The sequence below is a fragment of the Phyllostomus hastatus genome, unplaced genomic scaffold (genome assembly GCF_019186645.2).
Source record: "Phyllostomus hastatus isolate PE091 unplaced genomic scaffold, TTU_PhHast_1.1 phas_contig_210, whole genome shotgun sequence".
NCBI lineage: Eukaryota > Metazoa > Chordata > Mammalia > Chiroptera > Phyllostomidae > Phyllostomus > Phyllostomus hastatus.
This window is the reverse complement of record NW_025333737.1, coordinates 39,087,748-39,158,280: the sequence shown is the minus strand read 5'-3', so window position 1 is coordinate 39,158,280 and position 70,533 is coordinate 39,087,748. Positions and strand designations below refer to the sequence as shown.

Sequence of the window (70,533 nt, the reverse complement as noted above, 5' to 3'; positions counted from 1 at the left end):
TGACTATATTTAGCTATAAAGCAAGTTTCAACAAATGTCTTCAAAAACTATGCTTATTGCTCTCCTTCTCATAAGGTAACTAGAAAGTCCCTATACTTACATGTTTTAAAATACATTTATAAATACCTTCCCAATGTAAATCACAGTCAGAGTGGAAAATAATTTGCATAGAAAAATAGTAACAAGACTGCATACCAGACCAAGATCTTTCTAGTTTCAAAAATACTAAAACCTTCAAACTGCTTCTCAACCAAAGGTGATTTGTGCCCCAAAGAGGACTTCAGGCAATGTTCTGAGTCTGTTAGATTGTCCTCAGGTGGACGGAAGCGAGGCTGCTGGCAGTGAACAGAGGTATATTGGATGCTCCTGAGCACCTGCAATGCAGAGCACAATCCCCCAGGAGAATGAATTCTCTGGCCCAAAAGGTCCCTAGTGCTGAGAATAAGAAACCCTACTCTGTATCATGAAGACTCCATTGGGATACAAACAGTATATCCTTTTGCATCCTAGATCTCAAGGGCTGCCTTTCTTGGAACAGGAGGCCTGAAGCTGAAACTGAAAGAATAAAAAAATGCCAGCCAACTTGCAAATGTCAGGGAGAAGTGTCCTAGGCAATAGTCGGGAGGCAAAGGAAGATCTGTCCACTTAGGAGACCACATCACACTGTGGTTAAACACAGTAGTCCTCTGAGGATCCCTGCTTCTTTCCATTGCTCATACATCATTTTAACAACTTATTCTTAGTGTCACTTAGAACAAAGAGTCTTGCTCTGTTAGATTCCAGATTTCACCACCTAAAGTTTTCCTCTTTGAAAATGTGGACATTTGCTACATTGTGTTCTTCAGAGTACCTGGGGGGGGGGCACACTTCCTGTCACAAAGTACTTCTGATTTCGAGAACACCGAGCTCTTTTAAAATGCAAAGAAAGATGTTACTCTTTTATTTAGTCATTAACATATTCGTGACTAACAAACACTATTTTCCTAACTCCTCACATTACCTCACTTCTTCATGTTTTCATTCAAGCTTTAACTATTTCTAGGTCACCTACAGCTACAACCATGGAATGATCATTATTGCATGAGAGCAAGTTTACCCTCGTAACTCATGAGATTCAACAGAAAAGTATCACAAACAGAATTCACTACAATGATAGGGAAATTACATGAAAAATAGGTAGATATAGAAAATTATAGATATAAATTTATGAAAAGACTCAAGCAACAAAACAGTTTAAAAAAAACCCTGGAAATAAACTTAACTACAATATACAGGATCTGTATGAACAAAATTGGAAATTGCTACACAGTCACAGAGACTTGAACAAATGAAAAATACCGTCTTGTTTGGGGTTCAAAATGGCTATCTTTGTATATCCATTTACCACAGTTATCTACAACAGAAATATCCAGAGAAACATAGAAAAGTGATCCCACAGGAAATAGTCAGTTAAACTAGGACCTGAGACATGTACCCCAGAAACAGTCTGGCCCCCGTTTTCTGCTACCCACAGGGTGGTTGCACCTGCCCCCCAACTCTCTCACCTCATAGCCCCCACGCAGCTCACCTCCTGCCCCTGGACCGCCTTGCTTGCATCGCGTTAGCCTGTGAGCGTCACCTCGTGCCCACAGAGAGTGGCGTCCCGGCAGCGCCTAACCTCCAGTCCCCATAGTTGTTCGTCTCTCCACCAGAACTGCCCGTCTCTCACACTTGCCAGCCTAAATACGCCTCCCACCCAGCCCCGCCCCATTGGTGGCCCACTCCCACCTCCAGCCCAGTCCTGCCTCTGACCTTAGGCCCCGCCCCTCATCTGTAGCTTTGAGGTTGAGTGGTCCATTTAAAAAAAAATAGCCAGCAGTCATGTATACTTGTGGACATGCAGTGTAATGAAGAAATACATTAATAATGTATACTCTACAAAATTAAATAATACTCTGAAAAAGTTCCGAGAATACAAGGACAAGACACAAACTGGGAGAAAACATGAATTACCTAAAACGTGGTATGAAAAAACATCAAAAGTGAAAGAATAGGAACAGGTACACAGGATGGTGCAAAAGCAGCTTTACAGTTGTTCACATGAAAATAATGTCATCACTATTAAATAATAGGGCAAAAATAAACTTCGTTTCTCGTCCTCAAAACACGAAACCTCCTTTTGCCCCACCCTGTCTTATGCACACATAAACCACATGAAAATTACATAATCACATGCGGTGGGATTCAAGGTAACAGGCATGACTAGAAATGAAGAGCACTTCCTATCAAGGAGTTTCATTTACCAGGAAGTCCAATTTCATACACAATGTCATAAACTTAAATTATGCAGATCACATACACAAACAAAAATCTATAATCATAATAGTTTTAACAAACCTCTCATCAAAAATTCAAAATTCCTCTTTCGGAAACAAGAGCCCACCTCAAAAAATTCGGTAAGGATGTAAAATACACCATGAGCGGCACCACACTGGACTCAACATTCACAGATAACCCACTATGCACTGCTTTCCGTGCTCACCTGCCCTAAGGTGATATTCCCAAAATGACCACAAGACGGCAGCAGAGATGCACACTTGGAACATTTTTTACATTGACGATATTGTAATGAACTTTAAAAAAAATTCAAGGGATTGAAATGACATTAAGTTTCTAGCTCTAATTGTAGAGAATCTACAAATCTGATGTAAAGGTCACCAGAAAATTCTTACATTTAGAAGTTGTGAAATAGACTTCTAAATATCACTCCAAATGATTCACAATTGGAGTTAGAACATCATTTCAACCAAATAATATTTAAAACAATATATTAAAAAAATATGGGAAAACATAGTGATACACCTGCACATTAGGGGGTAACAGTTGAAAATTCACTTGTTTGGCATCCATACTGCAAACCCAGAATAATAAATTAAATCCAGAGAAACTAGAAGAATGAAACTAGGCAAGGAGAGATGTCCTGAAGGGTATATACCTAAAAGAATAGCAGCTATTACCTGTTTGGGTAGGATTTTGAATTACTTTTTATTTCTCTATGTAATTTAAGGAAGTTACCACAAAAAAGGCAGTCTCAGTATGGGTAAAAAAAAAGTTATGAAAGGAAAACTTGGCATAATTTAAGAATAAAAATAACCTAGACTGCTGTGGTGACACCAGAGGCCTTTTTTCTGCTCCCCCAGCCCGATCTCCTCACCCAGAGGGGCCCCTTTTCCAAAGGGCACTTCTTTGTGAGGAAATGACGGGACCAGAACTGAATGGGCAGAGAGGTGCTGACCAGCACAGCCTGAGGGGGAACTTGCCCCAAGGCTGCCTCACTCCAGGGCCCCCTCACAGCCAAGACGCTTCACAACTAAGCAGCAGCAGCATTGGGCTGACCCACAGAGCTGCTGCTTCATGATTCACCTGGAACATGATTCACCTGGAACAATACTGAGCTTCCTAACAGCCATGGGGCACTCACAGCCATGAGTACCAAAACAGAGGTATTCGCACTAAAAAGAGTTTCCTTCTTCCCCACACCCCAGCTCTGGAACTCCTGCTGGCATTGAATTGGAGCCAGTGACCATCACTTCACAGACACCAGATGCCACAGACAGACTCAGAACCTGACACAGGCCCTGGAATCCAAAACCAGGGCCCCAGGGCAGACCTAGAACCAAAAGCTGAACCCCAGAAACCTGCCCCAGTCCCAAAACTGTTCCCAAGACCCAGACCAGACCATGGACCCTGAATACCAGACCCCAGACACCACAGACTGATGACAAACGCTGGACACCAGATTCCACACATCAGAGATAAGAGACAGAGCTGCACATGGACCCCACACACTAATCCAGGACACGGACCTACACCCAAAGATACTCCAGCTCCCAGACACACAGCCAAAGACAGATTGAACACCAGCCCACAGACCCAGGAGACAGAACCCAAATCTGTAAACACAACCCCACAGCCAGACGCCAGAGCTGGAGCTGGGCAATGGAGCCCACTTCCCAGATGCAGGAGCAGAAGCGAGTCCTCACAGTGTGAAAAGAGCCAGGAGCCGATAAAGACCATTCCTGACTCTCTAAGTCCAAGCAGCTGGTGGCAGAAATAGCTTTTCATGACAATGTAAGTGTACAATGGAAGAAAATAAGTCCTGGCACTACTAAATTAGATCAAAACCTGCAGAAATAGACCAAAAAGACTGGCAGAGCAAAAAATAATAATAATGCTTACTCTTGCCAGGAGATGTCCATGATCTCTCAGATGCTGCACTTTCCAGAAGTTAGTGTCCTGCCCATGAATGTCACATGGCCGGTTCACCAACACTGTGAGGGCATTAAAAAATTTGTTTGTCTTGCCTTCTAAATTCTAACACCTGAGATACCAATCAAATTCACGGGATCTGATTAATGGGCGGAATCCAACATGTAATACATGCGCAAGGGGGATTCCTATTAAAATGAATACCAAACACAATGAGGTAATATCGGGCATACGGGGTATTTTAGAAAAGGGAAGAACAGAGTCTTGGATTTCAAGCATGAAGTGGGGGACAGTGGCAGGTAATTTAGAAAGAAGGGCAGCATACCTGGCAGGTTGATTTTTGTTGGGCAACTCCCACAACTTTAAAACACAAGGAATACGGTAACAGAGTTAACAAGCTCGGGCTAGGCATCTTACTGTCTGAAGCTGAGGTGATTGTCCTGAAGCTCTCTTCCAAAACCGAATTTTGGCAACTAAACCTCTTAGGAAGAAATGACATGAGAATCCTGTCATTTCCCAGCCATCCCTTTCCTAACAGCCACGTGAACATCAGCATGCCAAGTGCAAAATACCGGCCCTCTCATGACCGCCTCTGATACTTTACATACAGGTTTTATATCCACAACCTACATTAGCACATTGTTCCATATTTCACTGACACAATCAGTGCATTTTGAGAATACTTTATTCACTTAAATTGTTAAATTTTACCTAAGTTAATGTTGACATGCACGTACTCCCCAAATTCACCTCCTATGAAACACCTGACTACTTGCCTATGTGGTGGGGAAACAACCTTTCTTGTGACTTCAAGAATCTATGGGCTGCTCTAATAATCCAACAGCTATAACACAGATTAGCAAATGAAAACAGCCAAATGTCAGGCATACACAGGCAGGAGAACCTCACTCACAGGAGAGTCAGAAACCCCACACACAGAAAAGCATACACGAGGCAGCAATAATGTGAGGTGCCCTGGTCATTTTCTAGGACAAAGATATCTCCTTAGATCTGTGGGGAAATATTTGAGATGCGGCATTTTTTGGTACTGGCTTTGTAGCGTGATACAGTCAGGTTTTCACAATTTAAAAATGTGTTTGAAAAATGGCACAAAAAACAAGTTTATGGCATCCTTTGCCCTAATCTGGAAACCAGTCACAAGGAACTGGGCAGTCCTTACATTTAGACATTTTAAAATATGCTTCTAAATACCATTGCCATCAACAGTCATGGACATTCCACCAGGACCAACCACTTGGCTGGTTGACTGGCACTAAGGTGTTATTCCCAGAATAAACAGGAGGCGGCAGCACAGAACCACGCTTGGAACTTTTGGGGGTTTTTTTTTACATTGACCGTATTGTACTGTGGAGCAAGTTTCAAAACGCAATATAAGATTCTTTGAGGTTCCAGCCAAGACTGACGCGTAGCTAGAAACTCTTCACTTCCTTGCACAATCAAAATGAGGATAACCACCGACCTCAAATCAATACACAACCAGCGGTGCCAGAATATCAAACTGCACGGCAGTCTGGCAGCCAAATTATTAAAGAAACAGTCAACCAGACCCACCAGACTGGTGCGCCGAAACACAGAAATATGGCCCAGATGAAAGAACAGAGCAAAACTCCTGAAAAAGAGCTAAGCGATGAGACAGCAAACCCATCTGCTGTTGGAGAGTTCAAAGCCCTGGTAATCAAAATGTTCACAAAACTGATTACGCTTGTACACAAAGTGAAAAAATGAATAAAGAATACCCAAAGTGAAATAAAGCAAAATTGATGCGTGGGTCACCAGCCAGCAGTGATCACGGAACGCTGCGGATGGCTCGTCGAAACTTGAGAAAAAACATGCACAGAGACAGACCAGTTTCTGTGGAGAAGTAGGGACAGAATGGTCACCCCCTCTACTGGGGAGCGCGCTCATTTACCTTCCAAACCGGCTTTTGGGTTCGTTTTGCATCAGAATTCAGGTACAGCACATTACTCATTGCGAGGAAGTAAGGGTCAAACGATAGGGAACAAGGAACTCTGAGGGTCTATTTGGAGTCAGGATCAAAGAGCTGTAAGACTTTAAGGAACAAACTAACTTCCTCCTTGGACCCTTCTCATTCAACTGAGAGCATTCTAAACAAAGATTTCACAGGAATTTACAGGTTCTTTCTTAGGGCTGATCACCTGGGGAATCCGCCCTTTCCAGCACAGGACAGCACTACCCTGTCATTGTTTCAGGCTTAGGTGGAGCGAGGGAAGTAAGGCACCCAAGAGATTAAGAGATTTTCTTCAGGGCAGGAGGACTCGACCTTTGTCAAAATCAAAGGGCGAGAGTCCATCACCCCCTTTTGCCGTAGCCCCCAAAGTCCTTCTTTTGGGGACCTCCCACGTGATCGTGCCTGTCTTGGGTCATTCCTCCCTTGGGGAATCTTATCCGTCATTGGGTAACCAACCAAGCATTGGGTTCCAGGCCGGGTGAGGTATATAGGAGCAGAAGCAGCACCCCTGCCAGGGAGATAAGCTTGTCTCCTTGCTGGCTTATGGTTTCAAGGGCATTCCCTTAGCCTTAGCCTAGGAGGGTTACAGCTTCTGATACCAGGCAGGGCGGTTCCCAACACAAAATATGCAGGGAACCAACAGTCAGAGGAAGGAAATCAGGACTCAAATCAACTACTTGAAACATAAGGAATAAACATCCAACCAGAACACAATGAAGAAACAAGAATTCAAAAAAATGAGGAGAAGCTTAGGGACCTCTGGGACAACTTTAAATGTTCCAATATCCAAATTATAGGCGTGCCAGGAGGAGACGAACAAGAGCAAGACATTGAAAACTTCTTTAAACAAATAATGAAGGAAAACTTCCCCAGTCTGGGGAAGGAAATAGACTTCCAGGAAGTCCAGGAAACCCACAGACTCCCAAAGAAGGTGGACCCAAAGAAGAAGACAACGCACATCATCATGAAGTTACCCAAGATTAAAGATAAAGAGAGATTCTTACAAGCAGCAAGAGGAAAAGAGTTACCTACAAAGGAGTTCCCATCAGACTATCAGCTGATTTCTCAAAAGAAACCTTGCAGGCAAAAAGGGGGCTGGAAACACGTATTCCAAGTCATGAAAGACAAGGACCCACATCCAAGGTGACTATCCAGCAAAGCTTTCATTTGGAATGGAGCGGCAGATAAATGCTTCCTGGATAAGGTCAAGTTAAAGGAGTTCATCATCACCAAGCCCTTATTACATGAATTGTTAAAGGGACTTACCTAACAAACAGAAGATAAAAAAACTATGAACAGTAAAATGACAACAAACTCACAACTATTGACAAATGAACCAAAAAGAAAAAAAAAGCAATGAAAACAAAAACTAAGTAAACAACTACAACAGGAACAGGATCAGAAAAATGGACATCACGTGGAGGGATTTCAGGTCGTTTCCAGCAACCGCACATTGATGTTTCTCTCTCTTTCTCCCTCCCTTCCCACTCTAAAAATAAATGAATTTTTATTTTTTTTTTAAATTGCTTCTCAAGCACACTTGGAACTTCTTTAAAAATGACTATATTTAGCTATAAAGCAGATTTCAACAAATGTCTCACAAACTATGCTTACTGTTCTCTTTGCCATTAATCTGGAAACCAGTCATTAGCTAACTAGAAATTCCCTATATTTAGATGTTTTAAAATACACTTCTAAATACCTTCCCAAAATAAATCACACAGTAGAAAATAATTTGCATAGAAAAATAATAAAAAGACTGCATACCAGACCAAGATATTTCTGGTTTCAAAAGTGATAAAAGCGTCACACTTTTTCTCAACCAAAGGTGATTTTTGCCCCCAAGAGGACTTCAGGCAATGTTCTCAGCCATGTTAGACTGTCCTCAGTGGAAGGGAGGCAAGGGTGTCAGCAGGGAATAGAGGTATTAGATGCTAATGAGCACCTACAATGCAGGGGACAACCCCCCTCCCCCAGAGTGAATCCTCTGGACCAAAAAACTCCATAGTACTGAGAATGACAAACCCTGCTCTATATCATGAAGACTTCATTAGAATACAAACAGTATGTCCTTTTGCATCCTAGATCTCAAAGGCTGCCTTTCTTGGAACAGAAAGCCTGAAGCTGAAACTGAAAGAACAAAAAAATACAAGCCATCTTGCAAATGTCAGGGAGAAGTGTCCTAGGCAATAGTCAGGAGGCAAAGGAAGATCTGTCCACTTAGGAGACCAGATCACCCTGTGATTACACACAGTAGTCCTCTGAGGATCCCTGCTTCTTTGCATTGCTCACACATCACTTTAATAACTGATTTATACTGTCACTTAGAACAAAGAGTCTTACTCGGTTAGATTCCAGATTTTACCATCTCCAGTTTTTTCTTTCAAAATGTGGACATTTGCTACATTCTGTGTTCTTCAGAGTAACTACCCGGGGGGGCACACTTCTTTTCACAAAATACTTCTGATTTCTAGAACACCATGCTCTTTTAAAATGCTAAGAAGGATGTTACTCTTTTATTTAGTCATTAAAATATGCATGACTAACAAAGAATTTTCCTAGGTCCTAACATTACCTCACTTCTTCATGTTAAAAATCAAAGCTTTAACTTTAGGTCACCTACACCTACAACCATGGAATGATCCTTATTGCATGAGAGCAAGTTTACCCTCGTAACTCATGACATTCAACGGAAAAGTATCACAAACAGAATTCACTACAAGGATAGGGAAATTACATGAAAAATATGTACATATAGAAAATTATAGATATAAATTTATGAAAAGACTCAGAAGCAACAAAACAGTTAAAAAAAAAAACCTGGGAATAAACCTAACTACAATGTACAGGATCTGTATGAATGAAATTGGAAATTGCTACACAGTCACAGAGACTTGAACAAATGAAAAATACCGTCTTGTTTGGGGGTTCAACATGGCTATCTTTGTATATCCATTTACCACAGTTATCTACAACAGAAATATCCAGAGAAACATAGAAAAGTGATCCCACAGGAAATAGTCAGTTAAACTAGGACCTGAGACATGTACCCCAGAAACAGTCTGGCCCCCGTTTTCTGCTACCCACAGGGTGGTTGCACCTGCCCCCCAACTCTCTCACCTCGTAGCCCCCACGCAGCTCACCTCCTGCCCCTGGACCACCTTGCTTGCATCACGTTAGCCTGTGAGCGTCACCTCGTGCCCATGGAGAGTGGCGTCCCGGCAGCGCCTAAACTCCAGGCTGTGTAGTTGTTCCTCTCTCCACCAGAACTGCCCACCCTTCACACTCGCCAGCCTAAATACGCCTCCCACCCAGCCCCCGCCCCATTGATGGCCCACTCCCACCTCCAGCCCAGTCCTGCCTCGGACCTTAGGCCCCGCCCCTCATCTGTAGCTTTGAGGTTGATTGGTCCATTTAAAAAAAAATAGCCAGCAGTCATGTATACTTGTGGACATGCAGTGTAATGAAGAAATACATTAATAATGTATACTTTACAAAATTAAATAATACTCTGAAAAAGTTCAGAGATTAAAAGGACAAGACACAAACTGGGAGAAAACATGAATTACCTAAAACGTGGTATGAAAAAACACCAAAAGTGAAAGAATAGGAACAGGTACACAGGATGGTGCAAAAGCAGCTTTACAGTTGTTCACATGAAAATAATGTCATCACTATTAAATAATAGGGCAAAAATAAACTTCGTTTCTCGTCCTCAAACACTAAACCTCCTTTTGCCCCACCCCGTCTTATGCACACATAAACCACATGAAAATTACATAATCACATGCGGTGGGATTCAAGGTAACAAGCATGACTAGAGATGAAGACCACTTCCTATCAAGGAGTTTCATTTACCAGGAAGCCCAAATTCATACACAATGTCATAAACTTAAATTATGCAGATCACAGACACAAACAAAAATCTATAATCATAATAGATTTAACAGACCTCTCATCAAAAATGCAAAATTCCTCTTTCAGAAACAAGAGACCACCTCAAATAATTCAGTAAGGACGTAAAATACACCATAAGCGGCACACTGGACTCAACATTCACAGATAACCCACTTTGCACAGTTTTCTTGCTGACCTGCCCCAGGTGTTATTCCCAAAAATGACCACAAGACGGCAGCAGAGATGCACACTTGGAACATTTTTACATTGACAATATTGTAATAAAATTTTTTTTAAAATTCAAGGGATTAAAATTACATTAAGTTTCTAGCTCTAATTGTAGATAATCTAAAAATCAGATGTAAAGGTCACCAGAAAATTCTTACATTTAGAAGTTATGAAATAGACTTCTAAATATCCCTCCAAATGAATCACAATTGCAGTTAAAATATCATTTCAACCAAATAATATTAAAAACCTATGGGAAAACATTGTGATACACCTGCACATTAGGGGGAAACAGTTGAAAATTCACATGTTTTGCATCCATACTGCAAACCCAGAATAATAAATTAAATCCAGAGAAACTAGAAGAATGGAACTAGGAGCAAGGAGAGATGTCCTGAAGGGTATATACCTAAAACAATACCAGCTATTACCTGTTTGGGTAGGATTTTGAATTACTTTTTATTTCTCTATGTAATTTAAGGAAGTTACCACAAAAAAAGGCGGTCTGTTTGGGTAAAAAAAAAAGAAGTTATGAGAGGAAAACTTGGCGTAATTTAAGAATAAAAATAACCTAGACTGCTGTGGTGACACCAGAGGCCTTTTTTCTGCTCACCCAGCCCGATCTCCTCACTCAGAGGGGCCCCCTTTTCCAAAGGGCACTTCTTTGTGAGGAAATGACGGGACCAGAACTGAATGGGCAGAGAAGTGCTGACCAGCACAACCTGAGGGGGAACTTGACCCCAGGGCTGCCTCACTCCAGGGCCCCCTCACAGCCAAGACGCTTCACAACTAAGCAGCAGCAGCATTGGGCTGACCCACAGAGCTGCTGCTTCATGATTCACCCTGAACAACATGATTCACCTGGAACAATACTGAGCTTCCTAACAGCCATGCTGCACTCACAGCCATTAGTACCAAAACAGAGGTATTAGCACTAGAAAAGAGTTTCCTTCTTCCCCACACCCCAGCTCTGGAACTCCTGCTGGCATTGAATTGGAGCCAGTGACCATCACTTCACAGACACCAGATGCCACAGACAGACTCAGAACCTGACACAGGCCCTGGAATCCAAAACCTGGGCCCCAGAGCAGACCTAGAACCAAAAGCTGAACCCCATAAACCTGCTCCAGTCCCAAAACTGTTCCCAAGATCCCAGGACCAGACCATGGACCCTGAATACCAGACCCCAGACACCACAGACTCGATGACAAAGGCTGGACACCAGATTTCCACACATCCGAGATAAGAGCCAGAGCTGCACACGGACCCCACACACTAATCCAGGACAGGGACCTACACCCAAAGATACTCCAGATCCCGGACACACAGCCAAAGACAGATTGAACACCAGCCCACAGACCCAGGAGACAGAACCCAAATCTGTAAACACAACCCCACAGCCAGACTCCAGAGCTGGGAGCTGGGCAATGGAGCCCACTTCCCAGATGCAGGAGCAGAAGCGAGTCCTCACAGTGTGAAAAGAGCCAGGAGCCGATAAAGAACATTCCTGACTCTCTAAGTCCAAGCAGCTGGTGGCAGAAATAGCTTTTCATGACAATGTAAGTGTACAATGGAAGAAAATAAGTCCTGGCACTACTAAATTAGATCAAAACCTGCAGAAATACACCAAAAAAGACTCGCAGAGCAAAAAATAATAATAATGCTTACTCTTGCCAGGAGATGTCCATGATCTCTCAGACGCTGCACTTTCCAGAAGTTAGTGTCCTGCCCATGAATGTCACATGGCCGGTTCAACAACACTGTGGGGCATTAAAAAAATTGTTTGTCTTGCCTTCTAAATTCTAACACCTGAGACACCAATCAAATTCACGGGATCTGATTAATGGGCGGAATTCAACATCTAATACATGCGCAAGGGGGATTCCTATTAAAATGAATACCAAACACAATGAGGTAATATCGGGCATACGGGGTATTTTAGAAGATGGAAGAACAGAGTCTTGGATTTCAAGCATGAAGTGGGGGACAGTGGCAGGTAATTTAGAAAGAAGGGCAGCCTACCTGGCAGGTTGATTTTTGTTGGGCAACTCCCACAACTTTAAAACACAAGGAATACGGTAACAGAGTTAACAAGCTCGGGCTAGGCATCTTACTGTCTGAAGCTGAGGTGATTGTCCTGAAGCTCTCTTCCAAAACCGAATTTTGGCAACTAAACCTCTTAGGAAGAAATGACATGAGAATCCTGTCATTTCCCAGCCATCCCTTTCCTAACAGCCACGTGAACATCAGCATGCCAAGTGCAAAATACCGGCCCTCTCATGACCGCCTCTGATACTTTACATACAGGTTTTATATCCACAACCTACATTAGCACATTGTTCCATATTTCACTGACACAATCAGTCCATTTTGAGAATACTTTACTTTCACTTAAATTGTTAAATTTTACCTAAGTTAAATGTTGACATGCACGTACTCCCCAAATTCACCTCATATTAAACACCTGACTACTTGCCTATGTGGTGGGGAAACAACCTTTCTTGTGACTTCAAGAATCTATGGGCTGCTCTAATAATCCAACAGCTATGACACAGATTAGCAAATGAAAACAGCCAAATGTCAGGCATACACAGGCAGGAGAACCTCACTCACAGGAGAGAGTCAGAAACCCCACACACAGAAAAGCATACACGAGGCAGCAATAATGTGAGGTGCCGTGGTCATTTTCTAGGACAAAGATATCTCCTTAGATCTGTGGGGAAATATTTGAGATGCGGCATTTTTTGGTACTGGCTTTGTAGCGTGATACAGTCAGGTTTTCACAAGTTATAAATGTGTTTGAAAAAATGGCACAAAAAACAGGTTTATGGCATCCTTTGCCCTAATCTGGAAACCAGTCACAAGGAACTGGGCAGTCCTTACATTTAGACATTTTAAAATATGCTTCTAAATACCATTGCCATCAACAGTCATGGACATTCCACCAGAACCAACCACTTGGCTGGTTGACTGGCACTAAGGTGTTATTCCCAAAATAAACAAGAGATGGCAGCACACAACCACGCTTGGAACTTTTGGGGTTTTTTTACATTGACCGTATTGTACTGTGGAGCAAGTTTCAAAACGCAATATAAGATTCTCTGAGGTTCCAGCCAAGATTGACGCATAGCTAGAAACTCTTCACTTCCTTGCACAATCAAAATGAGGATAACAACCAACCTCAAATCAATACACAACCAGCAAATGCCAGAATATCAAACTGCATGGCAGTCTGGCAGCCAGAATTATTAAAGAAACAGTCAACCAGACCCACCAGACTGGTGCGCTGAAACACAGAAATATGGCCCAGATGAAAGAACAGAGCAAAACTCCTGAAAAAGAGCTAAGCGATGAGATAGCAAACCCGTCTGCTGTTGGAGAGTTCAAAGCCCTGGTAATCAAAATGTTCACAAAACTGATTGAGCTTGTTCAGAAAGTGAAAGAATGAATAAAGACTACCCAAAGTGAAATAAAGCAAAATTGATGCGTGGGTCACTGGCCAGCAGTGATCACGGAACGCTGCGGATGGCTCGTCGAAACGCGAAAAAAAACATGCACAGAGATAGACCAGTTTCTGTGGAGAAATAGGAACGGAACGGTCACCCCCTCTACTGGGGAGCAGGCCGATTTACCATTCAAAATGGCTTTTATTGGGTTCGTTTTGCATAAGAATTCAGGTAAAGCACATTACTCATTGCGAGGAAGTAAGGATCAAACGATAGGGAACAAGGAACTCTGAGGGTCTATTTGGAGTCAGGGTCAAAGAGCTGTAAGACTTTAAGGAACAAACTAACTTCCTCCTTGGACCCTTCTCATTCAACTGAGAGCATTCTAAACAAAGATGGTTTCACAGGAATTTACATGTTCTTTCTTAGGCCTGATCACCTGGGGAATCCGCCCTTTCCAGCACAGGGTGGCACCACCCTGTCATTGTTTCAGGCTTAGGTGGAGCGAGGGAAGTAAGGCACCCAAGAGATTAAGAGATTTTCTTCAGGGCAGGAGGACTCGACATTTGTCAAAGTCAAAGGGCGAGAGTCCATCACCCCCCTTTTGCCGTAGCCCCCAAAGTCCTTCTTTTGGGGACCTCCCACGTGATCGTGCCTGTCTTGGGTCGTTCCCCCCCTTGGGGAATCTTATCCGTCATTGGGTAACCAACCAAGCATTGGGTTCCCAGGCCGGGTGAGGTATATAGGAGCAGAAGCAGCGCCCCTGCCAGGGAGATAAGCTTGTCTCCTTGCTGGCTTATGGTTTCAAGGGCGTTCCCTTAGCCTTAGCCTAGGAGGGTTACAGCTTCTGATACCAGGCAGGGCGGTTCCCAACACAAAATATGCAGGGAACCAACAGTCAGAGGAAGGAAATCAGGACTCAAATCAACTACTTGAAACAAAAGGAAGAAATAAACATCCAACCAGAACACAATGAAGAAACAAGAATTCAAAAAAATGAGGAGAAGCTTAGGGACCTCTAAGACAACTTTAAATGTTCCAATATCCAAATTATAGGCGTGCCAGGAGGAGACGAACAAGAGCAAGACATTGAAAACTTCTTTAAACAAATAATGAAGGAAAACTTCCCCAGTCTGGGGAAGGAAATAGACTTCCAGGAAGTCCAGGAAACCCAGAGACTCCCAAAGAAGGTGGACCCAAAGAAGAAGACAACGCACATCATCATGAAGTTACCCAAGATTAAAGATAAAGAGAGATTCTTACAAGCAGAAAGAGGAAAAGAATTACCTACAAAGGAGTTCCCATCAGACTATCAGCTGATTTCTCAAAAGAAACCTTGTAGGCAAAAGGGGGCTGGAAACACGTATTCCAAGTCATGAAAGACAAGGACCCACATCCAAGATGACTATCCAGCAAAGCTTTCATTTGAAATGGAGCGGCAGATAAATACTTCCTGGATAAGGTCAAGTTAAAGGAGTTCATCATCACCAAGCCCTTATTATATGAATTGTTAAAGGGACTTATCTAAGAAACAGAAGAAGATAAACTATGAACAGTAAAATGACAACAAACTCACAACTATCGACAAATGAACCAAAAAAGAAAAAAAAACAATGAAAACAAAAACTAAGTAAACAACTACAACAGGAACAGGATCAGAGAAATGGACATGATGTGGAGGGATTTCAGTGGGGATGGGGGAGGGAGGAATAGGGGGAAAAATACAGGGAAGAAGTTTAATTGGCAGGTATAAAATAGATGGGGAGAGATAAAAATGATATAGGAAACAGAGAACTCAAAGAAATTATATGTACAACCCACAGACATGAACTAAGGGGGAAAGAGCTGGAGGGTTGGGGTGCAGGGCGGAGTGGGAGTACAGACGGGAAATTGAGAAAACTGTAATAACATAATCAGTAAAACAATTTAAAACTAAATTAAAGTAAGTAAATAAAAAACAACAAAAGAACTCAACATGACTGATAATAAAGATGCTCCATCCCAAAACTTGAGACAGAACTCTTCACCTTTGAATGCACAGCTTAGAAACGGGAGCTAGAAATACACAAATTTGCACCGGAACCAAGGACCTAAAATAGTTGATGAAGTCCAGGCAAAGTACAGAAATGAGCCATAGACATGTCCTGAGGGGCACGTATATAAAATGAGAGCGCTTGTATTTTACTTTACGTTTTTTTACCTCCTGGTGGAGAATTTCAAATACATTTGACCTCCGCATTATTTAAGGAAGCTGCAATGGAAAAAGCTAATCACAGATGATTTTCAAGCACACTCGGCACTTGTAAAAACCTGCCCCTATCAGCTACAAAGCCAGTTCCAAACAACATCACATAAAACATGCTTATTCCTCCCTAGGCTGATATCTGGAGACCAGACATGAAGTAACTGCACAGTCCTGACATTTGGACGTCTCCAACTGCGCTTCTAAATTACATTACTGTGAAAAGTCAGTGATATTCCCCCTGCGATCAACCACTTTTCCTGCGGACCTGCACTAAGGTGTCTTTCCCAAAATGGCAGAAGAGGCCGACATATGCAATGCATATCCCACTAATGGCTTGGCTGAAAAAAAGTTTCTTCACTTTTTAAGTGTAAGATGCAATAATGGGCACACTTTTCATTTCCCCCCAAAATGTGACTGCACAATGTCATCTCCAATCAGTTCCACTGCCCTCTGCCATCTCTCAGGCAAATCCCCATTCCACCATCCAACAGCACTGTTACCTTTAGGAGCAGAGAGCTCTTCCAGGTGTCTTCTGCCGCCTTCCACGGAACAGAAATTTCTCTCCACTAGGAGAAATTCGCAATACTGAACTAAATGGACTCACGAAGCTGCAAGGTCTGGTAAGTACTGCAGAGGAATCACGACTGCGCAGCCAGGCTGCAACCAGTTTTCCCTGGTCACCAAAGAGAAATGTGAGCCCCCACCTCATCATGAAGCTTTTACAGCTTCTAATTGGACTCTTTCCCTCAGATGGTGCTTGTAGTTGGTCTGATGGGGCAGCACGCGTTGCGAATTTCCCCCAAAAAGCTCCTCCTACAGGACTCCCTCTGGTATCACCACACAGGCAACATCACCTCCTTTGGATGAAGAACGCCCTGTGGAGGGGCTGCTGGTGGTAGTTCCTTCGTTGGCCCACAATCTCTCCCATTCCGTGTTATTCTCAAATTTTAATGGTTCATACCCCCTCACAATTTGCTTGCAACCAGAATGGTTTCCTCATGTTTATGTAGATAACCGCATGTGGAAATGAGGTGAAGAAAGCTCCCGCCTCCCTGCTTAGCTTCTGTGGAACCCAAACATCAGAGCAATTCATGTGATCGTGTAGGTGCAAATGATTTTCAATGCGCGATCGGGATACTTTGGATATGTCACCTTTCTCCCACACGGCATAACATGGTCTGTCCTCAGTGAACATCTGGACTCGGTGGCTCTCAACTGCAAATGGTCTGCCAGACCCATGGGGCACCTTTGTGCAAGACATCTTGGCCATGAAACTTCACAAACCACTTCTGACACATTTCATCACCTACAGCACCTTCTCCATACACACTACTAATCTCTATTTGTGCATTTCAGTTGTGTTTTCACCTTTCTAGAAGTGACAAACCCTTAATGTGCCAATAATGTTGCTATGTTCATCGATCTTCCATATGACAATGGCCACACAAATATTCACGAGTTCGGGTCAGATTTTTTAATGCATGCAAAGATGACAGCTGTCACAATACATTTTTTTAAAAAAGGGTTTCAAATGAAGTTAAAGACAAGTCATGGCATCCACCTCAACCGCAACCACTAACCCTAACCCCAAGCCATGCCACTGGACTGCGTGTCCGAAGCCTGTCCCTGACTCCAGATGGCTGGCTCTGGACATCATACTCCAGAGAACAGTCTGTCCTCCTATTTAAACCTGTAAACCCTTGAAACACAAACATCTAATGTCTACAAATATAAGGCAGGTTTCTGTATTAGCAAGAAAGAGCCCATAATTCGAGTTTGGTTAATTGCCCACCTCTGGTCACTATCTGTCTTACAAGGGAGTCCCTGATGCTTACAGAAAGAGCCCATAAATAACTTTGGAAATTGCCCCAAAATTTAATTAACTGCCTCCTGTCACATATGTGTTTTACAACAGGATGACCAAATGGAGTCTGCAGCAAGATAAGAATTCGGGCAGACAGATCCCCATGCATCCCTAAATTTGGGTAGTCACATTCCCCCAGGAAAGCTGGCACCACATTTACCCATTAATCAATATGTCACTCTTTTCCCTCCTATCCCACCAACTATATAAATCCTGAGAACAAAGGACTCACTCTCTCTCTCTCAGAGGCTCAGGATGCTCTCGCTCTCAGGGGCTCAGGGGGCTCTTGGCTCTCAGGCCACAGGGCCTCTGGCCACAGGCTGCCCAGGGGCTTGCCACCCTGGTCTCCAGCCTCTCTTGCTTTTCTCACCCTGATTTACTCTGAAACTTTCCCTTTCGCCCCCTGATCTACCCAGTCCTGTTCTCTTCCATGGAAGCAGACCACTAATAAACTGATTACATACTACTAGATTTGCTGATATGTAATTCTTTACATGCAAGAAGAACCAGGTCTCTCCCGTCAACACTCCGAGCCTCTTCATGTGCCTTATCCAACACCGGCCTCTGCTCATCCCCCTTACGGAAGCAAAGAATTCAATAGGGTTTCTATGTCTGCCCAATTGAGATGATAAATGGCAAAAACTGATGCAATCAAATCAGTCACTTTAGCTTGGTTATGTCCAAGAAGGGTTTGAGACTTTTCCAGTTTCACAGGTCCACTGTAGGAAACAGAGTATGTGCCAGATAACATCTGGCAGACTGGCCTTCTGACCTTACTCTCACTGAAAAGTCTCCAAAAAGGATAGTGCCCTGCCCTGGTGGGGGCTTTTCCTCCACCGAATCTGGTTTCTTGACCGATTCAAGATAGCGATGCCAGTTCAGGCCCACTTTTCCCATTTCACTCACAGGAATGGATCCCCTGGGGCTGCAGGAACTCTGACCAGCCTGCAGCAGTCTTAATACCTACATCTTCCTGGCCCCTCTGCTCTGACCTTCTATCTTTCATATGTAAATTCTCTTTTCTCTGAGCTATTAACTCACTTTCCTCTTTTTTTTCCTTTTTAACTCTGCATGCATCTTTATCATGTAAACTCAAAAACTTCTAGGTAAGGCAATTTGTCCTACTTCCCTGATTTTGACAAAACAACTTTTGTTACAGTATAATACAGTAATTTAAAGACCCATTCAGTGACCAGCACTCTCCTGAGTCTAAATTATACAGGACACAAACAGAACAGTACTACAACAAAACAACATACGCTTTTGATATACGCTCATATGTCGATCAATTTACCAGAACCCACCCCAGCAGGCTGTTTTTTGGAACAGAGGGTTCCCCACCCCCATATTACCAGACAGCACTCCACGGAGCTCCAAACAGACGCCCTTTTGGGACCAGAGCAGATGTCCTTGCTGACCAGACAGAGCTCCAAACAGACAGTACCCAAACAGAACAGCTGACTTAAGTTGTGACCCAGGATTTCAACCTGAACCAGAAAGCGCAATGATTCAGTCTAGTGTGATGCACGACGAGAGGTGCTGGGAGCAAGGGGTGAGAATCCCCAAGTGAAATCACTTGGCAGCTGCTTGGGATTCTCTGACTCCAAGCCTCCAGGGCCCCTCAGTCCAGGCAGCCAATGGGACTCCCCGCAAAACACCCAAACTTACCAGAGAGTACCAAAGTCTGTCCCCGCGCAGACTCGCCAAAAATATGTAACGGGAAAAGACACCGGCATCCGGGCTGCCTGTCACGATCAAATCCAATGAGCAATGACAGTGATTGCGTCTTTGATGGGCGCTTTATTCAGATGGCCAGCGATCCGAGAAGATGGCAGGTTCATACCCTAACAAACCATCTTACTCTTTCTTTCCCTGGCCAGATCTTTTATAAGGGGGGGTTGGGGGAGGGCAAACAAGGTGTCAGCGAAAGCCTTTCAAAATCAACAGTTGCCTCCAAGGGGGGAAGGGTGGTCGCTTGCTTCTTCCTGGTACAGATGTCTCCAGGAGGTCAGCTGCTTATTCTCAAGGGGCAAGGAGGGGCCTTATCTGTAGTTACTGAAACAAAAACTTAACATACACATGACTTGCTAGATTGATGACTATTTACCTTGAGCTAAATTTTCCCAAGTCTTAAGCCCCTATCATTGCCAGGAGATGTTCATGATCTCTCAGAAGCTGCACTTTCCAGAAGTTAGTGTCCCGCCCATGAATGTCATATGGCCACTTCACCAACACCATGGGCGATAAAAAAAAATTATTTTTGTCATACCTTCTAAATTATAACAGCTGAGATAACAATCAAATTCACACAATCTGATTAAAGGAGGAATTCAACATCTACTACATGGACAAAGAAAATTCATATTCACATGAATACCAAACATAATGAGGTAATATTGAGTATATGGGGTATCTTCGAAAAATGGAAGAACAGAGTTTTAGATTTCAAAGGTGAAGTGGGGGGGACATGCAGGTAATTTAGAAAACCAGGCAGCATACCTGGCACGTTCATGTCCGTTGGGCAACTCCCACAACTTCAAGATGCAAGTTGTACAGTAAGAGGGTCAACAAGCTCTGGCTAGGAGTCTTACTGTCTGAGGTTGAGGTGAAGCTCTCTTCCTAGAGCAAATTGTGGCAACTAAACCTCTTAGGAGGAAATGAGATGACAATCTTAAGTAATTTCTCACTCTTCCCTTTCCTAACAACCAGGTTAACATCAGACATGCCAAGTACAAAATGCTGGCCCTCTCATGACCGCCTGTGATACTTTACATAGAAGATTTATATCCACGAGCTACGTTAGTACATTCTTCCATATTTCACTGACATGGTCATTCAGTTTTGAGAATAACTTACTTTACTAAAATTGTTAAATCTTACTTAAGTAAATGGTGAGGTACATGGACTCCCCAAATTCACCTCGTATTAAACACTTGACTGTTTGCTTATGTGGCCGAGAAACAATCTTTCATGTGACCTCAAGAATCTTTGGGCTGGTCTAACAATCCAACAGGTATGATACAGATTAGCAAATGACAATGGCCAAATGTCAGACCTACACAGGCAGAAGAACCTCACTCACAGGAGAGAGTCAGAAACCCCACACGCAGAAGAGCATAAATGAGGCAACCATGATGTGAGGGACCGTGGTCATTTTCTAGGACAAAGATATCTCCTTAGATCTGTGGGGAAATACTTGAGATGGAATAAAAGGTGTTGGAACAACTAAATGGGAAAAATGTTGGGCCCCATACCTTACATCCTCCACCAAAATCAAGTCTTTAATTGATTTTAATAGCCACTCATAACTAACATAAAACACTGAGAGCTATCTACAACATACCAAGAGATCTAAAGTGAAAGAATGGTAAAAAAACACTATACGACCATTAACCAAATGAAAATCATACAACATACAGCAGACTGGAAGGCAAAATGTAAACCACTATACACATAAACAGGAGTACTTCATAAAAGTACTCCTTCAGAAAATTCAATTTACCACTTAGTTCCAAATTTTTATTCACTTAATAACATAAACTCGAAAATTATATAGGACAGAGCTACATGGAAAAATACATGAAATAATAATCATAATAGGAGATTTAACAAACCTCTGTCATTCAGGTTCTGTTTCAGAAACAATAAAGCCCACAAAAAAATAGTAAAAAATATTTTTACAATTACATGATAAGCAAATGGCATTCAATGTCCATAAATACTTCACTACACCCCAAAATATCAAATTACAGATGCTTTCCAAGCACCCTGGGAATTTTTTTTTAAAAAAACTGACCATACTGTGATATAAAGCAAGTTCCAACACACTGTAAAGGACTGAAATTTGCATATATATATATATATATATATATATAATGTATATATACACATATATGTTTATATGTCCACATATATATATTTCTTGCTCTCACTGCCATTTATCAAGAAATCAGTAACAACATAACTAGAAAACACTTATATTTACAAATTATGAAGTACACTTCTAAATAACCACCCAAAAATAATGCACAATTGGAGTCAGAAAACAATTTGCAGGGAATGATAGTAAAAACACTTCTTACCAAGGCCAGATCACTCAGGTTCCAAAGATGATCACAGCTTCAAGATCAGTGGTTTTCAACCTCAGGTCTACTTTTCCCCCCAAGGGGACATTTGGCACATTTATGGAGACCTTTCAGGTTGTCCTTGGGGTGGGGTTAAGGTGGGAGTTACTGGCATGCACTGAACAGAGGTAAGGATTGCTAATAAGCACCTACAATGCAGAGGAAAAATCTCCCAAGAGAAGGAATTATCCACAGCAATGAGAAACCCTACTCTATATGGAGCACGATGAAGAGTCAATTAGAATACAAACAGCATGTGACTTTGCACTCTCGATCTGAAATCACGCCCCTCTCTGGACAGGCAGCCTGCAGGCTGAGAGCTAAAGAACAACAACAGAAATAAATACGTACATACATACATACATACATAAAATGCCAGCCATGTTGCAAAGACTGGGGCGGGGGGATGTCCTTGGCTAGAAAACACCTGCAAAAGCTCAGAAGCCAAGGAAGATATGACACCTTCAGACACTGAACCACGCTGTGATAAACCGCAGCACTGAGGGTCACTGTTCCTTTTCATTGCCCATAAATCGCTCTGCAATAATTGTTTCTTAAAATCACTTAGACTCCACAATCTTCCTCATTTAGATTCCAGCACTCACCACCAAACATTCTCCTCTTTGAAAATGTGGACCTTTGCCATAGTGTGAGTTCCTCAGATAACCTATAAGGGACGCGATTTCGCTGACAAAAAAATGTCTGATTTCTAGAAAACCATTGCTCCAGGTCCTGACCTCATTTAAAATGCTAAGAATCATATCACTATTTTATTTAATTATTACTGAACTTACAACTAACACATTTTTAACTCTTCATATCTTCATACTTTATTCCAAGCTCTATTTTTCATGCTTTATACGGCTAAACTAATGTAATTTTATTATTGCATGATATCTTATTTACCTTGAGAACTCATGAATATCAACCTACCATTATCATAAATAACACAACTTAGTGAATTGTGTGGTAAATAACATGCAGAAATAAACATCTTTTATATATACAAAGAATAATTTAAGGATATAATCAAAGAAAAGAACCCATGGTGCACCCCCCAAATCCGGTATCTGGTCCAGACGATGTGCTCACAAAAAGTGGTTCCAAGGAACTGGTCACTTGCATTGGGACCTGAGACTTGTACCTCCAAATAGTCTTTAAAAAAAAAATCAACAGTCACTGATATTCCACTATAACTAATCAACGACTTCTCCTGCTGACCTGAACTAAGGTGTCATTCCCAAACATGGCCACAAGACGGCAGAAGAGGCCGCTACTTTGAACGCATGTCCCACAAATGGCTTGGCTGAAAGGTTCCTTCACTTTTTACCATGAGATGCGATGACGGGCACACTTTTCATTTTCCCTCAAACACGGTGACTGCACAAGGTCGTCACCACTTTTGTTCCACTGCCTTCTGCCACCCTTCAGGTAATTTCACCATTTTATGGCCCCACACCTTTGTTATCTTTTGGAAGAGAGAGCTCTTCCAGTTGGCTTCTGCAGTCTTCCAGGGAATGGAAATTTCTCTACAATAAGTGAAATTCAGACAAACCGAAGTAATTGGCCATGCAAAGGTGCCAGGTCTGGTGAGCACTGTGGATGACTCGGGACTTCACAGCCAGGCTGGAACCATTTTTCACTGGTCACCAAAGAAAAACATGCATTCTCACGTTATCATGAAGCGTATGTGTCTTCTGCTGACAAATTTCAGACCATTTCCCTCAGGCGGTGCTTTCAGTTGGTCTGATGGGGAGCGGTACTTGTTGCAAGTAACCTGCTGGCTTTCCACAAGGAACGCCTTCTGCAGGACCCCCTCCAGAAACCACCACAGGGCAACATCACCTCTTTCGGATGAAGACCACCCTTTGGAGGGGGCTGGTGGTGCTTCCTTTGCTGGCCCTCAATCTCCTCCACTCCACATTATTCTAATGTATCAATAATTCATCCCCCCTCACAATTTATTTTGGAAATGAGATGTTTTCCTTATGTTTCAGTAGAGAACCACATGTGGATATGCGGTGAAGATGGGCCCCCCCCTCCTACCAGCTTAACTTCAGTGGAACCCAAACGTCAGGGCAACTACCCTAACTGTGCTGGTGCAAATGATTTCCAACACTTGATTAGGATACTTGGAGTATGTTGCCTGTCTCCCATGCGCCATAGCATGGTCTGTCTTCAGGTAACATCGGCCCTTGATGGCTCTCCACTGCAACTGGTCTGCCAGACCAGTAGGGCAACTGCACGCCAGAAATCTCTGGAATTAAACTTGAAAATACACTTGTGACATGTTCCATCACTCACAGCAATGTCACCATACACACCACAAATCTTTCTTTGCCTTGCAGTTGCACTTTGTCATTTTCTTGAAATGACAAAGCCTAAGGGGCTGAAAGTGTTGCTCATGTTCTTCCATCTTCAGTGTGAAAATGGCCACACACACATTCTGCAGTTGTGACGAGATTTTTTTAATGCAAGCTGGTATGACAGCTGTCACGATGCAGTCTAACAAAATGGTTTTGAATGACATAAAGGCAAGTATGTGAGACCAGAGCCAGAGGGATGGGGTGGGGGGTGTGGGGGGTGGGAGAGGGTGGGGGGACTAAACTGACATTTACACCAGCCCCATGTAGAGCTAGGTTCAACTAGCATCACAGCCTCGAAATCCTATACAATATGTTTTTTGCCCTCACATCACTTAAGCTAGCATTCACTGAGAATGGATGACTAGAAAGTTCTGTTGTTTGGAACTTCTGAAATAAACTCCTACAGAACCTCTGAAATAAACTGCCATTGGAATTACAAAATAACTGGACCTGAGTGAGGGTGAAGGTGCTTCATAGCAAAACTTGAGAAAGAACTCTTCACCCTTGAACGCACCCTTGTGGAAGAATTTAGGAAAGGCTTAGAAACAGAAGCTGGAAATGCACATGTTTGGCACCCGTACGAGAAACCTAAAATAGTAAACGAACTCCAGACAAAGTGGAAAAAACGAGCCAATAGACATGTCCCAAAGGGCAGGTACATACAATGATGGCACTTATATTTTATTTTGCTTTTTTTGTATCTCTTGTAGCAGCATTATATATAAGTTTTACCTCTGCATTGTTTTAGGAAGCTACAACAGACAAAGCAAATTGCAAACAACTTTCAAGCACACTTGGCACTTGTAAAAACCTGCCTGTATTATGCTACAAAGCCAGTTCCAAGAAACGTCACATAAAACACGCTTATTCCTCAACTGGCCACTACTCTTGAGACCAGTCACAAGGTAACTGTATAGTCCTGACATTTAGATGTTTTCGAATGCAATTGTAAATACCACTCCCATCAAAAGTCGTTAATACTTCCCTGGAATCAACCACTTTTCCTGCGGACCTAAACTAACATGTCATTCTTAAAAATGGCCACGAGATGGCAGCAAAGACTGACACGTGAAACACATACTATAGTATGGGCTTGGCCACAAGGTTCTTCCGGGTTTTCCAGTAAGACGCAATGACAGACACATTTTTCATTCTCCTCAACAATATGACTGGACAGCGGTTTCACCATTTACTTCCACTGTCCTCTGCTATCGTTCGACCAAGTTCACCATTCCATATGCCCAGAACATTGTTATCTTTTGGGGCACAGAACTCTTCCAGGTGCCTTTTGCAGTCTTCCACGGACCAGAAATTTCTCTCCACTAAGAGAATTTAGGAAAGGCTGAAATACCTGGCAGTCTGAGGACACAACATCTTATCAGCTCTGCAGACGAATTGGGACTGCCCAGCCAGGCTGGAGCTGTTTTCCCCTGGTCACCAAAGAGAAACGTGCTCTCTCGCCTTCTCCTGATGGCCAGTTACGCGTCTTCTGCTGACAAATTCAGGACTCTTTCCCTGGGACAGTTCCGTTGGTGCAATGGGGAGCAGTACTGTGGAAGTAACTGCCTGGTGAGCAGCTCCTACTACAGGACGCCCCAGTGATCCCACCATGTCCACAGCATCGCTTCCTTGGGGTGCAGACCACACTTTCGAGTGGCTACTGGTGGTTCCCTTCATGTGCCCACAGTCTCTCCCAATCCACATTGGTGTCAAATATCAATGATTCATCCCCCTTTCCACAGTTTGTCTTAGAAATACAACAATTTCTTTGTATATCAGCAGACAATCTGATGTGGAAATGTGGTCAGGCAGGGATCCCTCTTCCTCCCCCCTTAACTTCTGTGAACCCAAACATCAAAGCGATTGATGTAACCATACTGGTGGAAATTATTTTCTTTTTTAATATTTTTTAAATTTACTTAATTTTTTTAGAGAGGGAAGGGAGGGAGAAGGAGAAAGAGAGAAACATCAATGTGTGGTTGCTGGGGGCTGTGGCCTGCAACCCAGGCATGTGCCCTGACTGGGAATCGAACCTGCGATGCTTTGGTTCACAGCCCGTACTCAATCCACTGAGCTACGCCAGCCAGATGGTGGAAATTATTTTTGATGCTTGATTTGGGTTTTTTGAGTATGTCACCTGTCTCCTGCATGGCACAATAGGTTCTGTCCTTGATGAAAGTCTGGACTGCATGGCTATCGACTGTGACTGGTCCATCCAACGGGTGGGGAGCCCTCACACAAGAAATCTCCAATGAGAAACTTCACAAACCACTTCTGACATGCTCAATCCATCACACCACCTTCTTCCACATGCCACAAATCTTGTATTCCATTTAACTGGCCTTTTAACCCTCTTGATGTGCCACAGTGTAATGTACTGAAAATATTACTTCTATTCATTCATCTTCAATATGAAAATGGCCATACACTCATTAGTTCTGAGTTTTTCTTAAACACATGCTGATAGGACAGTTTAACCAAAGGGTTTCAAATACAGTTAAAGACAAGCACGTGAGCCAGAGTCACATGATGGCAGAGTGAAGACGAGGGTGGTGAGGGACTGAACTGAGTGCCTGGCCAACCCAGTATAAAGCAGGCTTTAACCAGCATCGCAGCACTGCAATCACATACAGTGAGTTTTTTGCTCTCATATCACTTAAGCTGGCATTCACTAAAAGTGGGTGACTGGAAAGTTCTGTTGTTTGGTATTTATGAAACAGACACCTAAATAATCTCCAAAATGAACCACCATTTCAGATACAAAATAACTTTAACTGAAATATGCTTAACATAATACATACCGAAACCTGAGAAAGAAATTTTCACGCAGAAATACACGTAACAAACAGAAACTGGAAATGTACCAGTTTTTGCCCCTATATGAGGAAACTAAAATAGTAAAAGACGTCCCGACAAAAAAGAGAAAGAGCCCAAGACATGTCCCTAAGGCCACATACACAAAACAGTGACACTTTTATTTTATTTACGTATTTTATTTTGTATTTTACACCATAGTACAGAAAATTGAATAAACTTTACTTTTCTCATTGTTTAAGGAAGCTGCGACAGTGCAAATTACAAATCATTTTCAGGCACACCTGCAACTTGTCAAAGCCTGACTATATTACACTACAAAGCCAGATTCAAGAAATGTCACATGAAACGCACTCATTGCTCCTTTTTCCCTTAACCTGCAAACCAGTCACAAGGTAACTGGACAGTGCTGATGTTTAGACGTTTTCTAATGCACTTGTAAATACCACTGCCATCAAAAGTCACCCGTATTCCACTGGAATCAACCACTTTTACCGCTGACCTGTACTGAGGCGTCATTCCTCAAAATGGCCACCTGATGGCAGCAAAGACCACCACTTGGAACACATCAACCAACTAGCTTCGCAGAAAGCTTTGTTCACTTTTTACCATCAGGTACCATGACAGACACACTTTTCATTTTCCCCCAAACAATGAGAATGAACAACGACTGGACAATGTACTCATAGCTTCGTTCCACTGCCCCCTGCCACCTATTCAGGCAACTTCACCATTCCATTCTCCCACAACATTCTTCTATTTTGGAGCAGAGAACTCTTCCAGGTGCCTTCTGCAGTCTTCCACGGAATGGAAATTCCTCTCCATTTAGAGAATTTAGGAAAGGCTGAAATAAATGCTCATGAACCATCTGCGTCTTCTGCTGACAAATTCTGAATGCTTTCCCACAGGCGGCTTTCAGTTGGTCTGACAGGGAGCAGTACCTGCTGGGAGTGACCCTCTGGGTTCCTGCTAGGAGCTCTTACTGCAGAACACCCTTGGGAATCCACCACATACACAACATCACCTCCTTTGGAGGAAGACCGCCCTTTGGAGGGGCTGCTGGTGGTGGCTCCTTTCTTTCCCTCAACTGTCCTGTTCCACATTATTCTAACATATCAACAGTGCATCCCCCCTCAAAATTTTTTATGCAAGTGGAATGTTTTCCTTAGACTTCAGTGGAAAACTGCTTGTAAAAATGCAGTCAAAGGGGGTCCCCAGCACACTACTTAACTTCTGTGGAACCTAATGTCAAAGCGATTGACATCACTGTCCTGGTGCAAATAATTCTTGATGCTCGATTTCAACCCTCTGAGTATGTAGCCTGTCTCCCATGTGCCATTACATGGTCTGTCCTCAGTGAACGTCTCCCCTCCAAGGCTCTCCACTGCCTCTGGTCTGCCTACCCCTGGGGCAACTGCGCTCGAGAAATCTCTGGCATGAAACTTCACAACCACTTCTGAAACATTTCATCACTCACAGCAACATCTCCATACACCCCACAAACCTTTTGTTGCCCTGCAGTTGTGCTGGTACCTTTCTTGAAGTGACAAAGCCAAAGGGGCCGAAAATGTTGCTTATGTTCATGCACCTTCAGTGGGAAAACAGCCACACACACATTCACCACTTGTGATGGGATTTTTTATCTTCCAAAAATTTTAAGACACAAGGAATAAGGTAACAAGGTCAACAACCTCTGGCTAGGAGTCTTGCTGTCTAAAGCTGAGGGGATTGTGCTGAAGCTCTGTTCCTAAACCCAGTTTGGGAAACTAAACCTCTTAGAAAAAGATGAGATGTCAATCCTTCGTAATTTCTCAGTCTTCCCTTTCCTAACAGCGAGTTTAAAATTAACATGCCAAGAGCAAAATTTTAGCCCTCTTCATTACCGTTGCTGAAACTGTACATAGAAGTTTCATATTGATGAGCTGAATTAGTACATTGTTCCATACTTCATTGACATAATCATTCAGTTTTGAGAATAAGTTACTCCAGTGAAATTGTTAAATCTTACTTAAGTAAATGGTTACGAACATATACTCCCCAAATTCACCTCCTATTAAATATCTGACTGTTTGCTTATGCGGTGTAGAAACAATCCTTCCTCTAGCCTCAAGGATCTTTGGACTGGTCTAATAATCCAACAGGTATAAAGCGGATTAGCAAATGAAACAACCTATTTTGAGATATGCACAGGCATGGGAACCTCACTCGCATGAGAGACTCAGGAACCCCACGTGCAGAACAGCATTAGACATAGAACGGAAACGTGGGCACATACAATGTACTGAGGCTGTGATGGCGCGAGGGTCAGAGGGGCTTCAAAGTGACCTTGCAAAATGATGCGAGCAGATGCTATGAAAGAGGTGCTGTTCCCAATATGTCCACAAGGCGGCGACAAAAGGAGCATTTACCGCTGGCCTCAACTCAGATGCTACTCCAAAAATGCTCACTAGATGGCGGTGTGTAATAGAGTGTAAAAAGGGGGTCCTGACAAGTCATTCCTGGGTCCTCTGACTGCTGGGAGAAGTACTATTACCTAATAGAGGATGGAGCCCCGTAACATGAGCTCTGCGTCCTCAGAGTGCATAAGAGGTCGTGTAAGGTCAGCTCAGGTCTAATGAGCAAGCGGAGGGGCCCCCCTGTGACCTCAGGCCTGGGCCACTTGAGTGTGGAGAGGACTACAGGAGAGATGGGAGTGTCCTGTCACTGCACACCTGTGTCCTGTGAGGGTTGAGAAACGCCCCTCCCTGTGAAATGCAAGTGTCCTGACCCTTCACCTTTGATCCCGGTGACTATGGGGAGGGGTCTGACTTGAGAGAGCAGGGGACCTGTCACTTCAGCTGTGGGTCCTGGGAGCCTGAAGACAGCCCCCCTCCAAGAGCACAGGGCTCGGCCACACCGGCCCTGTGACTTCGGGGAACATCCCCGCCTGTGGGTGTGACGGGTCCTGTCCCATCGCCTGTGTGCTGTGGGTGCGGGAACAGGGGCTTTGCAGAGAGAGCTGGGGGTGTTGTCACTTCAGCCCTGGGTCCCAGAATTGCAGGAAGAAAACCTCGCCAGGGAGAGGAAGCTGTGGTTCCGAGTCAGCACTGGGTGTTGTGAGCAGGAGGAGAGGCCCCACCGGAGAGGACACCTGGTCTTCTGACATCAGCCAGGGTCCCAGAGAGTGTGTGGGGGTCCAGCATGGGATAGTCTGGGGTGCTGTCTCATCACCTTGGGGTCCTGTGAATGTGGGGTGGGCCCCTCACTGAGAAAGTAGGGGGCCCTGCCATCTGAACTCTGGGTCCTGAGTGTGTGGGAAGGTGCCTCTCCCTGCGAGGAGTGGGGTCCTGTCACAATGAAGAGGGCCCCGACCTGGGAAAGACAGGTGTCCTGCATGACAGCCGAGACCCATGGAGGGGGGAAGGGCTCCCACCTGACAGAGTAGGGAGCCCGTCACACAGGCTCTGTCCCCTGTGCGTCTGGAAAACTGTCCCACCGGGGAGAAGAGCGGTTCCCGTCTCCTTGGCTCTGGGGCCCCCGAGTGTGTGCAGGGTCCCTCCCAGGGAGCGCAGGGGGTCCTGTCACATCGGCTCTGGGTGCTGTGATGCGGGAGCCGGGTCACACTGGAGACAGTAGAGGGCACGGCAGCTGCAGCTTTTGCTCCTGTGGCTGTAAGAAGGTGTCGGTCCTACCAGAGAGTGAGGTGCCGTGTTGCTTCAGCACAGGGTCTTATCGGTACGGCCAGGGGTCCCTCCTAAGAGAACAGCGAGGCCTGTGACACCAGGTCTGGGCCCTGTGCATGACTGGGGAGCCCACCTGGGAGAGCGGGGTCCTGTGGTCCCAGCTTGCATCGTCCGAGTGCTGGGAGGGGTCTCATCAGAGAGAACAGGGGTGGTGTCACATCTGCTCCAGTTAAGGGGGTTCAGGGAGCCTGGGGCGGGGTTTCACCCAGAGAGAGCAGCAGTCCCGTGACATCAGCTCGGGGCCTATGAGTATGCAAAGGGGCCCAGCTGCCAGAGTAAGGGGTCGAGTCACTTCAGCTCTGGGTTCTGTGGTTATGGACAGGGGTCCCTCTCTGGGAGAACAGGGGTCTTGTCAAATTAGTTTGGGGAAAGGTCCCCCCAGTGGCAGTAGTGGGCCCTGTCACGTGAGCTTTGGGCCCAACCACGATGGGCATGTAAGACCTGCTGAGCTGGGGATGGTGTGAGGTGCCCTGGAGATTCCAAGCGTCCTGGCAAAATGGTCCGAACAGCTGCTGAGTAAATAGGTGCCATCCCCAGGATGTGCACTAGATGGCAGCAGAGCAGAGCATTTCCAGGCAGTGGGCGTCTGAGAGCCAGCAGGCCCACTCTGCCAGCACAGAGGGACCTGTCCCATCAGCTCTGGGTTCTCTGAGTGTGAGGAGGGGTCTCACCCGAGAGAATATGGAGCCCTGACACCACCTCGTATCTGAGCCCTGTGATTGGGGGAGGGGCTCCCCCTGAGAGAGCAGGGGTCCTGTCACATCGGTTCATGGGACTGTGTAGAGGGGATAAGCCTGAGAGATTGGGGGGGTGCCGGGATGTCAGCGCTGAGTCCTGTGAGTGAGAGTGGGGGGATCCAGTCACTGCTGCTCTGAGTCCTGTTAAAGAAGAAGAAAAACAAGAGCAGGGTGCACCTGCAGGGAGAAAATAACAACGACCATTCATCAGTGCCCTGTAGCCATAACAGCACTGTAACAAAAGGGCCCACTCCCACCCTCTGTCCTGAATAGAAAGCCTGGGCACTCACACACAGGCACGACTCTCGTCCTGATCCCCACAGTTACTGCCCTCGCGACGGCTGAGTAAATCTTATTCTCATTTAAAAAAGAAGACAGAATCAATTTGACTCATAGATTCAGCAAATCTAATCTGTATAAACACATGAAGTATAAGATGTGGTCCATAACTGCTGCTCATCTTATTCTACATAGAACCACATGCAGGGTAGGGCAGCAGTAGGTTTGTATGGGAAATTGTACAATGATTAATAAATAATGCAAGAATAAACTCTCTGTTTTGAACACTCACGACTGTAAACCTACATTTTCCCCACCCTGTATGTTCATGACAGTGAATTTCATCACTTAATAAACACTGACTAATTATTGTGGGCAGATCATTCCACATAGTTCTTGTATGTTCTATTGATAATACAAAGTCCAAATTCTTTGTCAGGAGCCAACTGGCCAACCTGAATATATTAGCATTAAGAAGTTGAGGTCCTTTTCACCCCAAGGAAGGACGTTGTTGTTCAAGAGAATGTAACTACCATGTTTCCCAGGGCCTTGACAAAACCCCGGATGTGTGGCCTTCAGGCCAGCCATCTGTGATTTCATGTTGCTGGAGCCATCCTTGTATGACTCTGGGGGGGGGGTGCATCTTTCTGTAAGTTTGCTGTGGCTGAACCGATAAAACAGGTGTATGCAGATTTCTGCAGAAGTTATGATTCCATGAAAGATTTTGAGATGAGGAAGGCTGGTGTCTTCCTGAGTGCACCGTGGTCTTCGAATGTAAAGAACTTCTGTGGGTTGACTTCCATGGAAGTAGGTCGTATTGCACTTCCACGGTTTCTCTCTGGCTGAGTTGCTGGGAAGTCAGTGTCTGCTGGGAGGCACCAGTACATCTTCCTGGGGGTGCCTGTGGTTGACACTTTTTCCTGTAATTGACCCAGGGTGGTGCTACATGAGAGCACTCCCTCTCACCCGCCAACTCCACTTTGGTGAGGTTCCCCTTTATGCAATTTCACAGTAATAATTACAGTTAGTTGGCTTATTTCTGACCCATGGAAATGAAGTTATCTTTCTGTGCTCAAAACGAGGTGAGGGCCTGAAACCCTATTTCCGTTTTTTCCTGTGAAAGCCAGTGGCAGCTACACTGACCCTGGACCCCCGTCCTCAGATTAGGTGCCTTATATTTGTGCAAAATACTTCTAGGTTTTCTCAAGGTGTTTTGTTTGTTTTCATTTATGTTTGCTTATATCTTGTCTTCTTATTTCTGAAGCCTTTGTAGACCTGACAAAGCTACTTCAACAAACCTATTACTCGTATCACCACTTCTCCCCATGGCTTTTCTGGTATACTTATTACTCCATGTGTTCAGTCTTTGAGCCCTCTGGGACTTCTTTTGTGTCTAGGAATTGCGTGGTCAGGATTTACTGACAAGTTTCCCAGAATGCAGTGCAGTCTTGACCGCGCCCTCGCTGGTTATGCAGCTGTTTTTGAAAGTGGGTTTGACAAGGGAGGGCATGGAGGGGTCTAGACGAAAGTTGGGGATCCCGACTACACTCTGGTGCAACAAAGACACTTTGTCAGGCAGCAGGAGGGCCACATCCACCCTAAAGACCTGCCCGGGCTCGGAGCTCCCAGCTCCCGCGGGTCGGGTCCCTCACCAGCCGCTGGAAAACTAGCCACGGAAACCGCCAAGGTGGTCCTCGCTGCAGGCAGTGTGACTGGCGCTCGGGAGACGCAGAGCAGCCAATCCCCGCGGGTGGGGCGGGTCTTCCGCCGGCCAGTCCCGAACCGAGGGGGCTCAACACCCCCCACCCCACCCCCTCCACCCCCCCTCCACCCCTGTCCAGCCCTTTCAGCTGCTTCTGACCGCCCATTGGCGGGCAGGGCCCTGGGATCGCAGCGCTGATTGGCGGGTTGCTCCCACGCGGCTATCCCGGCAGGAACCTCGCCTCGGGCACCCGCCCTGCTCCCCGAGGGCGGGAAGCCCAGGAGCCCGGAGAGGGCCCTCCGCGCGGTGCGCAGCGCGACAGAGGACCTGGGAGACGGACCGGTAAGCGGGGAGCCCTGCCCTGTGCAACCCTCAGCCCGAGACCTCCCAAACCAGCCAGAGAGACCCCAGATGCCCTCATCCCGAGGGGCCCGAACCCCTTCAGCACCGAGGGGCCGCGTCCGCTAACCCGGAGGACCCCACGTCTCCTGACCCCCAACGCTCAGACCCCCAAACAGCCTGGAACCCCCAGTTCCCCTCAGCTCGGGGCGCCCTTCCTGCAGCCCGCCCGCCCGGAAAGACCAAATCTCCCCAAACGCAGAGACCCCGAATGCCGTCGTCCTGGAAACCGACTCAGTGGAGGGGACCCGGAAGCCCCTTGTGAGACGCCCCCACCCCCCTCAGCCCCAACCCCCCTCAGCCGCGGCGGTCTGGCCCTCCCCCCCGGGACGCTGAGTGTCCTCCGCCCGGAAGACGCAGATCGAGTCCTGAGGGACCCCGAGCCTCTCAGCCCGAGAGACGGCGGAGTGCCTGCCGGACACTGCGCCTGCGCCTCGCGCGGGCTTCTCCGGACCCCGGGGCGCCTCCGGGCCCTTCCGTGGGAGAAGCGCGGTTCCTGAGGCGGCACGTGGGGGGGAGGGGGCGGGGCAAGAGCATCCCCCCCCCCAGGCGGGTCTGCGGCTGCGCGGCCCCGCCCTGTCCAGCCCCTCTTCCCGCGGGGCCCGAGTCCCCCTCTCTGGGCGTCCTGGCGACGGGGAGAAAGGCCGGTACTGGAGTGTGAGGTGGGACTCGGACGCGCTCACCAGCCGCGCTCACCAGGTGGCACAGGGTTATGCACCTCAGCTCCCTCCCGCAGGGACACCGGTGGGGGAGTTTGTTCCTTCAGTCAGAGCGGGGCTGGCGCTGACGGTGCGGGGCTCACGGCAACGCGCTGCAGACTCTCCCGTCCCATCGGAGCCAGTCCCACGGGCTTCCTGGGCGTGTCCCTCCCCCACGCTCTCTGCTTCAGGACAGAGGTTTCGTCTCTTCCCAGGTCTCCAGGTCCCTCGACCGGACTTTCCTGGGTCACCGCCGCAGGCAGGCGGCCCACCGAGCTCCAGGAGGAGGACCGTGAGGACTCGGATGAAGAACGGGCCCCGAGGCAGCACGGTGAGCGGCGGGAGGAGCCAGCGCTGCCCTCCCGACTCGGACCTGGTGTGGGTCGGGCGGCATCTCAGGACGTCACCAGGGAACAGGTTTGCTGGTGCAGCGAACGAGCAAGAGGCACAGCAGTGTGTCGCACAGTGAGGGGCTGTTCCCGTCAACTTTCACGTGGGCGACGTAATCATATGTATTTACAGACGCGTTAGTAAGCAGTAAATGTGTAGGAACATAAAGTGAGCGAGAAATAACTAATTCAGAAGGGTCGTCATGGCAAGGGAGGGAGGCGGGTCTGGCCGGTGAGGAGGGCCCCACACCTGGCTGCGCGGTGGCCCGCATGGAGACGGGGGCGGGGAGCAGTGTTCACCCTGGTGATGACGGGAGTGGGGGAGGGCCAGGGTCGGGAGGGATTGATCACGTATGGTTTCCTGATGTCGGCCCCATGTTCTGTCCAGTATCGTGAGTGTTTGGAGGGTGGGGTCGGTCCACTTCCATGGGTCTGGGCTCGAAACACAGCTGAAGACAAGATGTGATCTTTAACGAGACTGGAATTCCCTTTCTGGGGTCCGCACACTGTGGGTGCTGACCGGAGTCTAATGACTGAGGAAGGGCGTGGGTGGCCGGTATGTGCCCGGCGGGGAGGATACCAGAGAAAGGAGGCCGGGTGGTCGAGGTGCCCTCAGCCGGGACAAGGCCAGTTTGAATGAAGAAAACAGGACAGAGAAAAGGTTATGTGGAAGACGTGGAGTTTCTGTGCAGTTAGTTTTACTACTTTTTTGTCAGGAGAGGCCAATTTCTTCTTTAATAAATGCAACAGATGCTTTGTGAACAAAGGGTGAAGCATGGATGACACTTTGCCTATTTTTTTTATCATTCTAATGAAATTAGTGGATGGCCCCAATAGAAGCCTAGGCCTTAATGAACAACAGAAAACATTTTCCACTCATCCTGGGATTGTTCTTGGACTGCTCTCATTCAGACTTCTGTGTCCCTAATAAGAATCTCCGGGTTTTGGAAACATTCACCCACCAAAACACTGATTTCTCATCATTTTTCAGTGAAACCTTCCTGGGTGGCCTGCAGAAGGGAACAGAGTAAACACCAGAAGGTGAGTATTTCCCAAATCCTGTTGACGACAAAATTTTCCTCATGGATAGAAAGGCAGGTAAGAGCAGGGAAATGCAGAAAGTATCCTAGGAACTGATGCCTTCCTTTCCTGGTCTCTTCCATACATTGTCGGATGCTATCATCCTTTTTTAAAGGTTTTAATTCGATTTTTTAGAGAGAGGGAAAAGGAGGGAGAGAGGGAGAGAAACATGAATAGGTTGCCTCTCGCACACCCCAACTACAGCACCTGGTCCACAGCCCAGGCATGAGCCCTGACCGGGAATGGAACTGGTGACCTTTCAGTCTGCAGGCTCAGTCCACTGAGACGCACCAGCCAGGGCTCATCATCATCTTAGTAGTTAACTACTACAGCAACAGTAGTAACTAGCAGTTGTTTTATTTTCACAATGTTTCAGACTTTAGGAATTCTATGTGAATAAACTCACACATTACAGCCACCTGATGAGATGGGTAATGTAACCATTTATGATGAGGAAAGTGAGCCTTCAGAGATACAGAAATGTTTGACCATATGTCAAAGATCTCAGTATCAGTGGCAGTGCAGTCTAACCCACAGTTTCTTCTCTGAACCACTTACAGACTCATCAAAACACTCATAGTTTTACTCTAGCCACCGTGACTCAGTTGGGTGTCATCCTGCAAAGCGAAAGATTGCCGGTTGGATTCCTGCTCAGGGCACATGCCTGGGTTGTGAGCCAGGTTCCCAGTTAGGGTGTGTGTGAGAGGCGAGTGATCAGTGTTTCTCTCTCACATTGATGTTTCTCTTCCTCTCTTTCTCCTTCCCTTCCCCTCAAAAAAAATCAAAATCTTTTAAAAAAATTAAATAATAAAACTTTCATAGCTTCCTAAACTTTACATTGCCTTATCCATATGTCATTACATCATTCATCTGACTGATGATTTCAACCAAAGTTCTTCTCTGCTGGGCTGAAGTGAGAGATGCACTAACACCCTCTGACTGAGGAAAGCGTACAATGTGCAGGCAGTTCATACAGTGGATGGTCCCAGGTGAAGAAGAATGTAAAATGTCCAGGATCGGAGCCTCCCACTCTAATCAAAGAGCATCTCCCATCCCTGAGGAGCTTCAGGTTTGATGAGTGAGAGACAACAAACAATAAAATGACTTAAGGACTTCATATAGGTTGAACTATTTAACAAAAACTCATCTGTCTGGAACTGTTTTCAAATGCCGTTTCTTATAGGGTAAAATAACAGCTTCTTTCTCTGAGTTCTAATGAACCCGCTCTAATCCTGTTTAGAATCATTTGTTCAGCCCGCCTACCTCTGTGTTGTGAGCTCTTTGAGAGGCTGGTCCATACCTGAGTCTTCTCAAGGGTCACAGACCCAGGTCAGGGCCCCCAAATGTTTGCTGAATGACTAATTTCACAGTTACAAACTAAACTAGAAGATGATCAATGAATGCTGAAGGTAATTTCTGTGAGATTTAAAATATGGAGAGGGCTGAGAGGTTAATTGATGTCAGGGCTGTAATCTCACATTCATGCTGTATTACACAATTCACAGAACACTGGTCAGCATTATTTAATGGCACATTCACTAGAACATTCAAAATTAGCATATTACAGATCATGACACTGAAGAACACTACCTACCAATACAGCCTTATTCAAACAGAATTGGTTGGAACCAGCTAATCTAAGTACAAATATTCTTTCTAAGGTATTGCAGATTTTATCACCATTTTATTGTGTAGTTATGTTTCTGCCAACTATTCTCTTCCCAATATCCTTCACTCTCAATATTATAGAGACAGTTGAAAGAAAAAGGCCATAGACATGGGTTCTAATCTTGGATTCATTACCCACATTGGCCCTAACCCTCTAATATTCATGCTCCCTAGGTATTTCCAAGGGTTGAAGTATTAAAGACATGCATGTAAGATATATAATAAGCCTTAAAAAATTAAATACATGTTATCTTTTAATATGTGACTCTTATATTGGAGGCAACATCCAGGGTGCCATTAAGCAAGGAATATAGTTTGAAGGAATTGTCAGGAACAGCAAATTGGATGACTGCAAGTGACTCAGAGCATGCCCAGAAACCAGTGTCCCTTCTTGGAGAAGCATGTGCCTTTGGAAAGCACACTAGAGAAAAATCAGGTAAGAAAAAATAATTTGGAAACTTAAGTTCTTCTAAGTCCTATAGAAGGGCTGATAAGTATGACCTAGGTATGTGAGGTGGAGTTTGGATTGGCCTGGATTTAAGCTGAGCTAACCTCAGACTGAAGTTAGCAATGGAGCTTTGGGAAAATCCTATACATTCTCTGAGCTCCTGAATGCTAATGTGTAAAGTGAAGATAAGGAAACACCACTCATACATTATTTGAAAACATTAAATTAAATTTAAAACAATTGACACATGCAACTTGTCCACAAATCCACTGTGATAATGGCAACCACATTTTATTGGTGTTGTGTGCCCAGGCCTTTCCTCAATGCCTAACACATAAAGCGTACTCAATAAACAGTTTGATTACAGGTTGGCAAATTAAACCTGGTAATGGGAAGATCTAGAAACTAAAATTGAATCAGTTATCTGTAGTTAGTGTGGAATCTTCACCTTCTGAACCAATAGTTAACAGTAAAATACCAGAATATGCAAAAGGACAGGTAATAATTTGATGGGAGGAGATTGTGTTATCTGACAAACTGGGAACTAACAATTTAGATCCAACCAACCTCACTCACCTGCCCTTCTCCAACTTAGAACTCAAGAGAAAGGAGATGGACATGAAGATGTACAGCCTTCAAGAAAGAAAGGACCATGTGTCCCAAGAGGTCAACGATCCCCAGGATGATGACTACCTTTGTAAGTGACCCTCACTAAGAAGCATGTTCTGATACAATAATTTCATCTAGTCCTTTGCTCCCCAAATTATTCCCTTCCTCTAGTGATATAGAGTACAGGATTGAGTCTCAATGATGTCAGTGCTGGACTTTCTCTGAAGCTCTTTGTGTCCAGGAACATGCATTATACCTTCCCTAACCCCTGTTGCTCTTGCCTCCAGATTGTGAGAAGTGTCAGAACTTCTTCATCGACAGCTGTGCTGTGCATGGGCCCCCTACATTTATAAAGGACAGTGCAGTGGACAAGGGGCATCCCCACCGCTCAGCCCTCACCCTGCCCCCTGGGTTGAGGATCGGGCCATCCGGCATCCCTGAGGCTGGGCTTGGAGTGTGGAATGAGGCAGCTGCCTTGCCAGTGGGTCTGCTCTTTGGCCCTTATGAAGGACACATCACAGAAGATGAAGAGGCAGCCAAGAGCAGATACTCCTGGCTGGTGAGAACTGTTTACCTCTTCCACTGTCTTCTTCCACTGTCTTCTGCCTTCCCACATTTCTTCTGAGGCTTGGAGGGACCTCACCTCTTATGTGCTAGATATGGAGGGGACAATATGGTTAGCTCTATGTACTGACTGGACTTTACATGAAAACACAGCTCCTTTTCAGGATCAGAAGGTGAGTGGGAGCAAAGTGGTGCAGACACAAAAGAGTGGCTCCTCCTTTGTGGGGCTCCCACTCTGATTGGACAGGTGGACTTGGATGTGTAGATGATGAGTAAGAAAAATATCATGTGGTCACAACTGGCAGTTGAATCCCCATGCACGCTGGAAGAGCTTTGATGACAGTGGAGTAAAATCTTCTATTACCTCCCCACAAAAAGGTCTTTAACTTCTTTTCTGAAACACAGATCGCCAAAGGGAGAAACTGCTATGAGTATGTGGATGGAAAGGACAGGTCCTGGGCCAACTGGATGAGGTGAGGTCAGCAGGTCTCGGGGTGCCAGAGGGGACTCTCATCCCCCACAAGCCCATATATCTTTCCCTCTCGTCATGCCTCCCTCAGTGCTCTCCCTTAATCCTTATTTCCTCTTTCTCTCCGTACAGTGTTCTTTCATTTCAGGGGACATATAGGGAAAAAGTACAGCATATGTCCTCAAAATATAAAGCTCTCTGCTAGACACAACATGGGCACCAGAAAGGACCTTAAAGAGCCTAGATTCACCCAGGGACACTGGATTATACTTTAATTTATCAAGTGAGCATTAATTAAGCACTTTCTATATTCCAATTTAGGTCAAGGAATACATTACTTAAATAAATCATACAACCCATGTCCTTATGGAAGACTTCTCAAAGACAGACATAAAACAATTACTTTTAGAAACATTTAACTATAATTTCCAAGAAGTGCAGTGTCAAGATAGCACAAACTATGGATGGCCTAAAGCTGTGAGGGCAGCAAACCATCCCAGCCTCACTTCTAACTAGAGCTGGGTTCTAAAGCCTGCAGAGGAATGGTCATGGGCCCCTTTCCTGAGAGGGGCTCCCTTTTACCAGGGTTACCGGAATGTGAATCAACTACTATTGTTCTGTTTCATTTCACTAAGACAAAAAGACCTCTAATTTTCTATAGTAACCTTGGGCAAGCAAGTGAATGGTACTCTAAAGTGTAGAGAGGTTGGAGAAAGGCCTCACAAGAGAAAATAGATGTGGATAGAGAGAAAATTGAGTGCTGGATAATTAGTGAGCTAATTTAGAAGCAGAGCCCTAGATCAAGCACCAGGTTCTGTGGTGTGAGCCTGAGGGCTTTAAGAATCAGTGGAGAGCTGGACATGGATGTAACTCATCATCTTTCCCTTCCTCTGCCTCAATCCCAGGTATGTGAACTGTGCCCGGGATGATGAAGAGCAGAACCTGGTGGCCTTTCAATACCATGGGCAGATTTTCTACCGAACCTGCCGGGTTGTCGTGCCGGGCTGTGAGCTGCTGGTCTGGTGCGGGGACGAGTATGGCCAGGAGCTGGGCAGCAAGTGGAAGAGAGAGCTCGTGGCCAGGAGAGGTGGGTACCACTGTTCTTCAAAACAGAAAGAAAAGAGAGAATGCTCCACAGAAATATTCATGATCCAACTCACAAGTAGAGTAAAATCCACTCTAAAGTCAGTAAAGTTTCAACTCAGATGCTTCAGAAATGCACAATTCATTCATATGCCTTTGACTCTTAGGTAAAATTTTTATATTTTTTATTTTTAAATTATTTCATGAACAAAGTACACAACCACATATAGTACTGAAATAATGAGAGGCAAAAAAAAAGTTTTCAAGCACTAACCAGTTCTCTCACAAGGGCAGTTTTTCTGACACTTTTATAGCTGTTTCTTCTTAATTTTCCTCCATGCTTCTAAATAAAATGTTTTTGTTTATAGGCATTCATTATTTTTTAAAGATTTTGCCCTGGCTGGTGTGGCTCAGAGGATTGAGCTCCAGACTGTGAACCAAAGGGCTGCCAGTTTGATTCCCAGTTGGGGCACATGCCTGGGTTTCGGGCCAGGTCCCCAGAATGGAGCAAGTGAGAGGCAACCACACATTGATGTTTCTCTCCCCCTCCTGCCCTCCATCCCCCCTTTTCTGAAAATAAGTAAATATATAAATAAAATCTCTTTAACCAAGATTTTATTTATTTTTACAGAGTGGAAAGTACGTAGAAAGAAAAACCAGTGTGCAAGGGAATTATTAATCAGTTGTCTATGGCACACCCCTAACTGGCCCACAACCCTGCCATGTTCCCTGACTGGAAATTGAACTTACAACCTTTCAGTTTGTGAGACAACACCCAACCCACCAAGCCACACCATTCAGGCCGGACACATTCGTTCATTATTTCAGTGAATTGTCGGGCAAGATCCGACTGTGGCACACAGGTCCTGGGACAGGGCAGTACAGATTAACATGAGGATGAGAATCACTGCTCCTGAGGAGCTGACCAGTAACGGAGGAAAACCCATGCACACGTGCTTGCATGTGCATAACACCACACAACTGATCCATGACAGGTGCCTAGGGATCAGTGAGGGGAGGCGCGGTATAGCACGTGGTGTGGGAAGGGCTCTCTCCGGAGGTAACATTTACAAAAATACCTGCAGGTGGAGGATCCCAGGCAGGGGAAGCTGATAGTGCAGGAAGAAAAGAGGTGGGGCATTGAACTGGCTGAGGGTCACTCGGGTCTTCTCTCAGCATGCAGAATAAGAACACATCATATGGATGCCTAGCAGCCCAGAAATGCAGTGCCCATGACCCGAGTTGAGACACTGGGGACTTTTCTGAGTGCAAGTGTGCAGTCAGCTGTACAGTGGTGTGTTCTCTGTTCTGATTATGCTTTGTTAATTTTTAGAAAATAAACTCCAACCCTGGCTGGCGTAGCTCAGTGGATTGAGCGTGGGCTGCGAACCAAAGTGTTGCAGGTTCAATTCCCAGTCAGGGCACATGCCTGGGTTGCAGGCCACAGCACCCAGCAACCACACATTGATGTTTCTCTCTCTCTCTCTCTCTCTCTCTCTGTCTCCTTCCCTTCCCTCTCTAAAAATAAGTAAATAAAATCTTTTTAAAAAAAGAAAAGAAAAAGAACTCCAGTGGGGAATCCCCTCAGAGGTCACTTCATCTCCCAGTGAGAGAGCATGGTGGATTGGTCAGAGGAACAGGAGTCAGAGTCAAGTGTGTAAAACGTGTGGTTGGAAAAATATTTTGAAATGGGACTTCTCCGTGTATTTGAAATGGAATAACACTAAATGAAATGAAGCATAAATATTTGGTGGGAAGCTTGAGGAATGAGTCTTTCTAAGATTTTATTTATTTACTTTTAGAGAGGAAGAAGAAGAAAGACAGGAAAACATCAATGTGTGGTTGCCTCTCACACGCCCCCTACTGGAGACCTGACCCACAACCCAGGCAGGTGCCCTGACTGGGAATCTAACCTGTGAGTCCTTGCTCCACAGGCAGGCACTCAATCCACTGAGCCACACAAGCAAGGGCAGGAAAGACATATTATTTTATAGCTGTGAAAAACTGAAAGAGAAGCGATTCCTAGTTTTCCTCTTTAACATGACTTAGAGGACACCTGTAGAGGGGAAAGGTCACTGCAGTTCAGGGTGTGAAATTGCCTCTCCTGCTACTCGAAAGTCCTTAGTCTGAGCAATATTAGCAAAGACCTTGATGTGGGCTTTCTGGATTTCTGAAGAAGGTGCACTGCATGAAAATAAAAAGAAAGATAGACTGTGAGTGGACACTTTGTGGGAGATGGAGCTTACGCTGTCACCACAATAAGAAGGATTCATGGGGCAGGTCTTACCAGGAGACAAGTTGTGCAGCCCAGGCATTCTCACCAACATCCCTGACCAAACCTTTCTCTTTCTGCAGAACCAAAGCCAGAGGTGCACCCATGTCCCTCCTGCTCTCTGGCCTTCTCCAGTCAGAAATTCCTCAGCCGACATGTGAAACGCAGTCATCCCTCTCAGATTCTCCCGGGAACATCTGCAAGAAAACACCTCCAAGCAGAGGACCCCTGTCCAGAGGATCAGAATCAGCAGCACCAACATACTAGTACACACAGCTGGAATGATAAAGCTGAAGGTCAAGAGTTCAAAGAAAGGTCCAAACCTTTACTTAAAAGGATCAATCAGAGGAGAATCTCAAGACCCTTTTTCCAGCCTTCCAAAGAACAAATGAGCTCTAGTGAGCATGAGAGAATGATGGAGGAAGAGCCCTGCAGAGGCCAGACAGAGAGTCCAGAGGACACAGGCAAGTTATTTGTGAAAGTAGGAATGTCAAAAATTGTAGCAATGGAGCACGGAGGGTGTTGGCAAGGCTTCAGTGATGGGTTACATCTCATCAGACACCAGAGGACACACTCTGGGGAGAAGCCCTACGTTTGCAGGGAGTGTGGGCGAGCCTTTACCTGGAAGTCAAATCTCATCACACACCAGAGGACACACTCGGGAGGGGATAAGCCCTATGTTTGCAGGGAGTGTGAGCGAGGCTTTACACGGAAGTCACATCTCATCACACACCATAGGACACACTCAGGGGAGAAGCCTTATGTTTGCAGGGAGTGTGGGAGAGGCTTTACACAGAAGTCAAGTCTCATCACACACCACAGGATACACTCAGGGGAGAAACCCTATGTTTGCAGGGAGTGTGGGCGAGGCTTTACATGGAAGTCACTTCTCATCACACACCAGAGGACACACTCAGGAGAGAAGCCCTATGTTTGCAGGGAGTGTGGGAGAGGCTTTACACGGCGGTCACATCTCATCACACACCAGAGGACACACTCAGGAGAGAAGCCCTATGTTTGCAGGGAGTGTGGGAGAGGCTTTACACGGCGGTCACATCTCATCACACACCAGAGGACACACTCAGGAGAGAAGCCCTATGTTTGTAGGAAGTGTGGGCGAGACTTTCATTGGAAGTCACATCTCATCACACACCAGAGGACACACTCAGGAGAGAAGCCCTATGTTTGCAGGGAGTGTGGGAGAGGCTTTACACGGAAGTCAGGTCTCATCGCACACCAGAGGACACACTCAGGGGAGAAGCCCTATGTTTGCAGGGAGTGTGGGAGAGGCTTTACACATAAGTCAGGTCTCATCGCACACCAGAGGACACACTCAGGGGAGAAGCCCTATGTCTGCAGGGAGTGTGGGAGAGGCTTTAGATGGCAGTCACATCTCATCACACACCATAGGACACACTCAGGAGAGAAGCCCTATGTTTGCAGGGAGTGTGGGCGAGGCTTTACACGGCGGTCAAATCTCATCAGACACCAGAGGACACACTCTGGGGAGAAGCCCTATGTTTGCAGGGAGTGTGAGCGAGGCTTTACACGGAAGTCACATCTCATCACACACCATAGGACACACTCAGGGGAGAAGCCTTATGTTTGCAGGGAGTGTGGGAGAGGCTTTACACAGAAGTCAAGTCTCATCACACACCACAGGATACACTCAGGGAGAAACCCTATGTTTGCAGGGAGTGTGGGCGAGGCTTTACATGGAAGTCACTTCTCATCACACACCAGAGGACACACTCAGGAGAGAAGCCCTATGTTTGCAGGGAGTGTGGGAGAGGCTTTACACGGCGGTCACATCTCATCACACACCAGAGGACACACTCAGGAGAGAAGCCCTATGTTTGTAGGAAGTGTGGGCGAGACTTTCATTGGAAGTCACATCTCATCACACACCAGAGGACACACTCAGGAGAGAAGCCCTATGTTTGCAGGGAGTGTGGGAGAGGCTTTACACGGAAGTCAGGTCTCATCGCACACCAGAGGACACACTCAGGGGAGAAGCCCTATGTTTGCAGGGAGTGTGGGAGAGGCTTTACACATAAGTCAGGTCTCATCGCACACCAGAGGACACACTCAGGGGAGAAGCCCTATGTCTGCAGGGAGTGTGGGAGAGGCTTTAGACGGCGGTCACATCTCATCACACACCAGAGGACACACTCAGGAGAGAAGCCCTATGTTTGCAGGGAGTGTGGGCGAGGCTTTACACGGCGGTCACATCTCATCAGACACCAGAGGACACACTCTGGGGAGAAGCCCTAAGTTTGCAGGGAGTGTGGGAGAAGCTTTACACAGAAGTCAGCTCTCATCAGACACCAGAGGACACACTCAGGGGAGAAGCCCTATGTTTGCAGGGAGTGTGGGTGAGGCTTTACACGGAAGTCACATTTCTTCACACACCCGAGGACACACTCAGGGGAGAAACCCTATGTTTGCAGCGAGTGCAGGTGAGGCTTTATACAAGAGTCACATCTCATCAGACACCAAAGGACACACTCAGGGGAGAAGCCAGGCTTGTGAAGAAGAGTCTACATAAACTGTGGATTTCAATAATAAATATCCACTATTATTTCCTTTTAGGCTTTTTTAAAGGAAGGTGTCTTTCTTGAGTTTTGTTTCCCTTCCCTGTTTCTCCCCCACCACCACAGCCCAGAAAGAACACCATAAACTCAATATTCTGTGGCTTTCAGCATGGACCATGGGAGAGGGGCAGAGTCCTAGTGTAATGGTGGCCGAGGGGCTGGCACTGAATACATTGGGAAGGGGAACCTGTAACTGGAAAAGACACTGGCATTCACGCCGCCTGTCACTACCAAACCCAATAAGCAATGACAGCGATTGGATCTTCTATGGGCGCTTTATTCAGATGGCCTGTGATCTGAGAAGATGGCGGGTTCATACCCTAACAAACCATCTTCCATCTTCCCCTTTTCTGGCCAGATCTTTTATAAGGGGGGTGGGGGAGGACACACAAGGTGCGGTGAGGGCTTTGCGATTCAGAAGCTGCAACATGCCTGTCCTGGGCAGTTAGCTGTCTCGAAGGGGGAGGCGTAGTTAGTCGCCTGCTTCTTCCTGGAACAAAGGTTGGGATGCCCCCAGGTGGTTAGTAATCTCTAGCTAGTGACCCCGAAGGTCGGCTGCTTTCCCCCCTGGGAGCCAGGATGGGCCTTATCTGTAGTTTCTGAAACAAAAAACTTAACATACACATTACTTGCTAGACTTACGGCTTTTTACCTTAAACTAAAATTTTCCAAGTCTTGAGTCCCCTATCAATATTCTGTGGCTTTCAGCATGGGCCATGGGAGAGGGGCAGAGTCCTGGTGTAATGCTGGCAGAGGGGCTGGCATTGAATACAGTGGGGAGGGGAACCCACAGACTGCCACGTGATGCTCACCACCCCCCTCCCACCAGGAGAGACCCTGGAGTTCTCCCAGAAGTCTTAGTGATTCAAGATGAGTAGAGAGGTCTGTTCCCTCCCCCTCCCCTTCAGCAGCAAACCACATTCCTAGTGTAGCTGCCAGCCTCCAAGGTGTCCCCCAAATGCACATGCTGTCACCCCAGCCTTTGTACAGTCCCCCCACACAACCGAGCTGATCTGTGTTGTGAAAATGGTCTGTGGCTCTCAAAGCTAAGTCAGAAACAGAAACCTGTTTCAGCCTTGCTTGCATAGTTCACACAATCTCAGACCACCCTGTGCAGGGAGCTGGGTGCTTACACAATGCCCCCCCCACGCCCACCTACCAGTGTCTGCCAGCCACCATCCTTGTTTTGAAGTGCAGGCTCCGAGAAGTGACTGCAGCCTGACATCTGCTGGATTCTGAGCCTCTTGCCCTTGCCCAGAAGCTGCTTGTTTAATGGAGAGCATGGTTCTTCTAGGTGGGTGCCTCAGGGGCTCATCTGCTCTCTGGGTGGCACTGGGTGGATGAGCCCAACCTGCCTCTGATCCCCAGGGTGGAGTACCATGTGTCTGTCTGCCGAGCGTGCCCCTGTACAGCCCAACGGCTCAAGGTGACGGCCTCCAAGGTGACGAGTTGAGTTCTGCAGTGACAGCTGGACTCACACTCACTGACAGCAACAGCCACCCTCCTGTCTCCAGTCTCACCATATCCAGCAGGGGCCAGCGTACACCCTGTGAACTATGTTCTCTGGTGGCTCATGTGTCACTGTTGAGGCCAAAGTGTCGCTTGGGTCTGTGGCCCTAGCCAGGTGGCTCATTAGAACCCTCTGGGCCTCACTGAGACACACTGACCAACCCTCTATTCCAGGGCAAGGGCAACCACCCCTGGGAAGTGACCCAAATGGGGAGACCAGTGAAGTGAACAGAGTCCATGACAAAATCCAGCCACGCTTGCTCTGGGGTCAGACGAGGGACTCTGCCTCCAACCACAGATTCCCATCACAGTGGCACCAGGGATGGGCACAGGCATCTTTCCTGTGATGGTCCAACCACCATGGTGTGCGGGCCTCCCTGTGGTCAGTGCTTGTCCAGACATCAGCCAGAGCAGCCAAGTTCTCAGATCTCTGCTCAGGGTCTTGGCTGACCAAGAAGAACTATCAGTTCCAGGTTACAGAGCAGCGTGTGCAGCATGTTTTACCTGAATGGTCTCAAGTCTATGAGGCAGAAACACCTTCAGCCACGTGCCCAGAAATGTCAGCAAGATGGATCAAGAGCACAACTGCACTAAGGTTCTGGCACTCAGTCCAGGCCCAGAGGCCCGGCTGCCAGGCAGCCCAGCAGCAGCACCAGGCACACAGCTTCATCTGTCTTTCTGCTCCGTCTTCCTGGGCCTGAGTTTTGTCCTCCAGGTAGTGAGGGGCTCCTGCACTTCCAGCATCACACTCGTCCAGTCCCAGAGACAGGGAGCAAGGGGGGCAGGAGCCAGTTTTCTTTGAACTGGGAGGCCACTACTGTGGGTCTTGTTGCAGTTGGGAAGCCCTCCCCACTCTGGATGAAGCCACAGTTTGTGTCCTTTGATTCCCAGACAGAGAAGCCAGGATATGACGAACTGCTCCACGTGGCGTGGGGAACACAGCCCAGCCCCTACTCGGAAAGGCCAGTGGGGAGTGAGGTTGGCACACAGGACCCACGCCCATGGATAGGTTTTCCTGTGGGAATCAGGCCTACATTGTACCTAGGCTGTTATGAGGCTTGCTTTTGTTAAAACTCCCTCACCCTGGATTGAGGCAGCAAATGTTTACTGGGTCTCTTTAACTTCCTAAAATCTGTGCTAAAACTCCCCAGTATGGAGTGTAACTGGTTCAACCACTTTTCCCCTTGATGTGCAACATTCTTCTCTTTGAAGTAACTAGCAACCTTCTTTCCTTTGTTATCTGTAAAAGGTAATCACCTAAGGTGAACCTGTGCATAGTAAATGAGGAGCATCCTTGATGTAATGTGCCCAGAAGAGCAATCAAACTTGTCTAGGCAGGGGTCGGGGGTGCTCTCTCTCACTTGCAGAGCAGCCATGCCATCCCTTTTTCTCCACGGGACTTCTGTAGTCCGTGTGAATTTGTCCCTCAGAGCTACAACACACAGACCACATGGGGTGGGGACCGCATCACCAGGACACAGATAGAGAATGGCAGGGGTTTGTGCCCTGATTCCCAGTGACAGAAATGTGAAGGCACATCATGACACTACTCTCTCGTCTAAGTGGTCCGGAGCAGTAAACCCAGTTCTGCACCCAAGGTGACAGGCGGATGTCAGAATCTCACCTGAGGCTGTCGGGCATTCCAGCTGGGCTCCACCTAAGATTGCACAGGCCTGGCTCAGTGACGCAACCACCAGCCTGCAGTGATCGCGGAACGCTGCGGATGGCTCTTCGAAACACAAGAAAAACATACACAGAGACAACCAGACCCTGTGGGGAAACAGGGACGGAACAGCCACTCTCTCTACTGGGGAGCACCATGGCCACCCTCTGTAATGGAGAGCGTGCCGTCTTTCCACCCAAGCAGATTTTTATTGAGAATACAGACTCAGTTTGTGGATTTACAGTCTGGCAGAACAGATCAAAAGGAATAGGTAACTTTCAAAGGTGCTGGCAGAACTCCTGCTGGGATTCTGGGCAAAGTTTGGAGTTTTATCATTTGAAAGGACCACAGGGCCCAAAGGGCTAGTTTTAGTTTTCTGTCTGTGCCTTCATATTCTAATTCAATAACATCCTCCAGCAAACAGATCTCACAGGATCTTGCATATTTTATGCCCCAGGCCTGATTACCCTGGGGGTCCACAGACTCTGGTCTGGACTGCACCGCCCTGTTATTTCCACAGGCCTGAGTCGGGCAGAGGAGACAAAGGCAGCCAGGAGACTTGGATTTCTCACATCTAAGAACAAGGACTCAGGTTTTGACAAAGCCGAGGGGGCAGGGGTTGATGTCCATCACCCCTTCATTTCCACAGCCCTGAGTCTCTCTCCTGAGGCCTCCTTATGATCATGCCTGTCTTAGGCGATTCCCCCCATGGGAAATCTTACCCATCATTGGCTAACTGATCGAGCATAGGAGGCCAGGCACACAATAGGCAGTGTTCATGCCAGGGAAATGTTTTTGTCTCCTTAGTAGTTTCTGGTCTGGAGGTCTCTCACTCAGCCATGGGGGGGTTACAGCTTCCTGAGACCAGGCAAAGTGGACCCCAGCAGCTCAGGATAGAGAAATTTGCTCCCCTTGGAAACACAGTCAGGGGGGCTGCGACAGGGAGGTAGTGGTGGTGGGGGACTGGCAGCAGGAGACACTCCAGGCCTGACTTCTGGCTCCACTCCCAGCCCTGCAGGGCTGACAGCCAGACTCGGGGCCTGAGGGCCTGCAGTCTTGGCACAGCCTCTCACGGCCACTGCGGCCTCCTCCTCCTGCCAGCGGACCACCTGAGATCAGGGCTGTGAGGGGTTTGGCCCCTGCTGGCAGGATCAGTGCTCCTTGTCTGACTGGACTCTGGGTCTTGGGGTGGGATGAAGCTGACTGTCAGCCAGGAGCCTGTGAGGAGCCACCCGGCCCCTGACCCCAGGCTCCCAGTCCTGTCCCTGCCGATGCCCCTGACTGTGGTTTGTCTCTGCCAAACATCTCACTTGGGTGTCTTGGTATTTTGCTTTTTTTTTTTTTTGTAAGTGACATTTGTATAACTCTGAGGCAGGAGATAGTCAGGAAGGAGGAAACTCTGGAGGTGCCCCAGGGCTGAGATAAAGGACATCCATACAGGACAGAGACCCTGTTCTAAGACGGGTTGTTCGTGCTTTCTGGAAAAGCACTGAATCATGATGACTCATGAATGCATCTGCACAGAAGATGCTACATGACCCCTGCTTCGTTATAATAGCATTATAATACATTAACATTGAGCAACCCCCTTTTCCAGTGGCCAGTCAAGGAAAATCATGGGAGAGCACATGCGCAATAGCTTTAAAGTAATGCAACTATTTGTACATGCGCAATAAAACCCCACCAAAACTAGCCAGGAAATATCTGCCCTATAAGAACAGAATCCCTCTGGCCTCTGAGGTCAACCTCAGCTCAGAGTTAGCCCACTCCCATGTTCTGTGGAGTGTATTATCACTTACTAAATCTGCTTTCTCTGTCTCCTATAAACTCTGTGTGTTCAGTTCAATTCTTTGTCCATGATCACCAACAACCTGGTTACCTGTGCCCACCTGTGACAACTCTAAATGTCCATAGTTATTATTTTGGACTACAAAGAGCAAAAATAAAATAACACAAATCAAAAAAGTTAACCATATTGTGCTATTTATTGGAACCTACAAGCAAGTTCCAACAAATTCCAGTTCAATCAAATTATATAGTGTATATTACTTGCTCATTGCTAATAACCTAGAAATCAGAAACAGAGGGTACTAGAAAATCCTTTTATTTGTATGTTATATAATACACTTCTAAATAACCCCCCAAAATAAATCACTGTTGGAGTTAAAAGTAACTTAAACCGGGTGATAATAAAAATACTGCATACCAAAGCCAGATCACTGAGGTTCCACAAACAGTCAAGGTCAGTGGTTCTCAAGCACAAGTGATTTTGCCCCCAGGGGAACATTAGGTAAAGCAGGGACACATTTCAGATTGCCGTGAGGGTGCAGGTGAGGGAGGGTGTTACTGGACAGCAGTGAATAGAGGTAACACATGCTAACAAGCACCTACAATGCAGGGGGGAAAAAAACAGGAGAAAGAATTATTAGCCCAAAAGGTCAGCAGTGCTGTTACTGGGAAGACCCAAGTTGGGGGAGTCAGGGGACTTCCCCTCCTTCATTCTTGTCCTGCCTGAAAGAATGGATTCAGGCAAGGGACAACAAGCACAGTGAAAGTGAGGTAGCAGGTTTATGTGTGAAATGCACTTGACAGGAACCTGCAAGCTTGCCCCCAGCTAGTCTGAGTGCCCCACCTGCTGGGGTTTCAGGGCTTTCATGTTTGCAGCGAGCCTCCAGGCTTCCCCTCCACAGCCCTTCTCCCAGCCCTTCTCCCGACCTTGGGATTAACATACAGTTTCAAAAGCTTCCTCCTCCAGATAGAGAAAATGGTACATAGAATTTCAAAGGCTCCCCTCCAACTTCTGGTGGACTCATCCTGGTCTCTCTTGTGACCTTGGAACCTCTGAAAACCTTACCTGACCCCGCTTAGGACTGCTGAATTACTGGGTGGGATGTGCCCCCCCCCACCTTGGTTTGCTGTCTATCCTGCTTAGCAGTGCTGGGAATGAGAAGCCCTGCTCTGTGTGGAACTCAGTGAAGAGTCCAGGAGAATGGAAACCGCACATCACTTTGCTCCCTAGATATGAAACAGTGTCTCTCTTTGCACAGACAGGACACAAACTAAGACCTAAAGAACGACAACAACAACAAAAGTTCACCGTCTTGCAAAGATTGGCGAGTGTCCTAGGCTGAAAAGACACCCTCAAAATGTCAGGAAGCAAAAATGGTCTGACACCTTAGGAGACAGAACCACACTGTGATACACCATGGCAGACATCTGAGGGTCACTGCTTCTTCTCATTGCCCATACATCACTCTTCAATAGCTCTTCTATAATGCAACTAGAATCAATAATCTTAGTCTTTTAGTTCCCAGAATTCACCATCTAAAATTTACCTTTTGAAAATGTGGACATTTGCTATATTATAAATTCCTTAGATTACCTACAAGGGGCATAATTTCACCTATAAGATACTTCTGATTCCTAAGTACTAGAACACCATGCATCTAGGCCATAACTCATTTAAAATGCTAAGAATGCTTTTACTAATTTGTTTAGTCACTAATAAACTTTCAACTAACAAAAATAATTTTTCTAACTCTTCACATTATCTTATTTCATCATGTTTCCTTCTAAGTTTTAGCAATTTTATGGTATATATAACTAAAATAATGTGATAATTATTATTACATGATAGCTTTCTTACCTTGAAACTCATTAGAACCAACTTTTACATTATTACAAATAATAGAATTAAGTTATGTGTGGGAGAAATTACATGTGTAATTAAATATCCTTTACATACAAAACAGTAAGTTAAACATATAATTTTTAAACACACCCAATAGCAACAAATCTGGTAAAATGCCTGGGAATAAACTTAACAAGAAGAATGTGCAAGATCAGTAGGAACCAATTCATAACATGCTACCCAGTAGAAGACACCTGAACATCACCGACTGGGGTAGCTCAGTGGCTTGAGTGCCGTGCCATAGACCTGAAGGTCACAGGTTTGATTTCTGGTCGGGGGCACATGCCTGGGTTGAGGGTTAGGTCCCTGGTTGAGGGCGTGTGAGATGAAACTAATTGATGTTTCTGTCTCTCTCCCTTTCCCCCTCCCATCCCCTCTCTCTAAAAATAAATAAAATCTTTTTTTTTCAAATAGACACTTGAACAACAGGAAAGTAACAGCATGTTCTTGGATAGAAAAATATAAAATGACCTCAATTTCCCACAGTTACCTATAAATGTAATATGATCTAGATAAAATATCAGCAAAAAAATGTTTTACTCCTCACCTGAGGACATGCTTATTGATCTCAGAGAGAAGGGAAGAGAGGAAGAGAGAGAGGGGGAGAAACACTGATGTGAGAGAGAAACATTGAAGGGTTGCCTCTCGTACATGACCCCACTGGGGACTGAACCCACAACCTAGGCATGTGCCCTGAGTAGAGCTCGAACTACAACCTTTCAGTTTATGGGAGACACTCGGTTCTCCTTGCTGACACAGGAAAGATCAGCAAGTCTACATAGTGAGCAAGCAGGGTTTACTAGTGATGCATTCTCATGGAAGAGAATGGGCCTTGCCAAGGAGGTGTGAAAGGTATAGATTCCCGGCAGGGCAAGGCAAGGGCAGCAACAAGCAAAGGCAAGGGTGGCAAGAGCCTCAGGTCCCTGGTCCTGAGAACTGATGTACTTGGCAGGATGGGGGATGAAGAATTTACATATCGATTGGTGGGTAAAGGTGGTGCCAGCTTCCACAGGGGATGTGACTACCCAAACTTAGGTATGTGTGGGGGTCTGTTCGCCTGAATCCTTATCTCACTCCAGACCCCATTTGTCCTTCTTGTTGTGAAACAGGTATGTGACAGAAGCCAGTTAAAGTTGGGGCAGTCACCCAAAGTTATTTACAGGCTCTTTTTGTAAACATTAGGGACTCCCTCATAAAACAGATGGTGACCAGAGGTAGGCAAGAAACCAAAGCTGTTTTCTGGGCTTTTTCTTTGGGCTCTGTGGACCCCCTCCCACCCACCAACCAGACCTTGGAATTAACACACAGTTTCAAAGGATTTTTTCCCAGACAGTGGAAACGATACCTAGAATTTCAAGGGCTCCCTCTTCCTGTGCCGCCATGGTGTTTCTTGTGATGTTCCGAACACCTGGCACTATTATCAGATCAGTCCCAGGACGACTGAGTCACTGGGTGAGACTTGTCTCCCTCCTCCTCCTCCTTGCCTCAGTTTGCTATCTATCCTACATAACAGGACAAAGCTCCAACCAACTGAGCCACATTGCCCAGGGCTCAGCAAAATATTTTAAAGGAAAAGAAGCTCAATTTTAGTTTACCTGTTAAAGTAAGGAAGAATTAAAAGGTGTATTGTATTAGGAAGACACTTATAACAGTGGATTAATGCCCTGTAAATAGATCGATAGGAAAGAATACAGGGTCCATTAATACATACAGATCCATATGGAAATTGTGTTTTGTTTTATTTAGTTTTTTAAATTTATTGATTTATTTTTTGGTTGGAAGATCTATCATTTGCCTCTCATGCACTCCCAACTGGCGACCTGGCCCACAACTTGTCACAGGTGGGTACAGGTAACTACGTTCTTGGTGATCGCAAACAAAGAATTGAACACAGAGAGTTTATAGCAGACAGACAGAGAGCAGATTTATTAAGCGATAGTACACTCCACAGAACATGGGAGCTGACTTGGAGCAGAGATTGATCTCAGGGGCTGCAGGGATTCTATACTCACAGGGCAATATTTCTTGGCTAGTTTTGGCAGGGTTTTATTGCCCATGTCGTTATATTACTGTAAGCCTACTGTACATGTGGGCTCCCATGATCTTCCTTAATTGACAATGAGGGAAGGGGGTCCCACAATGCTGGTTTATTATAATGCTATTATAATGAGGCAGGGGTCATGTAGCATCTTCTGCACAGATGCAGTTATGATTCACCATGATTCAGCACTTTCCCAGAAAGCAGGAACAACTGGTCTCAGAACACAGTCTCTGTCCTGTACCAATGTCCTTTATCTTGTCCCTGGAGCACCTCCGGAGTTTCCTCCTGACTATCTCCTGCCTCAAACCCAGGCATGTGCTCTGACTGGGAATGGAACTGGTGACCTTTTGGTTTGCAGGCGGATGCCCAGCCCACTGAGCCACACCAGTCAGAGCCATTGCTTGTCTTGCACGTGGCTTGACCAGGGATCAAACCTGTAGCTTTGCTTACCACCCCCCCCACAAAAAAAAAACCCTGTAGAGATATAAAAACTTCACATGAGCCCTGGCTGGTGTGGATCAGCAGACTGAGCACCAGCGTGAGAACCGAACAGTCATGGTTGGATTCCCAGTCAGGGCTCATGGCTGGGCTGGGGGGCCAGATCCTCAGTTTGGAGTGTGTGAGAGACAACCGATCGATGTATCTCTTACACACATCAACACATCGATGTTTCTCTCCCTTTCTTTCTCCCTCCCCCTACCCCCTCTCTAACAATAATAAATAAAATCTTTAAAAAATAAACTTAACATGCAGCAGCAAAATTGGATTCAGCATTTAGGGATGATCCACTACACCCAACGTTTCCTTCTGGTCTGCACCAAAGTGTTTTCCCAACGTGAACACCAGATGGCAGAAGAGAGGCGCATTGGGAACACTTTTTCAGTGATCATAGTGTACTGTAAAGCAAGTTTCAACAAACTTCAAAACATTGAAATTATGTAAAGCTGATTGTTGGCACTAATTTCGGTTAATCTAGAAATCAGTAACAAAAGGTTACCAAAAAGTCCTTATTTTTAAAAAGTGATGAAATGCACATCGAAATAATGTTGGATTCCACATTCCTAGATGATACAGTATACCCACCCACTTTTCCTGCGGACCTGCAATAAGGTGACATTCCCCAAAATGACCACAAGATGGCAGCAGACACCGACTGATGCAATGCATATCCTACTGCTGGCCGGGCTGAAAAGTTCCCTTGCTTTTTACCCTGAGATACAATGACAGACACACTTTTCATTGTCTCCCCACAAATAAATGCACAATGCTGTCACCGTTTTCTTCCTCTGCCCTCTGCCCCCTTCATGCAATTTCACCATTCCATCGTCCCACAACATTGTTCTCTTTTGGAGCAGAGAACTCTTCCAGGCGTCTTCTGCACTCTTCCAGGGAATGGAAATTTCTCTCCATAAAGAAACATTCAGAGAAATGAACTAAATGGCTGTGGGAAGGAGCAAGGTCTCCTGAGTGCTGTGGAGCAATCAGGACTGCACAGCCAGACTGGAAGTGTTTTTCCTGGTCACCAAAGAGAAATGCACTCTCTCACCTCATCCTAACCTTCAGTATCTTCTGCTGACAAATTCCCCGGACTCTTCCCCTGAGGCGGAGCTTTCAGGTGGTCTGATGGGGAGCAGTACCTGTCACCAGTAACCTGCTGGCTTTCTGAAAGGAGCTCCTACTGAAGGACACCCTCCAGAATTCACCACAAGGACATCATCACGTCCTTTGGATGGCGACCGCCCTTGGGAGGGGCCAGTGGTGGTTCCTTGGTTTGCCCACAATCTCTCCCATTCCACGTTGTTCTCAAACAGCAAAGATTCATCCCCCCGACCCCCGCCACACACAATCTTCATGGAAATGAAACATTGTCCTTATGTTTCAGTGGAGAACCACTTGTGGAAATTCACTCACGAAGGGTCCCCACCATCCCACTTAACGCCTGTGGAGCCCAAATGGCAAAGCAATTAACATAACCAAGCTGGTGCAAATGGTTTTCAAAGCCTGATTAGGACACTTTGAACGTGTTGCCTGTCTCCCGCCTGCCATGACGTGCTCTGTCCTCAGTGAACGTCTGCTGTTGAGGGCTCTCCACTGCACCTGGTCTGCCTGCCTGTGGGAGGAGGAATCTCCAACACGAAACTTCGCAGTCCACTTCTGACACACTTCATCAGTCACAGCATCGTCTCCATACACACCACAGACCTTTTCTTGCCGTACAGTTGCCCCTGTACCTTCTTTGAAGTGACTAAGCCAAAAGGACCGAAAATGTTGCTTATGTTCATGCATACTCACTGCGGAAATGGCCAACCATACACTCACCACTTGTGGTGAGATTTTTTTATCACACACCCATAGGACACCTGTCACAATACAGTCTAACATGATGGGTTCGAATGAGGTTCAAGACAAGTCATGGCATCCACCACAACCCCAACCTGTAATCCTAACCCCGAACCATGCCACGCACCAGACACCAGACTGAGTGCCCGAAGCCTGTCCCTGACTCTGGACATCAAACCGCAGAGAACACTGTGTCCTCCTATTTAAATGTGTAAGCCCTTGAAAGGTCATCATCTCATGTCTAAAACAATAAAGCAGGTTTCTGTGAAACAAGTTATATTAAATCAAGCAAATTAAATAATGCAGTGATGACACACATAAGAACTGAAATGCATGAGGCTGCTGCTGGCATATCAAGGCACACCCTTCCAAAGCAAAACTGATGAAAGTAAACAAATAAACATGATGTCCTCTTGATTAAAATATTCTGGGTAGCAGGAGAAGCTATTCTCAGAGTAAGAAGACCACGCACGGAATTGAAGAAAGTGCTTGCACATTGTACTTTCAGTAAGACTCTTTCTTCCACAACAAAGAACTTTATGACTCCTCAATGAAGAGACACCTATATTATTTTAAACATTTTATGTCTTTACTTTCAGAGAGGGGGAGGGAGGAGAAAGAGAGGGAGAGAAACATCAGTGGGTGGTTGCCTCTCACGCGTCCCCTCCTAGGAACCTGCCCTGCAGCCCAGGCATATACCCTTGACTGGGAATCAAACCGGAGATCCCTTTGGTTTACAGGCCGGTGCACAATCCACTGAACCACACCACCCAGGCAGGCATCTATATTTTAAACAACTTGAATAGTCCCTTCTAACGAGAAGACATTCATAGAAGTGGTAAAAAAAATACCAGAGAAGATGTCCCATGGCTACATCACAGCACAATGCCCCTTCCCAGACACTACAAAGGCTACAATGAGAAAGCAAAAATGAGAAATGTTTATGATCACAAACAAAAATTAGAATGACTGACCATTTCTATTGTAAATGTAAACTATTGCAAACCAAGCCCCGGCTGGCGTAGCTCAGTGGATTGAGCGCAGGCTACGAACCAAAGCATCGCAGGTTCAATTCCCAGTCAGGGCACATGCCTGCGTTGCAGGCCACGGCCCCCAGCAACCGCACATTGGTGTTTCTCTCTCTCTCTCCTTCTCCCTCCCTTCCCTCTCTGAAAATGAATAAATAAAATATTTAAAAATATATATAATGTTTAAAAAAAAAGAAAAAATAAAATAGTTATAAAAAACTATTGCAAACCTTTTATAAAATGATTTGACATTTCCTCAAAAAAAATTACCCTACTGTGTTCAATAACTCCACTTGAAACACATACCTGAGAATTTGAAGGCAGATGTTATAACAAACTTATACATGATTATTCTTAACAGCACTGTTAACAACAACCAAAAAGGTAGAAAGTATTGAAATGTCCATCCCCAAGTAAATGAATACACAAAATTTGGTTATTCTGTCACCGAGAAGTTACTGGACTTTTACTCCAAGGCAGGTTTGCCCTGGCAAGGTATCATACATGCAGACACTTGACTTTGTGCAGTAAAAATTTCATAACACAAACCTAGGGAATTTTGAGTTTGCATATTAAATGTAAGGACAGTGAAACAAAGAAAGGGCTTCAGAGAGAAGAGGTGAAATCACAGCAACAAGAGTGAGCGTAGGTGGCACTGCCTCTGGGGAAACAGAAAAGTCAGATGCAAAGAAGGTCCTTGGAGACAGAATCGGGGTGACCCGGGACGAGCTGCCGCTGCCCACTGCGCCCTGGCTGCAAGTCCCACAGGGATAAGGAGATAAGGAGAAACACAGTGAAGACACGCAGCAAAGAAGAGCAGGGAAGGCGCATGTGTGCTCAACAAACAGTGCGTGCTGGGTGCTCTGTCTTTAGGGTTTTACCTGTTTTCTAACGTTGAGGACTTTAGAGGAGGTCTCAGAAGAGTCAGCTCCACAGAACACTCAGCTTTCCAGGGGTGCCCTTTGATGTGCTGATGCAACAAAGTGAGCCCACAGAGTGGTCAGGGTCCTTCTCTGGCGAACTTCTCCTTCAGAAGAGTCACCAGAGAAGGGCTGGGACTGAGGTGGGCCTTCCCCTGCGTGGACTGAAACTTGTAAACCGTTTGCTCTCCAACGCCCTTGCTTAGGGAAGTTGGATCCTCAGACTTATGACCGGGCTGTACATCGCTGGCCTTATTTAGCTCTCAAACTCACTTTTCCCATTCCATTTGCCAAGGAACTTTCCTCGCTTTTTACTAATCTGCCTAAACTCCATACACTTGGGGACTCACATTGGCATTTAATTTGACACAATGATCATCTGTGGGCAGACACCAGACACCCCTCAGACACCAGAGCCAAACTCAGGACCTTGGACACATACCTTTGACTCCAAAACCTGGACCCTGCAGTGGACCCAAACCAAAACCAGGACTCCGGGAGCAAAGCCCTGTGCCCACACCCGACCCAGACCATGTGGTCCAAGGGCCAAACACCAGATGCCGGGGAGTGACATTGGACCCTTATAATGCCAGATTTCATACACCACAACCTAAATCTTCATCTGCACGTGGACCTTGCAGGCAAACCCAGGACACAATGCCACATCCTAAGAGGTGCAAGACTGCAGACACACAACGGAATACATTTTGACTCTGAGGCACAGGCTCTGGACACAGGACGCAGATCTGTAACCAGGATGCTATGGCCAGAATTTGGAGTTGGGGCCAGATGCCGAGCCCCCGTTGCCAGAGGCCAGAGGCAGCAGCTGAACCAGATCTTCACACTGTAAACCACCTGTGATTCAGTATGATAAAACCTTTGTCTCTCCAAATGCAAACTTCAAAATTTTACCAAACCCAGCAACAATAGGCCAAAACACTGAGTGAACAAAAAGGATGCTGACCTTGCATGGCAGATGTCCATGATCTCTCAGCTGCAACAGCTTCAGGAGTTAGCGCTGTCTCACCATTCATTCCACACTGCCGGCTTTTCAAAACTGTGGGGAATTATTCTGGCCAAGATGGAGGCATAGGTAGACACACTGTGCCTCCTCACACAACCAAAATTAAGGACAACAAAAATTTAGAAGCAAAAAAAAAAAACCAATCAGATCTCACAGAAAATTGAACTGTACGGAAGTCTGACCACCATTCATCCTGACCGGTAAGAGGGACAGAGTTCACGGCCTATGGAGAGGGGTTGCGGCGGGAGAAAGCGGTGCTTGGAGGTCCTGGGTGCACAGGCACAGGCTAGCAGACCCCGGCGCGGGGTGGCCACGGGCAGGCCCAGTGAGGCTCGCAAGGCCACTGGCTGACCTTGGACACACATCCCCGCACAGATGAGCCAGATGAAAACAGGGAGCGAGACAGACCACGCAACCCAGGGCCCCAGGGCCTGGACATAAAGCCTGAAAGCACCGATTGGAAACACTTGTTGGGGTTGAGGTGCCGGGAGAGACTGCCAGCCTCACAGAAGAGTTTGTTGCAGAGACCCACAGGGTCCTAGAACGTACACAAGCCCACCCACCTGGGAACCAGCACCAGAAGGGCCCAGTTTGCTTGTGGGAAGTGGCAGAAGGGACTGAAGTCGGACAGAGAGCAGAGCAAATGCAATTGTTCCCTCTCGGACCTCGCCCCCACCTATAGCATCACAACCCAGCAATTGGGTTTCCCCGCCCAGATGAACACCTAAGGCACCGCCCCTCATACGTAACAGGCGCAACAAGACCAAAAACAAACAAACAAACAAAAAAAACAAAAAAAGTGGCTCAAACGGAAGAACAGATCAAAGCTCCAGAGCCAATACATCTAAGCAACCAAGAGGTAGCCAACCTATCAGATGCACAGTTCAAAGCACTGGTGATCAGGATGCTCACAGAATTGGTTCATTTTGGTCACAAATTAGATGAAAAAATGAAGGCTATGCTAAGTGAAATGAAGGAAAATGCACAGGGAACCAATAGTGATGGGAAGGAAACTGAGTCTCAAATCAATGATGTGGACCAGAAGGAAGAAAGAAACAACCAAACAAAAAAGAATGAAGGAACAAGAATTCAAAAATATGAGGAGAAGCTTAGGAACCTCCAGGACATCTTGAAACGTTCCAACATCTGAATTATAGGGGTGCCAAAAGGAGAAAAAGAAGAGCAACAAAGTCTAGGAAGCTCAGAGAGTCCCAAAGAAGTTGGACCCAAGGAGGATCACACCAGGGCACATCATTTCTCTACAAGTAATTTCTCTACATAGGGGCACAGCAAACATCCAAGCTGAAACTCTCACACTGAACCGAACACGGTGGACGGTCGTTAATCCACAGCAGCTCTGTTCCGTACAGTCACTGTGGGCAGAGAGCGAGCTCGCTCTCAGCCACAGCGCCTGGGCAGACTCAGGGTTACGAGCCTTCGGTGGAGTTACTTTGGTCCACAGATCAGTACGTAGCCTCGTCATATGTGTTTCCACTTAAAGACACCTCGTTCACTGCATGGGCGGGTGACCAGTGCCGTCTCCCAGCCGCACTAGGACTCGTGCCTGAGGGCAGCCAACCCAACACTCGCGTTTTCTCTGCAAAGCACGTCACAGCCTCCTCGAGCTCAGGACCCTAGACGAGCAGGGCAGCATCCCCGGCCACTTCAAGGCGGCGGAGTCACCGACCATACTGAAAAAAACACGGCACTAAGAAACCCCGAGAAGGACACACATTTACCGCAGCGGAGCGGAAACCAGAGGGCAGAGCCCAGAAAGAGACCTGACTTGGGTGGTGAACAGACAGCACAAGACACGAATGATGTCTTACAGAACTGTGCACCGAGACCTGTGCAATTTCATTAACCAATATCACCCCAACAAACTCAATTAAAAAAGTTTAAAGAATAACTTTTAAAAAAGCACAGAGCCCCATTCAACCTCAGCTGGAAAGGTGCCTGTGTCTGAGAATGACCAAGGAAGTGTCAAGAGCAGGCACGTTCACAAATACAGATACGGAAAAATCCCTGCTTCCGCGGGAACTGCAGTGTTCACAACGCACTGCCGCGAGTTTCCAAGCCATTTCTGCGGACCCTGGGCAACTTGGCCTCTCTGTCAATCAGAGGGGACGGCAGCAAAGCAAAAGCAACTTGCGCCTCAAGTCTCCCACATAACTTCCAAGGAGGCTGAACCGGGTTCTCGCTCCCGGCGGAAAGAGCCAGCTCGGGGTCCTCCAAACCCAGGTCAACACTCCTGACCTGTCTTCCTGGCCACTTCTCTGCACCTGTGGAACTGAATTCGGGCTCGGGCACCGACGACTGATGGGAATAAACCTCGGACACCTGCTTGTGTGGTGTCTGGGTTGAACGGTCACAGCCAAAAACCTCTGGTGCAGCCTGGGGTCCCCTCACCTGTGTGCAGCAACAGCCAGCTCTTGCGGTGGGCAACGTGGTGAGGCACGTGCGCCTCTTCGTAGATCACCGGCTTATCCCCTTTGCCCACTTGGACTCGGGCCGCTCGATTCTAGGAGCAAAGATCGGCCGTAAGTACACGCGCCCAATGTGGGCGGCAAGATGTGCTCTCATCCCCACCCCCGGCCCTTGTCCCGAGCCCCGGTCGGCTCACCTTGGCGCACGCGGCGGAGATGCGCAGGGCGCGCCAGGCACAGGGCAGCACGTGGCTCCAGCAAAGCACCTGTGTGTGAACGGGAGAGTGTGACACAGAAACCGGGGCGCCCACCCCCACCACGCCGGTTCCGAGATTGGCGCCCACTCACTCACAGCCCGAGCCCCAGGCTGCACCAGGGGGGTGCCTTCTTGAAGTCCCAGTGCGCTGCGGGGCAAAGGTCAGTGACAGGAAGCCCCATCATGGACGAGCCCAAATCGAAGCCGCATTGGGGAAGGGCCTCGGGGCGGGGCCTCAGAGCTGAGAGGGGGTCCGCATAGCCCGGGCAGCACCCGGGACGCTTGTTTCTGCACTTCTCCCTCCTGGCCCGGTCATTGTTTGTTGGCTTTGTAGTTCGGACCCAGAGGTTGGAGGATGCGGAGCATCGTTAGGGTGGTTTCGCCCTAAGACTCACACCGGTGTCCTGAGGACAATGGGGCCCCAGCCTCCCCTTAGAGCGTTTTCTCGGGTTCTGCAAATTAGGGTGCTTGAGTTGTCTCCAAGTTATTATTATTATTACAATGTGGATTATGTTTATTGAAGCCTTCACAACACACAAACAAGGCCACAAAATTATTTTTTTAATTTTCTTTATTTTTAGAGACGGGGGAAGGGAAAAAGAGGAAACATCAATGTGTGGTTGCCTCTGGAGCGCCCCCAACTGGGGGCCTGGCCCACAGCCTTGGCACATGCCCTGACTGACAATCAAAGTGGTGACCTTTTGGTTTGCAGGCAGGCACTCAATCCACTGAACCACACCAGCCACGGATCCCTCGGCTTTTCTACCTTGGCCTTGTAGGCTTCTTAAAAAAAAAAATCCTTGGGGCACATCCCCTCGGAGTCTTTCCATAATGGCAGTGATGAAGCCGCTCCCTCAAAAGTGCACTTTAGCAGTGTTCTCTTTGGTGTATGCGTTGGTTTTCAAGCCTGAAAATAGAAAATACAGAAATATCTTTTTTTGTGTTGGGATAAGGAAACTGCACTGAGGAAAAATAAACTTAATAAAAGCAATGTGTATCAGAATAAACAGTCTTGTAACACAGAAAAGAGTCAGTGGGCTATAGATAAGCAGAGGCCAACGTGGTAGGACAGAGGATGGTCCAACAGGCAATGTCACAGAGACACTTAGAGCTGGAAAAAAAAAGCTTTAAAAATGTAAAAGTGGGCCCTGGCTGGTGTAGCCCAGTGGACTGAGCACCAGCCCTCAAACCAAAAGATCGCGGTTTGATTCCCAGGCAGGGCACATGCGTGGGTTGCGGGCCAGGTTCCCAGTAGGAGGCGTGTGGGAGGCGGCCGATGATGGTTCTCCCCCTTTTTCCCTTCCTTCCTCTCTTTCTAAAAATTAAATAAAATCTTTTTTAAATGATGTAAAAATGTGACATTATAAGAGGTTATGTGATTAACCTAAAGATACAAAAGTTATTGATGGGAGAGAATGGGCAGTTAACTGGTCAAAACACAAATAATGAAGGGGATGCACAGCAATACCAGAAAGTGTGCAACCGGAAGAAAGGGCAGAGTGACATCATATGCAGAGAAGCTACGAAGGAAAGTAAAACCAGCACCTGGAAAAGCAGTGTAGAAAGAAGTAATATTTGAATCGGCCCCGTTCTGAGTGCAGAATGGAACTTAAGGCGTTAAGGAGAGCTTAAGGCGTTAAGGAGAGCTTCCTGGACATTTTAGAGATTCCACTTCTGCTAAACATTTACCCCTAATCGCACGGGCAGACTTAGCCTTGATCTGGATGAGGCCTCTTGAGACCTATCTCGCAGGATCCCCGCAGCCTCTTTCCTGGGCTGAAGTAATTTCAGAAACTTGGAATCTCGCTCGCGAGAAAAGAAAGTACCCAACAAAGTCAGTACTCGCACCACTTGAATTAAGGTTCTTGTGAGAACCTTGCAGCACTGGCACGACCAGTCTATGAGGCATGTAGTCGGAGTCTCCCAACCCCCGACTGGGTCCACATACAGCAGAAAAGGTAAGCTGCAACACCGGGGAGCGGGGTCGCGGGCTGCAAGCACAGCACGCAGCCCCGGCTCAGCTCGGGCTCTCCCGAAACGGGGCCCCTCCACCTCCGCCCGTCCCCTCCCCGCGCCGGGGCCCGCTCCCCGCCGGGCTGCAGCGCGCGCCGCCTTTCTGGCCTGCGCCTCCCCGCGCCGTGGCAACCCGCCGCGGTTCCCCGGCGGTAGAATGGGGCCGGCGCGTTCAGAGGGCAGGACGACGAACCGGGACTCCTAGGAGGCCCGGGGCCACTTCCGCTTCCGTTCTCAGCCACTTCTTTCTGCCCAGAAGTCCCCGGGAAACCTGGGCGGCAGGGCACCCCTCGCACCGCGCTGGGCTCAGGGGGCGGGGCCGGAGGCGTCTGGGCCAATCGGGGCCACGCCCCAGAATCTCCACGGAAACCAACGTCACCGCCTCCAGGGCATTCATCTCGCCGTCTGCGCTAAGCGTGCACGAGTCCGGCGGTGCTCGGGGAAGAAAGACAGTGTAAGAGATTTACAGACGGCAGAGGATTCTGTGGTCCTTTTCTAGATACTCCTCCCGCAGTGAGGCCCTGACCGATACGCGACTTCGCTGCTGCGTGACGCAGGCCCCTGGGCAGAGTAGGGCTCAGGCTGGAGTCTGCAGTGGAAAAGGAGAGGGAGGCCTATGGAGAACGCAATGACAGTTGGGTCCGAAGACAGCAGCTCACACCTCCCAAAACAGCAGCGCGGAGGCCAGCAATAGGGAGACAGAGAGAGCGAGAGACAGCGGCTGGGGGGCAGGGGAGATCGGAGCTGAGACACAGGTGGGAGGGCACACAGATCGTCCTGAGGCTTAGAGTCTTAGACTCGGGTCGGCCCCTGGCTGTGGATGCATCCTCAACCTGCAGTTCATTACCTATGACGTGGGCCTCGTGAGGGCTGCCAAGACTCTGTCCCAGACTAAAGCTCGTTGGGTTCCTTGGAGCCCTCTTCTCAACTGGCCTCGTCCTTGGTTTTATGAGCCCAGTTTTGCAAAGAATTTCCCATCCTTCATACCTAACCAAGTTCCTCTTAGCAATTTTCCACTCTCAAACCGGCCTGTAGTCCCCGCTCCTCCCCTCTGCAGTGAGAGTTGAATTCAGCTTCTTTCCACTATCGCCAGAGTCTTGAGTAAAGCCTTTCTCTCACTTTCTAGCCAGTATCCTTAAGGTGAATTATCTCTCCTTAACGAGATTTGTGAGAGACAGTGCCCGTGAGAGCCCAGCCGTGCCCGGTGACGGCGAGGCTCAGGCCCCTCCTCGCTGCCACCGTCAGAGTGCTCCTCTCAGAGCTGGGGCCACTTCGCTCCGTGACATTGGACTCTAGCTGTGAGCCTGGCCGACAGAGGGCCACAGACGCGAGAATGAATCTCGAAAGAAAGGGCTGACACCCGTGGGGAGACAGACACCCTTGGACCACAGTGGGCGCAGGTCCCGGATGGCAGCGGTGGAGCCTTCGTGCAGGAGGCTCGCTTCCGACCTCAGCGAGTGTGGAAGCAACACCTCTCCCGCCTGGTCTCGAGGGCCAGGAAAAAATAGGTGGAGGGTCAGGTCTTCCAACTCTGGTACAGAAATCAGGAGTGCTAAAGCAAAACACTGCTCTACTGGTTAGCACAGGTATCGTTAGGTCTTATCCTGAATGTCCCACATCGGTCATCCCAGGCGCTGGCAGCCTGCACCACCACCAGCCACCTGAGTCCATCCTGGGTCTGGGGAGCCCCTCAGGCCTGGCATGTGTGTGTCCTGGGGCTCCACTCGGCCAGCAGATGGTGCTGCAGGAACACCGGAGGCAGGGCCGGAGCTTTCCCTCGGGGAGACCCCTGCTACAGGCTGCCAAGTGTGGGCTCAGAGGCAGGGCTCAGGCTGCGCTGTGGGCGATGTCTATGAGCGGAGCCCTGCCCCTCCTCCCCAGGCCCTGTTCCCCTGTGCACAGCCGGTGGTTCCACTTAAACAGCTGGGTCAGCTGTGGATGCCTGTTTCACGGAGGAAAGAGGTTGGGGCAGGGCAGGTGTCAGGGTACATGCAGTGCCGCAGACAGCCCGTGGGACCCTGCACTGGGGGTTCCCCCCATTTCCTCCCCCGTCCCGCGTCTCAGGTTGGCCTGGGGCCCTTGATCCCCAGTCTGTCCACCAGGCTTGGGGTGTCTGCCATACAAGGGGATGTGAATGTGTGTGCGCAACATGTAGGTATGTCTCTGCATGTCTGTGAGTGTGTAAAATGTGGGTGAGAGTATATGGAAGGTGTGGGTGTGATCTCTGTGTGTGAGCACAAGTGTGAGTGTGCCCGGGTGTGTCTGGGCTGTGGTGTACCGGTGGGGAGTGTGCTGGCATCTGAGTGTGCTCGTGTTTCCTGTGTCTGTCAGAGCCTGTGTGCTTCATGTCTTCCTCACTCTATTTACACAACTTCTTACAGATGTGTCCACCAGGTGGTTCTCAGCCACATGCCCTCCCTGTGGGGAGCACCAGCATCGGCGCCGAGGTGTCCCAGCTGCTCTCGTGACTTCTTACTCTAAGGCCCTTGGCACCATCCCTGCTGACCCTGGAGGTGCCCCGGAGATGGGGGACCGATCTTGAAGGGGAGGTGCGGTGAAACTTGTCAACTCCCCTTTGCTTTGGAAGCGGCAGGAACTTTGCTCACATTCAGCAGAAAGGCCAAGTTGCCTCAGTGTGGAGGTCAGGTGGCCAGGCTTCCTGGGGCCACAGGGTGACTCAGCTCCAGAAGGCTCTGGGTGCACCCCACCCACTCGTGCCCCCAGAGGCCAACCACAGTACACCTCTGCCCACGCTGCAGGCATGCCCAGCCCAGTGAGCAGGTTCTGTTCCCCGGCTGCCTCACCCAACCTCCTCGGGACCCCCCCCACCCCTGCCATGGGGCCCCCAGCACCACAGCCGTGGCGGACAGGCGTCCCATAAAGCAAGTCTTTGGAGAGAGCTCTCTTCACACTCTGCATTTTCCTCCCTTTGTGCACTAGCAAGTCAGCACGGAAAGAGCCGGTGCCACGTGGGCCTCCCTGGTGAAGATTCTGAACCTTAAATTACCAACTTTGGGGTAGCGACCAAGCTGCTCCCTGAGACTCACCCGTAGACCTGGCACACAGCAAGGGGTCAGCGTGGCACAGCAGTCGTGGGGAGGTGACAAGGGAAGAGAGGCCTGTGGACAGGCTGGGTGGACAGCCAGGACCATGCCCAGCTCTCTGTTGTCTGATGTTATCAGTCAGCTTGTGAGGCTCAAAGACTGTCTTCCGGCAGCACCAGGGACAGGGGCCCGAACTGCGGGGACCCAGCCGCATGGGGTTGAAATTCAGGCCCACCGAGTCACCCCTGAGTGGTGTGCAGGCCTCTGGGTGAGCCAGGAGCTGGAAGCTAAAAGCCTGGGGGAGGATTTTATGGCTGATACCTGTGCCGTACTTAGGTACTGAGCTTTGCCACTTAAAAAGAAAGCTGACCTCCCAAGTATTTGCCACATGGCAAAGTCGATGGCCAGACAGGGCAGCAGGGACAGGCAGAGCCGTGAGGGGTCGAGGCGGGATCGCATGATGATCACACGGTTCCATCTCTGAAGCTCCACACATGCTGACTGCATACATAGTCAGACCTGAGAAGAGTGAGGCCTCCATTAACAAGCTCAAATGCACGTGTCCCTTGCAGGTGGCTCTTGGCCAAGACAAGAGGCACAGGGAGGGCTGTGCAGGTGGGGTGGGGAGGGCTGACCAGCAGCAGGTTCCAGCATCTGCACTGCCCCGTACCACCTAGCCAGGGTGGGGGAGCAGGCAGCATCTCTGCAGCTGCCACCAATGCCAAGGGACCCCAGCACCGTCCAGACACCAGCCAACCAAAGGACTGCCTCCCTTGGCCAAATCCTGTGTGGGTGTCCCGAAGTTCTTCCTCACCCAGGGTCTCTGGCCTGGATCGTGGTACGTGGGCTGGGAGTGCCCCTGAAGATGACCTGTGCCCAGCAGCCAAGCACAGATGCCCTGCCCAGAGTTCAGGCCATTCATTATGTTTGGATTCAGAAACCCCAGGGGGGAGAGAAGGGATCAAGGGGGAGAGACTAAGCCCCCACATCCCCACTGGTGGAGGTGTCACCAGCCCTGTATGGGGAGAGTGCCTCAAGGCACAAGGGGTAAGAGACCAGAAACTTGGTCCTCATCTGGAGAAGGTCGGGGAGGGTCTGGTTCTCATGAGCAGCTGCTTGCTGAGAGTGCACTCAGCCCGCCCCTCGCCCCAAGAGCAGCCAGCCTGCAAGTGACCCTGGACTGCACAGGAAGCAGCCAGAGGTGGGAAGGGCCACAGCATCGTCCCTCCCGGGGAGGCACACCCAAGCCTCTGCGTCCTGGGGGGTCTCTGAACCTCACTGCCACTGGGTTCATGAGCGCCTGGCCCAGGAGAGGCAGCCAGAGCTCCCTGAGCTCAGCCTTGCAGCCCCTGGCACACAGAGCTTGTGGCTGCATGCACCCACTCCTCCATGTGGCCAACAGCCTGTGCGAGGGCTGGGATGCAGAGAAGAACAGGGCCTTCCCTAGCCTCCTCACATGACACATGTGCACGTGTGTCCATGTGCCCGTCCATGGGTGTGTACAAGAATGTGCGCGTATGAGAAGGTGTGTGCTCATGGGTGCATGAGCGCATGGGCGTGTGTGTGTATATGTGCATGGGCATCTGTGGGCTCATCTGTGAGTGTGATCTCTTGTGTACTCGTCACAAGGGAAGGGGCCACGTCTTCTGCTGCTCCAGCTGCAGGCTGGCCCAGAGAACCAGGGTGGGCTTTTCTCCCTCCGGAGGCCTCTCTGCAGCAGGGCAGGGCTGGGACCTCCTGGTCCCTTTAGCCATCACACCCTGAAGGTTGGGCACAGTGTCTGCAAGCTTTAAAAACAAACCAAAACAACAACAAAAAAGAAGATTTTATTTATTTTTCTAAAGGGGAAGGAAGGGAGAAAGAGAGGGAGAGAAACATCAGTGTGTGGTTGCCTCTCATGCGCCCCCAACTGGGGACCTGGCCCACAACCCAGGCCTGTGCCCTGACTGGGAATGGAACCAGCAACCCTTTGGTTCACAGGCTGGCATTCAATCCACTGTGCCAGGGCATAGTCTGCAAGCTTTTAAGAACCTATGAAAATGTAGAAACTGGAAGAAATCGCTTCCATTGATACAAAATATGAAAACTGCTTTTGAGCTTCTGGGCTACTCTCTCCAGAAAACCTATCAGGTGTCTGTTTTGGGGATTTCGTGGGAAGACATGTTCCCAAACATGCCTCCACCCCAGCCACGGCTCCCCTGCCCTGCCTACACCCAGAGGACCCCACCAGCCAGGAGGTGGACCCTGACTTGGGCAGGGCCAGGGCTGGCCCGGAAGAGTGAGGGATGAGCTGGGGCCCCACCCACCTCCAGGGCCAAGAGCTAAAGCTGAGAGGCCCGGCCAGAGGTCAGAGGTCCAGCCCCATGAAAGCCCCACAGGGAAATGCTCCAACGCCAGGAGCAGTGGCTGCTGCCCTGGTTTGCGTGTCACCCCGGGGACCTCTTAGTCAGCTCCGAGCCTCACACCAGCACTGACTCAGACTCACGAGGCGATGATCTGCCTCTGGGTGTGCGGCTAACTGGCTGGGGCTGGCGGCCCCTCCCTCCCCCCTCCCCCTGTGAGTGAGAACCTGAGGCCACCGAGTGCCACGGGTCCTCGGGCTCACCGTGTGGAAACACTCAGCAACCCTCAGCCCCCGAAGTG

The 70,533-nt window shown here is 47.4% G+C and overlaps 1 pseudogene; it reads left to right on the top strand.

Annotated features, from left to right (window-relative positions):
- The first annotated feature begins 31,762 nt into the window (after positions 1 to 31,762).
- LOC123817215 lies at positions 31,763 to 45,621 on the top strand (annotated as a pseudogene).
- The last annotated feature ends 24,912 nt before the right edge of the window (positions 45,622 to 70,533 follow it).